Genomic DNA, 72,089 nt, shown 5'->3' on the forward strand with positions numbered 1-72,089 from the left:
TTAAATCAAATAATTCCTTTAAATTCATAAAAATGTCACATAGCACATAGTCATGCACACAGATAGGCAATCACACATATAAGATCACATAATAACTCAGGTCTGATCATAGAATTTGTCCTTCTTTAATCTTTACCCCTTTTTACGTGTATCAGGTCACGTTCAGCCTGACGGCCCGACGCTCAGCGTTTCGATTACGCTTCTCATTATCACTATCAACTGACACGTCACATAGGACGAAATACTTTATCTAGACATTCATTACACTCAATTACACATAATTCACATTTTATATTCTTTAACTCCTTATTAGGACGGGTTCCGTTCTACCTGACGGCCCGACGACACAGCTTAACTCCTAAGCTGACTCTTTAAATTGGAACTTTTTTATTTACGCTCCTATATTCTAATATACAACAAAGATAATTAATCAACACTTAACCACATAATTATAATCATATCACATAAAGCATACTTTATTGACTTAATTACGTCGCAAAATTCTCAGTCATCACAAATCAAACATGCAAAGCCCTTCTTTGACATGCATCAAGTATATCATCCCAAACTAGTTTAATTTCATTCTTACAACTCATTTAAACTGATAATTCAAACGTAATCATGGATGATCACTCAATTTAACACTTAATTCAACTTAATCGAGTAGAAACATTCAAAATTTCCAAGAATCACAACATGCATTTATCAATTTGGACTATAACTCATTCTAATTACTCTACAATTTATAAAACAATCATCAATAGATCATTTGCACCAACAAATCAACATGATTTTCCAAAAAAAACAAGAACCATTCGGCCTCTTCTAAGAATCCTCACATGCAAACTCAATTTCAAACTTTTGCATCTTTAATCACACTAATCTCTTAACATTAAGCTAGATTAACATTCATAATCAACAAGAATCAACTCATTAACTTGTAAACTACAAAACCATTCGGCCTTTCAAAAGAAACCACATGCAAACATAAAATAATTGATTAAATACTAGAGCTCAGTGTTTAACATCATTGCTCACCACCGGTTCACCGGAGTTCATCACCGGCGGCGATGACATCACGGTGGTGCCCCCATTCGGGGATTTCCAACCTTCAACCACTGATTTTCTCAAGTGATTACACACATGCAAGCACTCATCTTCACTTTAAATCATTCAAGAACCAAAGCCCTTTTGTTTTCATGAAAACCGAATTCAAAACCACCAAATCCAACTTTGGTTTTTCTCAAAAACTTGAAGATAGTGACATGCATATATGTATATAGGTAGATATCACAAAATCTCACACAATCATGGTTCTATAACCGAAAAAGAGTGAAGAACAAGTGAGAGATTGAAGAGAGAGTGTACCGAGAGTGAGAGAGAGAGAGAGAGAGGGAAATCCCGAAAGGGATGAAGAAATGAGAGTAAAAGAAAGAGAAGAAAGATCTAGTTAGGTTCCAGAGGGTACGCAACACAATTTAACTTATCAAGAATACTTTCAGAGATAAAAGATCTAGTTTCTCCAAAATCCATCAATACTTTTACTTCTACTGAGTTAATAACAAGCATACCTGCCACCACGTCCACATCTTGCACCGCATCTTTCATTGTCATATTAAAGGTCCTAGCTCTGGGTTGAGCTGATGGTGCTGGGAGAGATGGCAGTCCAGTAATCCTAAGAACATTGGCCTTTTGAACAGGTTCTTTGCAATTCCTGGCCATATGGCTCACCTTTCCACACTTGAAACAAGCCAAGTCAGGCTTCCTTGCTCCATTTGGACACTCTGAAGAATAATGCCCTTTCTGGTTGCACTTGAAACAGGTCACATCCAACTTATTACACCTTCCCGGGTGTCTCTTCCCATAATTCTTGCACTCTTGAATTTGAGGTCTGTTATCCTTCCCCGGTTGTCCTGCTTTCTGGAAACGGTTATTTTGGGCTCCGTTACCGGGTTTAAACTTCTGAAACTTTTGGTTCTGACCTCCACCATTCTTGCCAAACTTTCCTCTGAACTTTGAACTTCCTTGCTCTTGCTCCGAGCTTTCAAATTTCCTTTTCCTTCCTTCATTTTCTCTCCTCGCAGCTTCACGCTCACCTTCTACTATCATTGCCTTTTGCACCAAGGTAGCATAATTCTTGATCTCCAACAACGCTACTTGACTCCTAATCTATGGCTTAAGTCCATGTTGGAACCTCTTAGCCTTCTTTGTCTCCGTATTTACATACTCAGGTACGAACCTAGACAGCTACGAAAATTTCACTTCATACTCCGCTACCGGCATATCTTCTTGTCTAAGGTCCAGAAATTTCATCTCAAACTGATCTTGCATATAACTCAGCAAATACTTCTCCAGAAACATCTCAGTGAACTTCTCCCATGTTAAGTCATTTCCTTCAACAACACTTTCAAAGACTCCCACCAGAAACTCACTTCATCTTTAAGGTAATAACTTGCATACTAAGCTTTCTTGTCGTCCTTAATTTCTGCTAACTCAAAAGCTTTTTCCATTTCTCTTAACCAGAACTGTGCTTTAATCGGGTCTGGAAAACCTAAGAATTCTGGGGGATGAACAGATTGAAAGTGTTTGAAGTTTCCAACTTTAGGGGCCACGGGTTGTTACAAAAGCTGAGCAAGTCTGCTCATCATGGTGGTTTCTGGGTTTACTTTTGGGTCTTGGGTTGGTATTTCTTCTTCTTGGTGATCTGGTAAGTTGGCCATTTCTTACAAACCTGATTGAGAAATTATTTAGCAATACGATAGCATGGCATATATACAACAACATTTTATTATGAAATCTTTTTGCGGGTTTTAAGCTTTACCCAATTTTGCACATGCAATCCTATTACTACATAATTCTCAAATCAGTGTTGTTTTATCATGGCACAAAATAGGGTATTACGAATTTTAAACATGGTTGTACGGAAACATGATATTTAGAACAGTTTATGAGATATTTAGGGTGCACAATGGAAAACAAGATAATGGATTTATTTAAACAAAGGGGTACATAAAGAAAAGTCTGGTTACCACAAGTTCTGAAATAAGGTACAATATTATAGGAGGGTTAAACAGAGGAAAAACTGGAAAATATCCCCCTATCTACCCCTAACTTCTAACAACTACTACTACAATGTTCCGAAATACATCAAAACAAATGAAAAAGGGATCCCGGCATCTGACCAAGCATCCCAAAGCCTATCGGCGCTAAAAAACAACAACTACGGGCTCAACCAACAGTCCCGCCTAGCAGCTAGTCATCCAGAATCTCTCTCAACACAACCAACATCCAGCGAATGATCTTATGCAGCCTCCGGGCCTCAGCATCAGCATCACTAGTGGATGGTCTTTCATCCAATCTCCTCCGGGCAACCTGCTCCACCAACTGAATCCGAACTTGCCACTCATCATCCATAACTGAAGTGCTTTGCCTAGTCTCTCGAGCTAGCCTATCCACCAAAGCTCCCAACTCAGGAATACGGGAGTAAACAAAGTCTCGGTCCTGGGCTAACTTGCCACCAACACTGACAGGTACAGTCTTAGGCATCTCAGACTCTGGCTCAGGGGCAGGGGTCTCTGAATCTGGCCTCAAGGGTGAAATCTGCATAAGGATCTCACTACTCTCAGAGGGATCCTCCTCTGGGTCTGAACTAACATACACAGGCTCCTCTGGAAAGGGTGGAATGGGGTCCACTGGGGTACCGGTCAAACTAATCTCGGAATCTGAATCACTACCACTACTGGGATCCTGAGAGAAAACACAAAACAGCAACCAAGACCAACATTATGGTTAAATAAAGCTTCCAGCTTACTCACACCCTAACTCTAGTTTCCACTTTAACTAATACACACTTTCCTTAGACTATACCTAATAGTCTAACTCAACTCTATATAAGTCGAACTCTCTCGCGATATAAATATACCCAAAATACCCCTTTTTAATCCTAACTTGTCTCAGGGACTAGATCATGTAGCTCTGATACCAACTTGTGATGCCCTCAATCTCGGGTTAGGAAATGAGGACCCACACACCTTTAATCTAATAATTAAATAAGCATAAACCCCGATTAACTACTAACAGGATCAAACAGGATAAAGTATGAGACAAGATTACAACTACCAACCATAAAATATAACTTACAACCCCAAAATAATGTTAAATAAACATAATCGATTCCGGCTTGGAAACGACAGATAACCCATTGTATCTTTACAACCATCTAGCTAAGCGCTTTCTCATTCAAAAACAACACTACCTGCTCTGGCAACCGGAAGCCCTCAACACGGTAGGGACCACCAGGTACGCTCTTACGAGCAGTGCGCCTAAGCCTGGCCATCTTCTTGTTTAACTGCCATGGTTAGATTAAAATAAAACATATGAGTATAAAACTCAGCAAGTGACTATAAAGCAGTTCTATGATATAAAATCCACAATATACTTTACCAATCTCAGGACATTCTACTTTATTTGTTCTAGGTGGCAGATTTCCATCTTTTGGGTTATGAAAGGGTTATGAAGGAAAAATGTGGGGCTTTCAAGGAACAAAGCTCGAAGTAGGGTGAAAGCCGACATTCATCACAAATCATTAAAGGATCAAAACAGATCTTTCAGAAAGGAAAGCAACAATATTTCACTATATGGAACCAATTATATGATCAACAGATTAAAATCAGGGTTTACGAGCTTTAAGCTTCACTATATCACAATCAACTCTTTTCAAAGCAATATAAACCATTTTCATTTTTTGCAAAGAATCATTTACTGAGTAGGAAGTTCCAATTCCTTTTTAAAATCAATATAGAACCCTTGATTGGACCACTTTATCTTTTCATTTCAATATAATACGGGTGATCAGCCCGTACCGACCTCCATCCAGTCTTTAAGGTACCATACGACATAATTTCAGCCTTAAACTGGACTAGCCCCGCTAGCCTCTTACAATGACTAGACTAGTCCCACTAGCCTCTTACGTCCAATCCAATCCATCAGGAATTCGTTTGGAAAACCTTGAGTTGGAAAAAGTAGGTTTTCTAAATTCATTTTATCATTACCAAGAATATGAAATCATTCGGACTCTTTCAAGTCGAAACTCATTCTTAGATTCAATTTCAAGAATTCAAAGTTAAGGAAATGAATCAAGGATAAACAAGATGAAATTCTAGGGGTTTTGAATCAATGATAACAAGGTATTTAAGTTAAAAGAATCAGACTTATCACAATCAAGAATCAAACATGCCGAGCCCTTATTTGACATGCATCAAGTATATCATCCCAAACTAGTTTAATTTCATTCATACAACTCATTTAAACTCATAATTCAAACGTAATCATGGATGATCACTCAATTTAACACTTAATTCAACTTAATCGAGTAGAAACATTCGAAATTTCCAAGAATCACAACATGCATGCATCAATTTGGACTATAACTCATTCTAATTACTCTACAATTTATAAAACAATCATCAATATATCATTTGCACCAACAAAAGAACATGATTTTCCAAAAAAAAAAAGAACCATTCGGTCTCTTCTAAGAATCCTCACATGCAAACTCAATTTCAAACTTTTGCATCTTTAATCACACTAATCTCTTAACATTAAGCTAGATTAACATTCATAATCAACAAGAATCAACTCATCAACTTGCAAACTACAAAACCATTCGGCCTTTCAAAAGAAACCACATGCAAACATAAAATAATTGATTAAATACTAGAGCTCAGTGTTTAACATCATTGCTCACCACCGGTTCACCGGAGTTCATCACCAGTGGCAATGGCATCACAGTGGTGCCCCCATTCGGGGGTTTCCAACCTTCAAACACCGATTTTCTCAAGTGATTACACACATGCAATCACTCATCTTCACTTTAAATTATTCAAGAACCAAAGCCCTTTTATTTTCATGAAAACCGAATTCAAAACCACCAAATCCAACTTTGGGTTTTCTCAAAAACTTGAAGATAGTGACATGCATGTATGTATATAGGTAGATATCACAAAATCTCACACAATCATGGTTCTATAACCGAAAAAAAGTGAAGAACAAGTGAGAGATTGAAGAGAGAATGTACCGAGAGTGAGAGAGAGAGCAATCCCGAGAGGGATGAAGAATTGAGAGAAAAAGATAGAGAAGAGAGAAGCTCGGGTAAAATGAAAGAAAAGAGGAGGTGGGTGGGATTATATACTACCAAGGGAGGGGTAGTATGGTAATTAGGTATCCCATTTCTGATTCACTTTTTATTCTTAAAAGAAAATGAATTTGATTTACAAATGTCTCTCTCGGAAAAGTTGAATTTGATACGAATGATAATTTTAAAACATGAATATCAAAATTAGCTTTCCAACCATTACTCATAATAAGATTTTGAGCGTACGGTTGATTTTATATGATTTTTACAAGTTTGTGCTAATAATAACATTTATCACATAAAAATCAATTTAAAATGCAACGATCACCAAATAAATCCGTCCATCATTTTTAGAAAGTCTACAGGATTATTACGAAGAAAACAGAACAAATCTCATGCAGTTATCTTACTCAGATAATTTTATAAAAATGCACGAAGGTTAAATAAACCTTTATTTAAATCAAATAATTCCCTTAAATCCATAAAAATATCAACAGATCACGTAATCATGCGTACAGACAGGCAAACACACATATGAATACATCATAACTCATGTCTGATCATAGAAATTATCCTTCTTTAATATTATTCCTTTTTACGCGTACCGAGTCACGTTCAACCTGACGGCCCAACGCTCAGCGTTTCAATTACGCTTCTCAATATCTTTATCGACTGACACGTCACTAGGACGCAATACTTCATTTAAACATTCATTTCACACAATCATACATATTTCATATTTTATATACTTTAAATCTTTATTAGAACGGGTTCCGTTCTACCTGATGGCCCGATAACACAGCTTAACTCCTAAGCTGACTCTTTAAATTGGAACGCTTTTACTTACGCTCCTAGATTCTAATATACAGTAATGACAATTAACCATCACTTATTCACATAATCATAATCACTTCACATAAATCATATTTTATTGACTTAATTACGTCGTAAAATTCGCAGTCGTCACATATGTGATTGATCAAAAGAAGATTATGGAAATCAAATATGTGACTTTTGATGATGACAAGCGTTCAGGCTTGAAATGCCTTGATGAAAATGAAGTTGAAGCCCTTGCATTTGAAAACCTCAACATTGATAGTGATTCTGATGAAGAAGATGAAGTTAATGCACAACAGATGATGAATGAAGAGACTACTGAACATGAAAATCATGGGAATGGAAGCTCATCTCAAACACCTGAATTTGATAGCACAAACTCAGGGGGAGAAAGAGAAGAAGAATCTACCAGTCATACCAATTATAAAGAAAATGATGAAGGCATAAGTCAACAAACTCACACAAGGAAGTGGGATTGAAGTCACACTTGAGAAGCAATTATTGGTGATCCTACTTCTGGTGTGAGAACTAGAAGTGCAACCGCTAATGAATGCCTAGATGCATGCTTTCTGTCTCAAGTAGAGCCTAAAAAACTGAAAAATCTCTAATGGATCCTGATTGGATATCTGCCATTCAGGAAGAGCTGAATCAGTTTGAAAGGAACAAAGTTTGGGAGTTAGTTCCTGCATCAAAGAATAGAAGCATAATTGGAACAAAATGGGTGTTCAGGAACAAGATGGATGAAAATGGTATAGTTACCAGAAACAAGGCAAGGTTGGTTGCAAAAGGCTACTCACAAGAAGAAGGAATTGACTATGATGAAACTTTTGCTCCAGTTGCAAGACTTGAAGCAATAAGGATTTTTCTAGAATTTGCTGCACATTCAAATTTTAAAGTGTATCAAATGGATGTCAAGAGTGCCTTCCTAAATGGTGAGCTAAAAGAAGAGGTTTATGTGCAACAGCCACCTGGCTTTGAAGATCCAGAAATTCCAGATTTTGTGTATAAGTTACTCAAGGCTCTATATGGACTAAAGCAGGCACCTAGAGCTTGGTATGATACATTGTCAGAATTCCTACTTAAACATGGTTTTACTAGAGGAACTATAGACAAAACTCTCTTCTACAAGAAACATGGTGATGATATGATTCTAGTGCAAATTTATGTAGATGATATCATCTTTGGCTCTATAAATAAAAAGCTTTGCCAAAGATTCTCCAAGCTTATGCAGAGTGAATATGAAATGAGTATGATGGGGGAATTAAGTTACTTTCTTGGACTACAAGTCAGTCAAAGAAGTGATGGAATCTTCACCAACCAAACTAAGTATGTCAAGAATTTATTGAAGAAGTTTGATATGGTTGATTGTTCACCTGTATCTACACCTATGTCTACTGCAACAAAGTTGGATGAAGATAAAAAGGGCAAAAGTGTAGATATTTCAAGCTACAGAGGGATGATTGGATCATTGCTTTATTTAACTGCAAGTAGACCAGACATCATGTTTGCTACATGTTTGTGTGCAAGATTTCAAGCCAATCCAAAAGAATCACATTTGATTGCTATGAAGATGATTTTCAGATATTTGAAAGGGACTCGAAATTTGGGATTGTGGTATCCTAAGGGAACTGGTTTTGAAGCTGTTGGCTACATAAATGCAGATTTTGCTGGATACAGGGTTGACAGAAAGAGTACTAGTGAAAGCTGTCAGTTTCTTGGAAAAAGACTTGTATCCAGGTCTAGCAAGAAATAACAATTTGTGTCAACTTCTACAGCAGAGGCTGAATACATAGCTGTAGGAAGTTGTTGTGCTCAAGTCCTTTGGATTAAAAATCAGCTAATGGTCTATGGCCTAGTGTTATACAAAATTCTAATTATGTGTGACAATACTAGTGCCATATCTATAGTGGCTAATCCAGTTAATCATTCTAGAACAAAGCACATAGATGTAAGGTATCATTTTATTAGAGAACATGCTACAAATGGTACTATTGAGCTCATTTTTGTTCCAACAAAAAAACAATTAGCTAACATTTTTACTAAACCTTTGGATGAAGCAACTTTCACTAGACTTATAGGTAAAATTGGAATGTTTAATTCTTCATCTTAAGGCAATAACTCAGCTAATATTTTGCAGCAGATTAATTTCTAATAAATCAATATTTATTTGATTTAATTAGAAATTAATTGAAATATGAATTATAAATATTTCAGAAATCTCTGCATAATTATTTTTCAAAATTCAATTTAACTTGGAATTTTTCAAATTCTAAGTAAATAGTTAAGTTGTTAATTTACATATTTAATATGTAAAATTAACACAAGGCAGATTTAAATTGATCAAAAGTATATAGAGAACTGAGTTCTCGATAAGTCTAACTGACTTATCGACAAGTCATTTTGAGACTTCTCGAGTGAGTTCTCGATAAGTCAATTTACTGACTTCTCGAGTGACTTCTCGATAAGCAATATTATGACTTATCGATAGGTCATTGTACAGTTCTCTATAAGTTTAAACTTACAGAGTTCTCTACAAGTATTCTTTTAGACTTATAGATAACTCAGAACTAAAATAATTTAATTCAATAAATTATTTTGGTAAAATACTTTTGGAAAAATTATTCTAATTTTGTTTTGAATTTATTCAAATAAAAATTGGAATCAAATTCAGTCCATTTTTGGAAAAACTGGGTATTTATTTGACATCTCGATAAGTCAATTTTTAGTTCTCTATAAGAGTAATTTAAAATGACTTCTTGATATGTAATTATTTTCCACATTGACTTCTCGATAAGTATATATCAAATATCTATTTTTGACTTCTCGATAAACCATTTACTTTTACTATAAATACCCAGACATCTCGATACATATACATACTTACAACTTTCGAGATCTCAAGTGACCTAGCTTTTTAACCCAAAACTAATTTCTCTCTCGTTTTTACTCCTTTCTCACTAATTTTTCTTACCCATTCACTCTCACTAAACAAAAATGGCACTCAATGTTGTTAGAGCTACTATCCCAGAGAAAGGAACAAACTACCTAGCTTTTACTGATGCTAACCAAGCCCCTAATAGTTTCAAGGGGTTTGTAAAAATTTTGTCTGAATCCTACCTTGCAGAAGCCTTAACTGCTAACCAAGTGTTATACTAGGATGTTCTGCATGAGTTTTGGACAACAGATGTGGTAAGGACTGTTATGAATGATAACTGTGTATCTCTGGTGGTAGCTTGCTCAGTTGGAGGCCAACATATAGAGTTTAATGAGCAAAATGTGAACATAACATTGGGTCTTCCAACTGAAAACTTGGTGGAGGTGCCAACCCAAGATGAATTGACCGAGTTTATGGACTTTATTAACTATGGTGGGAGAATCAACCTGTTAAGCTTGAACAAGACAAATTTAAGGAAAAAATGGTCCTTTGTGTTTGATTCTGTAGTGAGGGGCCTTCACATGCAGGAAGACAGGGTATGACAACATTTCAAGTGTGGTGCAGAAACTGGTGTACTCAATAGCCCATAACAGACACTTGAATGTTGGTCTATTGATCCTGGAAGAACTTACAACCAGGCTGGCCATGCCTCTTTCTGCTAGAGGTAAGGAAATCTTCTTTCCTAGATTCATTATGTCTATTTTAAATCATAAAGTACCATACATACATTTGTTGAATGTTATAGATACCACCAAAATAGACATTGTAAGCAAGTGTCCAAAATAATATTTGGTTCACTTACTACAAAGAATAAGGTAAATGTGAGTCTGAAAATCACTCCATTTATGATGGAGAGATTTAAGACTTACCCTTACCCAATGCCTGACATGAGATCCAATGCATAATCTAGCACAACTATGGTTCCTGAACCTGTGGAAGTACAAACACAGGAACACCCACAGGGACCTTCCAAGATGAAACCACTTCTTCAAACCAACCAATAGCAGCTAGAAAACCAACCACCTCATCTTCTCAAAAGGATGAGGTGAGTAAAAAAAAGAGAAAGGAGATCACTTAGACTGTTTTGACTGAGAGTGGTGAGGACCAAACAGAAGCTGAGTCACCATTGGTCAAGAGAACAAAGAAGAGTAAGAAATCTAAGCTGGCCACTTAAGCCACCTCTGTATCCTCCCAAAAGGATGCAGTTGTAAAAATGGGGACTAAACAGACTCTAGATACATCCTCTCAACAGGGTATGTCAATTGAAAAGAGCATTCACCCCAATGCATCCTGTATAGAATCTGCGTAGCCTGCACTTGATCAAATCCAAGTGTATGGTAGAAGAAATAAGGATGGCACACACAGTGAGGGCACATCTATTCAAGCTCCCTCATCCATTTAGGGGGAGCTGCCAACACTCACTTCTGAACAACAACTTCTAATCTCACAAATTTATTCTCCACCTACAGCACTTGAATCCAATTCTCAAGTGCAAGTTAAATCAAATGACTTGGTTCAAGAAACCTTGCTCACCACCCAGACACTACAATCAGATGGTGAGAGGCTACTAGCTGGGGTAAACCTTAATGATGCCATCAAAACCATGGGGGATTCATCAGTTTTTACTAAAGACCCCATGGATGTCTCAAATGCACATTCATGTGCAAATTAGCCTTCACAGGCTGTTAGGTTTGAGGGTAGTACTCCCGAGGGGAAGCTATCTAAATCCTCTCCAATTCAATTGGAAGTTCCTTATGTAGGAACAACTCCCCTCAAAACCCTAGCAAAAATTGCATTAGCAGTTGATGCTAGGAGTACAATTTACAATGACCCTGCTATGGGAGAGGCAAGTTTATCACATTCATGTGACAGTGCTTTGAAAGAAGCATAAGGGTTTGAGACTGGTGCACATGACAATAACCCAGTCAAATCCCCTCCAATTCAATTGGAGGTTCCACAACTAGTGTGGAACAACAACTGGTCATAAACACAGAGCAATCTGTGAGTAAAATTATGACTTCAATCACAGGTGAATCTGATCCTTCAACAGCTCAACCTTCAACCTCACAACCTCAACAACAACACATTCTCTCTCAATGGCTGCAAAAATCTGACTCTCAACCTACATATGTAGATGATCTTCTAGTTGAGCAGATTTCTGGATTAGCAAACATCTCACAACTTCTACTCACTTCAGACATGAGCAATCAAGACTATCAAGCCATTATGCTCACATACAATGAAGATGTTGAAAAATAGAAGGAGAAGATTGTGAATGATGCAAAAATAGATGGGAATGTGGATGCATGGCTATCTAAAGACTTTGTGTTGGAGATGGATCAGGTCCTGGATAGATTTAGAGATGAATATATCGCTATTCTGGGAAGCAATTCCAAGGCCTTGACTCCACTAGATGACTATGATGCAGTCACTAAGGTCTAAAAAGCTCAACTCAAAGCTTTTCACCTATTTGGTAAAGCTCTAGAACTCAAGCTGACTGGTCATGAAGACAAGATAAAGAAGCTTGTGAAGGATAAAATGGATGAGATTATACCCTCTCAAGTACAAATCACCTTCAAGTTCAAGCATTTTGCTGATCAAATGTCAAGGATGGATCTTACTTCCATTGAAAAAGAAGTCAAAAATCTCAAACAATCTTTCACTGCTTTTCATGCAGTTATCCAACAGCAAATCACTCATTCAAATGACACAAAGGTCAAGCTGGAACAACTTACCAAAGCAGATATGAGCCTTCAGCTTTGCTCATGGATGGCATCAAACAGGCTGTGGAAGCAACTTTTGGCTCCTCAACATCTACAAGCTCTTATCAGCCTGGATCCACCTTTACAAATCTGCAAATCCAATCTCTCCAACAACAAGTCTCAGACTTGCAGACCTCTAATGCTTCTCTCAATGCACAAGTACAAGACTTGACCTCTTTAGTCAAGAGTCAACAAACAGACATCCAAACCCTGGTGGACTCTCACAAGCATCTTCAAATGCAGAATTCTGTTGCTTTGGGGGCCATCATGGGGAAGCTCAACATATTTCTGCCTGCTTTACCTGAACAAATTAGGCCAGAGTTACCAACTCCCCTCCTCATGCCTGTCATCAAGACTAAGGGGGAGATTGAGGCTAGGATTCAACAATCTAGAGATGTTAAGGCAAAATCTAAGGAGCCTATTCAGGTTGGTCAAAGCTCAAGTGCTCAAACTGATATTGGAAAAGAAAGACTTCAAAGGGCTACAGAAGGACCAAATCAAGATAAGGAATTCAATGAACTTCTTGCCGCACTAAGAGTGTCTCTTCAAAACAACTATGTGACTTGCAAGAAAGCTTTAGCCAAGAACATCAACTTCATAAGGGCAATGGTGGTGAAAGTTGATAACTTTTAAGAGAAAATGATTATCATGAACATCAATGATGTTGGGGTGGATAGGTGCATTCAGGTGACTCGTTTAAATCTTCAAACTTTAAGAGCATCTGAACTGGATGTAATGATTGACAAGGTGAATCCAGTTATTCAAGAAGACACTTAACTTCTCCAAGAGCTCAAAAAGGCACATATAACAGCTTTTCCAGAAGCCTATCTATATCCAAACCAAGGAGTAGTTTATGTTTGTCCAACAACCATGCAAGCTAGACATCTCCTTGTTCCTAAACATTGTGTCAGATCAAATATGAGGCTGATCATGAAATTGCAGTCTGATTTGAAGTACAAAAGGAACAAGAAGCATGAGGATGTTGAAATGATAAAAATCTTAGACAGATATCTCTTGAATCCTAACACCATATTGCCAAATACTCAATACAACTTAAGAAATGACAAGGATGATGATGAGCAGAAGGATGACAATCAAAAACCTACTGGCTCAAATCCAAGTTAAATCTCCAAGGCAACTGGTAGTAAGGATAAGAAGCAAGAAGAAAAGAATGATGATTAGAAGAAGAGAAGAAGTGAGAGGAGAAGCAAGAAGAATCAAGATGGCTCAGAACCACACAAAACCCTAAAAATCCAAACAACTCTAGCTCAACATTTAGCTCAACCTTCAAAGTCAACTACCTCAATCATCAAACCACCTCTAACCTCTAAGCCAATATTTCTATACAAACAAACTGCAAATACCTTCCTAAAAACTCCAATCACCTCAAATCAAACATCTTTCAAGAAAATCACAAACTTACCTTTAAACAAACCTTCACTCAAAATTCACTACAAGACTGTTGGGAGAAAACCTAAAAACGCCAAAGATGCTGAAAAGGTACAAGTTACTGAAAAGGCCATCTAGAACCGCTTCAAGCAAAATGACTTTCTACCTTTGAATTGTTACATCTCAAATGAAGATTATTTTCAACAGCTAGCTGAGGAAATATTAAGAGTCTGGGTTGTTACTATAAAGGAATTGAGAATTATTAGGTCACACACACAGTAGAGGGGGTGAATACAGTATAAAGTACAATCAAATCGAACTTTATTATCTCAAGTAACAGAAAACAAACTTTATTGAAACAATAAACTCTGTTACAGTATAGAACTGTTACCTCTCAGTGATGAACAAATATCACGAGAGCTGCTAGGGTTACAATGAATAATCTTCTCGAATATGATAACACTTATAGTGTAAACCCTATGTCTGTGTTTATATACTACACAGTTACAAGATAATTGCTAATTGATATGGAATATAATTCTGCTTCCTAAAATATATCAATCAAATATCTTTTCTTCCAAGTATTCTATTCTTCATAGAATTCCTTCTTCATGCATATCTCTTCTTATGTTTATCTCGATCTTCTTTCCTTTAAACAACTACTGTCCCTATCTGAACATCCTTCAGCACTTAAGTTCTGATATCCATCTTCTGATGATTATCTCCTGATAATATAAGTACTGATATCCTTAAGTCCTGACTTCCAGTAAGTACTGATTTATCCTGTTTAAGTAAGATCTGAAAACTAAACATAAATCATATTAGCCATGACATTATCAAATATATCTAACAATCTCCCCCAACTTGTAAATTAGCATAATATACAAGTTTAATAGATATTTGATGATGTCAAAAACATTAAGTACAAATGCATGAGAATTAGACTAGATAACTACAACTTACAGTCCTTAAAGCTTTACCAATATTTAACTTCTGATAACAGCTTCAGTCTGTACAAATATTAGAATTTAATCAGTTGTAGATCTTGACTTGGCTTCATCTTCTGATCTCTCTGATGTCAGGAGTTGTTCTGAGATAGTTCTTCAACAAACATCTCTCAGCATATCGAAGTTCATCAATCATCCTCCTTTTAGCATCTTTAAGCTCTGCATTATCTTCACTAATTTGAAAGATTGCAGCCCTGAGATCATTAATCTTTGCTTTTCTTATATCCTGATCCAGTCTGATCAAATAAGCTTTATCAGACTCAAGATTGAATTCCACATCCCTGTAACCCAGAAAGGTAGTTATAATTTTAGCAGTGTTGGGCTTCATTTCAACTATATCACCCTTGTGATCTCTGTACTTTGGAACATATGTGCTATCAGACTTAACAGAATAAAGCCTTTTCTGTCTCTGAATCTGATCCTTCAAATAGTTTGTAGCACTTCTTGTCAATCTGTCATCCACTTGAAGTAAGAATAGTACATGCTCCAATTCTTCAAAATACTTCAATGGAATGGCATTTTGCCTTATATGATAAACCCTACCATCTGTCATGAAGTACAACAAGATGTGTTCTTTCAAGTAGGTATGGTAAACCTTTTGTACAGATTCCAGTTGATTCAATCTCTCAGGAGTTGCTCCAATACCTGGTTCACTCAAGGAAGTTGGATCATTGGTAGTGTTCTGTATTCTTCTTTCATCAGCACTTCCCAATCCAGTTTTATCTCTTGCTTCCTTTCCAGTAACTACTCTTGCTTCAAAACCACTTGCAGTAGTCTTCAAAGGTTGAGTCTGTTTTGCTTTAGTGAATCCTGGTAGGAGTGTCTTTGGTCTAACTTCTGATATCAAGTTAACTTGAGCTATGTCAGAGGTTACTTGCTTCTTCGAAATATCAGAAATTTTTGTCTCTTGACTCTGAATAACTTGAGCCATGTCAGAGGTTGTTTTAAGAACTTTTCTTGAAGTCAGAGCAAGATCATCCTTTTCATCAGTGATTTCTTCATTCTCAGGAGGCACATAAACCTTGATAGGTTCACCAACCTTATCTTTACCCTTGGATCTTGGATCTATCTGCGGTTGTGATTTAGCCAATGTTGCTTCAGTATTTGTCCTTTCTTTTATCACAATGCCTTTGATTTTTGGAAGTGTCTTTTTACCAGAAGCTTCAGATTTAGATGTGACCTTCTTTGATTTAAGTCTGGCTTCTTCTTCCATTAAACTCTCCAAGTCCATTCCTGGATTTTCCTGAAGAAATAAATGTCTTGACATTTCTTCATCAAGATCTAAAAGTTCATCAGAACTTATCCTTTTACCAGTAGCAGAACTAATTATTTTTTCAGTATCAGAACTTATCCTTGTGACTTGTGATTTTAGCTTTTCTTGATAAGAAACCTCTACCTTGACTATGACCTCTACCCATTCCAGAGTTTCCTTGATCATCCTTTTCATCATCCTTCCCTTTCAGTGTCTTGCCAGTCTTGCATTTGGACTTAATTACTTTCTCCCCCTTTTTGGCATCAGCAGGTAGTAGAAGAGAGACAAGCAATTCCACTGAGGCTTGGATTTCAGTAAGTTGAGATTGCTGAGAAGCTTGATTTTTTAGAATATCATCAATCTGAGCTTGTTGATTCGCTTGAGTCTTCTCAATATAAGCAATCCTGTCAAAGGTAGGTTGGAAGAACTTTTTCTTGTCAATTTTCTGAATTTGGTCCTGTTTGATGAATTTTTCCTGAATCTTGTGTAGCTCTGCATGAGTAGTTGAATGGAGACCTTGTAGATGTTTAGTACTCAATGCAGTGACTCTAAGCTGGGTTTGGAAATCATCAGAATTTAACATTTCATCAGCTTTTGTCAAGTGCTCAGCAAGATGCTTTGCATTTGGAACACAGGAAACTGAGTTCCATTCCTTTGTCCACTTCTGTCCTGCAGGAGTTTCACTCCAAGGCACTGGTGCTTCTCCGATAACAAACTTCTTAACAAGTTCAGATTTAAGAATGGTTTGTTGAGGAGCATGTCCTGAAGGACCTGCTTCATCAGCATCTTTATTTGGAGCAACATCACCAGTATCTCCAGCATTTATAGCATCAGAACTTACAGAATCAGTATCTTCTGATAAAACAACAGTGTGAGTAGCAATGGAGGCTTCAGCATCCTCTAATTGCTGATCTGCTTCTAAGTTCTGATCAACAGCCATATCCTGATGCTCACCTATATTCTGATCATCAGCATCTAGATGCAGAGAAGGTGTAGAAGAGAAGTCTGGATTTTGAGCAGCATCAGTAACAGGTGTTGTTGATGGATTAGTTGCTGTTGGAGCTTCTAAAAGAATTACTTCAGGCACAACCAAGGTCTGGATATCAATATCAGCACTTGTGCCTGTATTAACAGGAGATACAGACTTTTGAACAGGAGACACAGATGGTGTGTTGGCCTTTTCAGAAACAGCTTCCTGAGATGGAGTTGATGGAGAAGTAGTGACTTTAGCAGATTCCTTTTCTTGTGAGATCGGAGATTCCTGATCTCCTTCCTTAGCTGCTGCTTCTTCATCATCTAAAACTGGCCTTTTTGCCCTCTGTTTCTTGTATCTCTTTATAGATATGGATTCCTTGGGAGTTTCAGGAACAGTCATTCTTCTAAGCCTGTTGAGAAGCCTAGATCCCCCAATTTCAGAATCCTTCTAAGAAGTCACTGTCTCAGCTTCTTTGATAACAGGTTCTGATGTAGAAACCTGTTCCTCACTGTCAGACTCATCTCTCAAAGCAATCCTCCTTCTCTTTTGAGGTGTGTGAGGAACAGTCTTTGTCCTCTTAGGCTTGGAAGATGAAGGCTTCACGGTAGGTGCTGAGGATGAGGGTTGAACTGTCTGTGAAGTGGAGAGATAGGATTTGATATATTGCCTGAGGGTTGGTTGAGTAGTATGAGTGGTATGTTCTGATGGTTGTTGTGGTGTTTGGGAGGTGGTTGTTGGTTGTACATCAGGATAAACAGATCTATAGGAATCAGGATCAGCATTTACTAAGATCTGTTTTACAGACTGAGGAATCTGTAAAGGTCTAATCACTTGTTTCTTAGTGTCAGCATTTACCAGGTCATTAAAGTAACGTTTTGCAACTTTGAAATGTGGAGTTAAGGTACTGGTTAGTCGAGGTTCATCAGTACAAAAAGTATATATAAGTTGACAGAATCTAGCAAAGTAGACAACATTCCTATCCTCTATCATCCTATCCCCAATACAGTTGCAAAATCAAAATAAGTTTGGTTTATAATGGCATACCCGATGTGCTGACTCATAATGGGGATGGCATCAAAATTCGAACACGTGTTCCCAAAAGCTTTAGTGATGCAGTCGAAGAAGAAGCTCCATTCCCTTCTGATATGAGCCCGTTTCAACTGCCCAAGCTTTGCCAAACTCTGTTCATACCCCAAACTGGCCATTAACTCCTGAAGAGCTGATTCCTCCAAGATTGGTAAATGAACTTGGAATGGTTTCAGGTTCTTTCTCTAAATTTGCTTAGTTTTGTTCTGTTGCATCAGACTTTATGATCAGTATTTACAGAATTTAATCTCTTTGTGTATTCTGTGCTTAATTGAAAAATATGTTTATGTACTGACTGTTGTCTGATCAATATTTCTAAACTCTGATAGTGATATGTCTGTTTAGGTAACTATTCAATCCTATGAGGATAACTGTGCTAGATGCTGACCTAGTAGTCTTCAATAAACAAGGGATCCCATGTAAGTAATAATTATTTCTGTGGAAATCTATTGACACAAGCAAATTCTGATATTGAGCTTAGTTGAATTTACTTTGTCTATCTTCTTACTAAGTCACAAACTAGAATAATGCTACTCATCTGTTAAGTTCTGATGCTAGTAAATCTGTTGAATGTACTAAGTGCTGATAAACCTCACTTATCAAAAGAAAAAGAAAGAGAAACAAGGATTAAAAATCAGGTACTCCTTTGAGATCTAGAGTAAAAATGTGGAAGGAAAGACCCAAGTGCATTGCTGGTATTAAGTAATATGCATCAGAAAATTAAATAAAATATTTTCTTGATGACTTTTCACACTCTATGATTACTGGAGAAATACTCTGATAATAGCATAAATTCTGATAAGCAGTCGTGACTCACTTACACTGAGAAGCCACTGTAAAATAGAATTTAAAAAGATGCACAAAATTAGCACAAAATAGTTGAGGTAGACTCAAACATGAATTCATTCAATAGTAGGTTTCAGAATAATGACAGGTTTTTAGTAAAGTTTTAGTTATGCCTTATTTCTAAGATGTACTGAAGTGAATCAGACTTTACTCCTTGTCTGATATTTAGCTTAATGCACACACTAACCACTCCATATGAATGATGAAAATCACTGTGGTGATCTATGTTGTTTTAGATGAACAGTCATTGTGTCACAGTGCACAAATTCTGAGGACAAGTTCTGATTGCATGTTCTGATGATTAAGTTCTGAAGAATATAAATCAGAATTTGTGTGAGGACTTACTAAAATAGGCATTCCTTTTTCGAGTTAAGAAATTATGTTCTGATGACTGTTAAGTTCTGATATAAGTCTAAGTTCTGATATTCCAATCTGATTCTTTACTTGACTTATTTGTGGATAAAATTTGACAACAGTCTCAGTTTAAACCAGAATATGTTGAAGTGGAAGATTAATAGTCACTATAGTTAGGGATAGTGGTACTCGTACATGAACAGTCAACTTTTACTTGCTTCTTGTGCGCATTAAACCATGTTTTCTCTTTCCAATGAATGTTTTTCTTTTTCCAAGTCTGGGGAGACGAGGTAGAATTAATTCTACCTGTAAGCATTTAATTTCTTTACGTCTCCTGGCATTCTCTTGCCTATATAAGCAACCACTTCACATCAGCCTTCCCATCAAATCTTTTATCACAAACTCACCTTCATAATCTTTATATTAAAAACACCATGGTCAATTACAACATGTTTTTGAACTACGAAACATTCAACATGGAGCTGAGCTGTGCCGACTGGCAGCAGGAATGGCACGTTACTACCATTCCTGATGAGATATGGGACTCCGTTCCCTAGGAGGTACTCACCCACCTCCTGTTCTTCTACATGGACTACCATCGCCATCTGGAGCGATTGGAGGAGGAAAGGCTGGAAGCTCTCCGCCAGCAAGAGCGAATCATTCAACTCGCTATTCTGTTTGTCGAGATTAGGAAGAAGAAATGATTTATTTTCTTCTTCCTGTTTTTCTTCATCATCAGCCTTGCCCTGCTTCTTGAGCTAGGACAAAGGCTGTTGATGTTAGGTTTAGCAGCTTAGGGCAATCTTGTAAAAAGTTCTGATGTAATTTAAATTTCATGAATGTATTCTCTTGATATATTAATGAAATTTGTTTTTGTTTCAAGATCTTGTCTCTGAGATATTTTGTAATGCATTGATAAATCCTGATACATATTCATATTCTGATGACCATATAAATTCTGTTTTAACTTAAGTTCTGATTTTATTTTATCAGTACTTGCTCGTCCGATTTATTATGGTCCTTTTCACTCGATTTTTTTTTCAGAATATTGATGTTGCAGTGAAAAATAATTAAATAAGTGGGAACAGTTTCAATTTTGAATTAAAACTGTTTCACCTTGATTAATGGAATAAATTGGTAAGTGGAACGGTTTTTCCTTGAACAACTGCAAGTGGGTAAGTAATGATTACTGTTTTCTCGTGCCCATTAACTATTCATTTTTACTGCATGTCTGACAGGTGTCCAACGGTTACATTTTTTTCAAAAGTATAAGTAAGACAGAGAGAGGATTTTTTAATCTTTTATTTCCTTTCATACTTTTTCTCTCTATTTGCTTTTACTCTCTTTCTTCTTCTAACGTTGGTTTTTCATATAGACATTCTATCAAACACCTAACAGGCACTTATAAATCTCGATTAATTTCATGGCACCTAAGGATTTAATCATTGATGAAGCTAAATTTGTTCCAAACAACTATGCTGCAATTCTTGATAATGCTGAAGCTCCGTCTGAATTGCATTTTGTGCAAGATCTTCTTGCACACAGTGAAATCAGGTATGCATTGACCCAACCTTCAGTATTCTCAAGCCAACAAGTTCTGACACTTTGGAGGACTGGAAACTTTGATAATGGTGGTCCAAATGGTACTCCTAGTATTGTTTTCGAAGTGGGTGATTCTTCATATGCAGTCACTCCTGGTACAATACGCAAGGCTCTACATCTCCCAGAAGGATGTACTTTTTCAATTCTGTACATTCATCTACATGTTCCCTGATGAAGTGGTACCTGATGCTGATGTGCTTTGTCATAGAGTGTTGAACTGGATTACCTGTCATAGCAATAGCACTTTGATTATCACAGTAAATAGGGATTTTGAAATATGTTAACCCATAATCCAGTAACTGATTCTTCATCCAAAGAATCTGTGCACAACAGCTTCCTGCAGTAATATATTCTGCTTCTGCAGTTGATGTGGAAATTGACTTTTGTTTCTTGCTAAACCAAGAAACCAATCTGCCTCCAAGAAATTGGCAGCTTCCACTTGTGCTTTTCCTGTCAATTTTGCAACCTGCAAAATCTGCATCTGAGTAACCTATTAGTTTAAAATTTGATTCTCTGGGATACCACAATCCCAGATCAGCTGTTCCCTTAAGATACTTGAAAATTCTTTTCACAGCTGTTAAGTGAGGTTCTCTTGGATCTGCTTGAAATCTTGCACAAAGACAGGTAGCATACATGATATCAGGTCTACTAGCAGTTAGATAGAGTAGAGAGCCAATCATACCTCTGTGATCAGTAATATCTACTGATTTACCAGTATCCTTATCCAGTTTTGTTGCAGTGGCCATGGGAGTGGATGCACTTGAACAATCTTGCATTCCAAATTTTTTCAGCAAGTTTCTGGTGTACTTAGTTTGACAAATAAAAATGCCTTCTTCATTCTGCTTGACTTGAAGGCCCAGAAAATAGCTAAGTTCCCCCATCATACTCATCTGATACCTTGTCTGCATCAGTTTGGCAAACTTCTTGCAAAGTCTGTCATTTGTAGACCCAAAAATGATATCATCAACATAAATCTGGACCAGAAGTAAGTCCTTTCCATGGTTGAGGTAGAACAGTATTTTGTCTATAGTTCCTCTGTTAAATCCACTTTCCAGAAGAAACTGAGCTAAAGTCTCATACCATGCTCTAGGAGCTTGCTTAAGTCCATAAAGTGCTTTATCAAGCCTGTAGACATAATCTGGATGTTTGGAATCTACAAATCCTGGAGGTTGTTCAACATATACTTCCTCCTCCAATTCTCCATTGAGAAAAGCACTTTTCACATCCATTTGAAAGACAGTAAACTTTTTGTGAGCAGCATAAGCCAAAAATATCCTTATGGCTTCTAACCTAGCAACTGGTGCAAATGTTTCATCATAATCAATTCCCTCTTGTTGAGAATATCCTTTTGCAACCAGCCTTGCCTTATTCCTTGTAATTATGCCATCACTGTCAGTTTTGTTTCTGAATACCCACTTTGTACCAACAACAGATCTATTCTTTGGTCTTGGCACTAGGGTCCAGACTTTGTTTCTTTCAAATTCATTTAAGTCTTCCTGCATTGCTTGCACCCAATCAGCATCTTGAAGAGCTTCTTCTACTTTCTTTGGCTCAGTATGAGAGAGAAAAGAATTGTAAATACATTCGTTTGAAGTACCTGTTCTAGTTCTGACACCTGCATTAGGATTTCCAATTATCAAATCAGGTGTATGTGATTTAGTCCACTTCCTTGCAGATGGAAGGTTTTCTCTAGAACTGGATGCTCCCCCATGATCCATGATGTCTTCATTTTCATTTTCTGATGCTCCCCCTGAAACTATGCTCTCTGAGATGGATTCTTCAGAATTTAGATTTTTAGAACTATCAGAACTTGGCTTATCAGAACTTGACGGATTAGAACTTGAAGAGCCAGATGTATGTTCTGATGCTTCTTGAGATGTGATATGTTCTTGAGTATGCTCCCCCTGCATAGGTGTATCTTCCTTTGGCGTAGTCACCACAGTTTCAATAACATCAGAGTTTAATCCATCAGAGTTTACAGTATCAGGACTTAGACTGTCAGGATTTTCAGTATCAGAATTTGAGTCTTCATTTTCAAATCTCAGCTGATCATGATCAATAAAATCTTCAAGACCAGTAATCTTCTTGTCATCAAAAGAGACATTGATAGATTCCATGACCACTCTTGTTCTCAAATTATAGACTCTGAAGGCTTTTGTGGAAAGTGGATATCCAACAAAGATTCCTTCATCAGCTTTTAGATCAAATTTGGATAGCTGTTCAGGATGAGTCTTGAGAACAAAACACTTGCATCCAAATACATGAAAGTACTTCAGATTTGGCTTCTTTTTCTTCACCATCTCATATGGTGTTTTTCCTTGCTTGTTAATGAGTGTTGCATTTTGAGTAAAACAAGCAGTCTGCACAGCTTCAGCCCAAAAATAGGTTGAAAGTTTTGCTTCTTCAAGCATTGTACGTGCAGCTTCAATGAGAGTTCTATTTTTCCTTTCAACAACTCCATTTTGCTGTGGAGTTCCAGGAGCAGAAAATTCCTGCTTAATTCCATGGTTTTTGCAGAACTCTTCCATTATCAAATTCTTGAACTCAGTGCCATTATCACTCCTTATGGTTTTCACAGAATCTTTGACCAATTTATCTAGATGTTTGACATGATCAATCAAGATAGATGCAGTTTCACTTTTTGTGTGCAAAAAATACACCCATGTGTATCTGGTGAACTCATCCACTATGACCAACGCATATTTCTTCTTTGCAATAGACATGACATTCACTGGACCAAATAGATCAACATGTAGTAGATGATAAGGCTCAAGAATTGATGATTCAGTCTTGCTCTTGAATGAAGGTTTTCTTTGTTTGGCCTTCTGACAAGAATCACAAAGGCCATCAGGAGCAAATACTGACTTTGGCAGTCCTCTCACAAGATCTTTCTTGACTAGTTCATTTATATTGTTGAAATTTAAATGAGAGAGTTCTTGTGCCAATTCCAGATTTCTTCAATTGATGCTCTACTCATTAGACGGATTGCAGAACCATCAGTACTTGTTGAAAGCTTAGCTTCATAAATGTTACCACGCCTGTATCCTTTCAGAACAACTTTGTCTTTAGATTTACTCACAACTTCACAGTGTTCTTCAAAGAAATCAACATGATAACCTCTGTCACAAATTTGACTTATACTCAGCAGATTGTGTTTAAGTCCTGAGACCAGAGCTACTTCTTTAATGATGACATTCCCAAGATTGATATTGCCATATCCCAATGTTTTTCCAATGTTACCATCTCCATAAGAAATACTTGGGTCAGCTTTCTCCACAAAGTCTGATAGCAGGGCCTTATTCCCAGTCATATGTCCTGAACATCCACTGTCCAGAACTAGAATATTTTTCCTGTTGCCCTGCAATCATAAAGACCACTAATGATTAGTTTTAAGGACCCAGACTTGCTTGGATCCTTTGGCCTTATCAAGTTTGTTAACATTTGCAGGATTTAGCATCAGAGTTTATGTTAACATTTTTCTTATCAGAACTTACACTATCAGACTTTGAATCAGAATTTACACTAGAAGGAACAATGGAAACTTTCTTCAAAGAAGGTTTTATTTGATAATAATCATAGTACAAACTATGATATTCCTTACAAGTATAAATGGAATGCCATAAACTACCACAATAAAAACAAGGATTTTGTGGTTTATATCTAACAGACTGACTCTTAACTCCTGATTTTGAAGGTAAGGAGTTTATGTTCTTATTCTTCCTGCAAAAAGAAGCCAGATGGTTAGAACTTCCACAGTTATGACACGTTTTCCTAGGAGCTTCAGGAACAGGCTTATAATTATTGCTTTTATTCACACCTTCCTTTCCATTCTTATTTTTCCTAGGTGATTTTACCTTGTTTGCATTTTTCACATCTTTCAGCTTATGCTTAAGCTGCTTCTTAGTCATTAAGCCTATGTTTACTTCAGCTGTCTTTTCCTTTTTTAGTTTGTCAGAAGTTAATTCCTCTTTAACTTCTAATTTCTCATTATCAGACTTTATAGTTACAAACTTAACAGGTTTTAACTTTGGCTTTTGCTTAACAACAACCTTAATTTCTACAGTTCCTTTATCATTCTTATCCTCTCCATAACCTAAGCCCTCTTTCCAATTTTCACTACTTAGCAAATTTTGAGTTGTTCTGCCAGAGTTAGTCCAAGTCCTGATAATCTCTCTTTCCTTTTCTAACTCAGTTTTTAGAGATTCATTCATTTTTAGCACTTCATCCCTAACATAAAAAGCATCATCTCTATCCTTCTGAGTTTGATGGAACATAACTAACTCTTTTTCTAAGAAATCATTTCTTTTCTTAAAAGCAAGATTTTCAGAAGTTAATCTTTCACATGTTAAAGTTTGATCTCTATAACTAACAAACATGGTTTTAAGATATCTTCTCAACTCATTAATATCATCAGTATGAAAAGCATAAGTAGTCTGAGGTACCTTTGTTTCAGCAGCTTCAGTACTGCTCTCAACACTTTCTTTATCAGCATTTGCCATTAAAGCATAGTTCTCCTCACTTTCAGAGTCTGAGGTGTCTGTCCAGCTTTTCTTCTTTGTGACAAGAGCCTTGCCTTTGTTACCCTTCACTTTCTTGCAATCAGGAGATATGTGGCCTTTCTCACCACAGTTATAGCATTTGACATTGGTATAATCTCCTCTATCAGACTTTCCTCCTCTGCCCTCAGATCTTCTAAAATTCTTCTTATCAGAACTTGTGCCTTTCCTGGAAAACTTCTTTCCCTTCCTGAACTTCCTGTATGCAATCTTTGTGATCCCTTTCACCATAAGAGCACACAGCTTCATCATCTCCTCATCAGCATCAGTCTCATGCAAGCTTTCAGAATCTGAGTCATCATCACTTTCAGAACTTGATGACTCAGTATCAGACTTTGTGAAAAGAGCTTTACCCTTGTCTTTCCTTGAGGTAGCTGCCTTGGGGGATTCTTCTTCAGCCTTAAGAGCAACTGTCCTTGACTTTCCTCCTTTCCCCTTGCTTCTTTGTTCCATCTCAAGTTCATGAGTCTTGAGCATTCCATAAATTTCATCAAGAGTTGTTTCATCAAAATTGTAGTTGTCTCTTATTATTGTTGCCTTCAAATCCCAGCATTCAAGAAGAGCTAACAGGAATTTAAGGTTTGAATCTTCAAGATCATACTCCTTATCAACCAATGACAAATCATTCAAGAGTTTGACAAATCTATCATATAAATCAGTCAATGACTCATTTGCCTTTGAGTCAAAGTGTTCATACTCTTGAGTGAGTATTGTCTTCCTGTTCTTCCTAATTGTATCAGTTCCCTGACACCTTGTTTCCAGAGCATCCCATATCTCCTTAGCAGTCTTGCAGTTAATTACCCTGTTTGACATCACATTATCAATGGCACTATGCAGTAAGTGTCGTACCTTAGCATCCTTAGCAATTGATGCGATATCTTCAGCAGTATAATCACTCTTCTCCTTTGGTACGGTCTTTGCTGCTTCACCTGCAACTGCAACAGCGAGCTTGGTTGGTTTGTGAGGCCCTTCCTTGATTCTATCAAGATATTCTGGATCTGTTGCTTCCAGGAACATGGTCATCCTTACCTTTCATATGGGATATTCAGATGGTCTCAGTATGGGAACTCTGATGGTCTCATACTGACTTTAAATTTGTGTCTTTGGTGGTTCTTCAATTTTGGTAGGCTTAGTTGGAGTTTCTGTGTCAGACATGATTGTGTTTGGATCTTAAACTGTATGTGTGTTAACAGATCGGCTCTGATACCACTTGTTAGGTCACACACACTGTAGAGGGGGTGAATACAGTGTAAAGTACAATCAAATCGAACTTTAATATCTCAAGTAACAGAAAACAAACTTTATTGAAACAATAAACTCTGTTACAGTATAGAACTGTTACCTCTCAGTGATGAACAAATATCACGAGAGCTGCTAGGGTTACAATGAATAATCTTCTTGAATATGATAACACTTATAGTGTAAACCCTATGTCTGTGTTTATATACTACACAGTTACAAGATAATTGCTAATTGATATGGAATATAATTCCGCTTCCTAAAATATATCAATCAAATATCTTTTCTTCCAAGTATTCTATTTTTCATAGAATTCATTCTTCATGCATATCTCTTCTTATGTTTATCTCAATCTTCTTTCCTTTAAACAGCTACTGTCCTTATCTGAACATCCTTCAGCACTTAAGTTCTGATATCCATCTTCTGATGATTATCTCCTGATAATATAAGTACTGATATCCTTAAGTCCTGACTTCCAGTAAGTACTGATTTATCCTGTTTAAGTAAGATCTGAAAACTAAACATAAATCATATTAGCCATGATATTATCAAATATATCTAACAAGAATCTATTTTCAAGATGGGTCCTTCACTTTTCTTGGCAGAAATTTGATGGACACTCTCTCTCCAACAGAAATCAAGAGAGTGATAAGTTTGTTGTAGGATAAGGATACTGTTACAAGAGCATGGAGATCTGTTCTAGCTGAATGGTTGATTGCAAGAGAGGAAAGAAGAGCAAGGGGTAAAGCAGAATATGAGGAGAAAAAAAGGAAGTATGATGAAGAGATTGAAATGTACATCAAAAGATATGAAGAACTCAAAGCAAAAGGGATGAGCAGAATCCCCAAAGATGGAAGATTTCTGAATGTAAAAGCTGGCTCATTTTCAAAATTCAGAATTAAAATGTTAGATAGTTATCCAAAACAAGACAGACTCAAGCTGATAGAAGCTCTAACATGGACTTCAATCATAGAGGAACTTGAAATTCTTGTATATTTAAAGGACCTCATTAGAGAAGAATCAAAAGTTCCATTCTTTGTCTAATGCTTGTAATTACCCAACTCAAAATCATCTAATGTACATTGTTGTAATTATGTCAACTTCTATATTAATTTTATTTTCCATCATAACTTGGGGTTAGTCTTGTTAACAGGCATAAATTTGTATTAAGCAATCTTCTCACAAATTGGGGAGATTGTTATGCAAGACATGCCTATATTTTAACAAGACTAAGTCAAATTAACAACCCTAAGTAAGTTATATTGTAATCTTAGTTTGCATTTTGTATTGTAACATTTAAAGTCTGTAAAAATGTTAAATGAGCAGACTGAAGTATTTTTGTTTAAACAGTATCAAGCCTAAGTATTCTATCTGGAAAAAGATCAAGAAGATCATGCCTCAGAAGAATTATGAAGAAGCTTGGAGTTGAATAAATCTGTTTGGAGAAAAATGTTCTAAGTCAAGATCTCTACAAGTCATAGATTTAGTGTTATAGAGAAGTCATTCGAGAACTCTAGAATGACTTATAGAGAACTCAGGAAAGCTACTAGAGAACTAAGAGATATCGACAAGCCAAATTGAAGACATGAAGATTGGAGATATAGACAAGTCATTTCTTCACTAGAGAACTCAGAGTTATCGACAAGTCAAATATCACTAGAAAACTCTGAGTTATCGACAAGTCAAATTTCACTAGAGAACTCTGAGATATCGACAAGTCTAAATTCACTAGAGAACTCTGAGTTATCGACAAGTCAAATTTGACTAGAGAACTCTGAGTTATCGACAAATCAACAAGTCACTAGAGAACTCAGAGATATCAATAAGCCAAAGTGAAGACATGAAATGAAGAGATCTCGACAAGCTAAATTCTCTTATAGAGAACTCATAGACCACTACAAGTCAAATCACCTACGGAGTATTAGAGATCTTGATAAGACATTATACTTATCGAGATATTAAGTTCTCTATATGCCTAACTGGAGATCTCGAGGTAAAATTTCAAAGTACAAATTGCAGACCAGTTCAATATCCAAGATTAACAATCAACAAACAATCCAACCAGCTGGATTGACAAGTGTACAAAAACCTGCTTGAAGAGTGTGCAAGATCAAGGGTGAAGATTAACTGACAAAGGAAGATCAAAGTTAACATATTATGCAAAGATATGCTAAGCCAGAAATGGAAGATACACTTTTTTTAAAATGGAATGACTAGTGACAGTTTACTAAAGTTAATAGCATCTCTTATTGTACACTGTGTAAACCCATAGTTAACTATCATATAAAGTTAACACTGGTCCTTTGTTAGTTGTAACAATTTTAGATAAGAAAATCTTGTATTCTCTCAAGAAAGGAGCTAAGCTCTTTATCAACAAAGAGCCTAGAAATTTTGTAGCAAACTTTCTTAATTTTAATATAAAATTAAGTGAGTTTTGAAAGATCTGTGTTATTCATAGTTGCATGTTTAATTTCTGTGTTAACACATCTTACTACAAGATTTGATTTACTTTGTTCAAACCATAATAGATTCAAGAAAAGCATAAAAATACAAAAATACATTCACCCCCCTCTGTGTGTAATTCATTACCTAACACTATGTATCTACCTTTTGGACCTAACATGATAAGTTGATGAATGCTTATAAGTTATACTAGCTTAAAAACCCGTGCGATACACGGATTGCACATTTTTTTTAGTATGATATATAATTTTTAAAAAATTATTTTGAATTTATTATTAAATATGCTCATTTTAAATTTTAAATGATATGACTTCATAATAATTAGATTAATACACGTATAAAAAAATACAATATTTTCACTATGTTTGGAATATTAAAAAAATACTATTCTGGCAAAATAATTGCTAAATTGATTAACTATAAAAGCTATTTAAAAAAGACAATAATAATTTGATTTATCCCGGGTTGGTGATTTACAGTATTTTATTTTATCCTGATGCCCATTACTACGACTAAATCCAACTAATTATATTTAGTTTAATTTTAATTTTTTTAAGTCCGGATCAATTAGATAATTTTATGTTAGCCCAAACAATTAGTATATATGATTTTGTTCCTGTTGGTCAAATTATATTTTGATTTTAATTTTAAATTTTGTGTTAGTTTGGATCAATTGTATAACAAACTTTCTATCATGGATGAATAATATATATTAATTTGTTTATTCTAGTTTAATGGTATATAATATGTTTTTAGCCGAATCAATAGTATTTATTATTTTGTCTTAACTCGAGGCACATAATATCAACTAATTATATTTAGTTTGCTTAAATTTATTTCAGCCGAAATATCAATTATAATAATGTTGAACTCAATATAAATAAGAATATAAATTGATAAAAGAAATTGACTTTAATATCAATTACAATGATATAAAGTTCGATATGAAATATAGAATTTAAATTGTGCGAGGAAGTTGACTTTAATAAAATAATAAAATATGGGTAATTATGTAAATTCAGCAAGTACCGACCGACCGACTACCAAATTTTTAATATTTCGTCTATTATAATATAGTATAGAAGTATAAATATATGTCTCTGCTATAATTGAGACCTTCTGTTTCTAATGATATAGCCTTTCAAAAAATATATTTTTTTAGCCTGATCATTAGTATTTATTATTTTGTCTTAAATCGAGGCGCATAATATCAACTAATGATATTTAGTTTACTTAAATCTATTTCGGCCGACCCGATATATCAATTAGAATAATGTTAAACTCAATATAAATAATAAAATAAATTGGTAAAAGAAGTTGACTTTGATATCCATTATAATGATACAAAGTTCGATATGAAATAGATTTTAAATTATTAGAGGACGTTGACTTTAATTTTAATTAGAATTAAAATTGAGTTACCTACCAATTAGAATTAGAATAATAAAAAGGGTAATTAAGTAAATTCAGCAAGTACGTATCGACCGACTACCAAACTTTTAATATTTCGTGTATTATAATATAGTATAGATAGGTGTTTAGATAATTTTACTTATAAGTCAGAATTTTTTTATTTAAATGTACTAAAATAAATAATTTTTAAATATAATTATCTTAATTCTTATATTTTTAAGTTAGATTAATATTTTAAAAATATATTATAAAACTAAAATTAATAAAAAGGTGAAAAATAAAAAATAAGTTGAGAAAAAACACGTCGTTACTAATATTAAATTTATCAACTTATAATTACTAGTAATCTTGCCCATGATTCGCACACAGAATCTCTTCTGATATATTATTTTTTTTAAAATATTTTTTTTAATTTTAAAAGTTTTTTATCCATTTTTCAATATTATTCAAATACTTGTAATGTTAAATATTGACATATGTAAAAAAAATTAAATTAGATACTAATATTATTTATATTCACCGAAAAGAAATTAAATTAAATTTAAAATTAAATTAAATTGGTTTTAAAAAGAAAACAAATTAAAAATTCTTTCTGACAAAAAAAATTCTAAAATTACACGATATTACATTCAAATTTTTATAAAATAAAAAAATCATTAAAAGAACATACTGTAATTTGTTTGACGATGCACAAATAAGTATAAATATAGTATTATACTAAGTTATTGATTTTTTTAGTGTATATAAAATTATATAGTTAAACATTATTTAAAGTCTTGCATCTAATCTTAAAAAAATTATTAATAGTGGGAAAAAGTTTGATTACGACAAAAAATAATCGAGTGAATTAATTTTAAGAAAATATTATTTGAACACGTCATTTATTTCATAGTATTAAAAAAATGATTAAATGTAATGTAGTTAAATAATTATTGAATATTTTAATAAAATGGGAAATATATATTCATAATAAAATATAATTCTTATAATACCATAATGTTTCCCAGCATATTTCACTCACAGTGGCTCATAATACTCCACCATAAAATTTTGTAAATATATATAGGGCTGTAATTCGAGTCGAGTTGAGCCAAGTTCGAGTTTTTTGTAGTCGAGTTCGAGCTTTTTGTTATCGAGTCGAGTCGAGCCTGAAAATAATCGAGCCTGAATTGTGTGTTCAAGCTCGGCTCGGGTAATACACGGGCCGAGTTCGAGCAGTTCGCGAGTTTTCGAACTTAACGAGTTTTTTAACGAGTTTTCGAGTTTAACGAGTTTTCGAGTTTATCGAGTTTTTCACATATTTTCGAGTTATCGAGTCCTTATCGAGTTTATCGAGCCTACGAGTTTATCGAGTTTTTAAAATGTTTTCGAGTTATCGGGTTCTTATCGAGTTATTCGAGTTTTATTTTTACCTTCGTAAAAATATTTCTTTTTTGAAATTTTGACTTATAATTTAAAAACATTAGTTTCACTATTAATAACAATAAATAAATGTTCAAAATAACATACATGTGTTCTGAGGTAAATCTAACAACATATTCAAATACATGTATAAACTAGAAAACAAAAAACAACACATTTGTTAGTATAATTTTTCAAATAATCCATTTTATTAATTTTGTTTAACTCTATCTTCATATTTCTTAAAAATATACTTATTTTTCTATATTGTATATTTTATATCTTATATATATGATAAATAAAGTAAAATGATAATTTTATTATTGTCGGGACTCGAGGGAGAAAAGTAATTTTTATCTTTTTTAAAACAAAAGTACGCAATAGAAATTAAATCATTAATAAATAACAATTATAAAAATAATAAATTAATTAATAGTAATACATCATAATAAAACTTTTTTTGGTGTAATTTATATCATAGTTGTATAATATACCTATTAAATTATCACTAAATTATAAATTTAGATCTAATTAGTTGACATCTCAATTAGAATTTAGACAACTATCAAAAGTATGAATCAAATTTATAATAAAATATCAATATAGTAGTAATACATTATTACTATAAAAGACCGTTAAATTTTGAAATAAATGATAACTTTTGAATCTAAAATAAAGGAATATTCTATAGATTCATGATTTAAACAAAAAAAATATAGAAACCCTATATTGAATAGATTATTTGATGTAAAATTTGTAACTGTACTTTTATTTTAAAATAAAATCAAACGAAACTCGATAACAATTTTACTTGCTTCAACTCCAACTTGATTCCTTTTTGTTTTACTCTTTCAAATTAATAAATTCTTATTTTTCTATAAAATATTAATAATTGATGCAATACAAATCTAATTCAGTTCAAAACAAAATTAGTTCTGAAACAAAATAAATGTTACATGAAAAATTGATAGACTAAAAATGTGACCAGAAATTTTTACTTAAAAAAATTAGTATAACAAAAAATCTGAGTCAACAAGTATTTATAAATGATACGCTAGAATGAAATTAAAATATTTTTTTGATAATCATATTTGCCCTATTTTGTGTACAATGGCAATAAAGAAGGTTTTATAATGTCGGTAGCTAAAATATTTTATAATTTATATGTATAATGGAATACGACAATTACATATATATTGAGAAAAAATAAAAAAATATCTAAATTAAATAATCTTTATTAAGGTTGACCAAAAAAACACCCTTGGGTAGAAAAAGGGACAATATATAGGAATGCATCTGAAATTTGAAGCAACCGATTGAAAAAAAAAACAAATGCAAACATTTTCAAACAAATAAAAGTATGTAAGGGGTCCCCTCAAATATACACAAAGTGATAAAAGGACTACCAATATCAAAATATATATACATATCCAGAAAAAATTATCAATCATGTAAATAACAAATATAGAAAGACATAAGTCATATTAATAATATAAGTAAAATAAAATATCATTAATCATGTAAATAACAAATAAAAATAGCATCAAGTTATATTAATGGAAAAAATAAAAATATAGAAAAACATAAGTAATATTAATAACATAAGTAATAACATATATAAAAAATAAAAATATTAATAAAATATAAAAAAATTAACCGAGTTCGAGTTCGAGTTCGAGTCGAGTCGAGTTCGAGTTCGAGTTTATCGAGTCGAGCTCGAGTCGAGTTCAAAAAAACTCGGCTCGGCTCGAGTTTTTAATCGATCCTAAAATCTTGTTCGAGCTCGAGCTCGATAACGAGTTCGAGTCGAGCCGAGTTAATCGAGTCGAGTTCGAGTCGAGCTCAAAAAAGCTCGGCTCGAATTACAGCCCTAAATATATAATATGCATAATGAAATTTTAAATATGATATGATTCAAAATTATTCTAAAAGATGATTTTGGCGAATTTGTAATTTATTTTCACTTCAATTAAGCTCAATTTAATTATGTTACGAAGCGTCTCTCGACGTCGCCTCAAGGCGCCGTCTCGCATTTTATATAAGATACATCGAAGAATATTGTGTTAGTGAATATTTTGATGGAAATTATTTTGAGAACGAATAATTTAAATTAAATATGTAACTAAATTATCAAAAAATTCTTATAATAAAAAATCCAATTTGATCATATTATCAAGTATAAATAGTATATTGTACAATAATTAGATTACTTTTTTTTGTACAACACATAATATTTAGTAAAATATTAAAATTCCTGTTGATTTAATTTTATTAATTACATTTAGAATGAAATGAGATCTAAAAAATTATTATAAAATATAGTGTTCAAGAATAATAATATTTTACATAATCTAATATAATATAAATGTATAGTTGAACATAAGTTACATGTTAGATATATGTTAATTAATATAAAATACCTTTAGAGAAAATATTAAAAAAATGTGCATAAATTGTTTCATTTAGGATTAAGAAAAACAAAATATTTTACCTTAAAGAATGAAAAGTTTTTGAAAGCAGCATATTTTATATTGTTCATACAACTTATTTTTTGATTAGCAGTTTTATATTTATATTTTTAGAAAAATAATAAACTGTATTTTTAGGATTGTAATTTTATTTTTGTACTTCATAGATATTCTTCTTGTTTTCTTATCTTTTTACGTTTAGTTATATGAAACTAATATATTATATTATTTTAAAGTGACTTAAAAAATTATTAGTCTAGATATTAAATGGATCACCAACCCTGTTTCCCTTTTTATTAATTTTAATAAATTTTGTAAGAAATTACAATATTAAATTGATTCAGTTATTTAAATTTATCTGATCTAAAATTTCATAATTCAACCTAATTATCACAATATTATAGTTTTTGATTCATTGTGGAATAATCTTATACAAATTTATCACATATATGCAATAAACAATAATGATACAATAAAGATAGAAAATTGATCTTTTCCCGATAGTTAAACCAAAAATATCCAAAGAGTTAACATTAGTAAATGTAACATTGCCAAAAAAAAGTATAACCTTTATAAATCCAAATACCACAACTTCTACCTAAATAAAAGGTATGATATGAGGGAAGATAAGCAGACGCAACAACTGCAAAACTGAAAAACAAAGTACAAAGTGCTCAACATAAGTAGCACAAACTGTATATAGAACGGTGAAGCAAATTTACACGTCCTCTTCTTCAGCTACAGTCTTCACCTATTTCTATTTGTGTTTATAAGGAGGATGGTCTTTTTATCATGCTCGCATTGTTTCCTACTATACTGTCAGAGAAGCTAAATACTTGTACTTTCTAGCTACAACTTTTTGTTCTTCCAAAAATATCTAGAAAAATCTTTACTGAAGTCCCGTGAATCAATTGTTGTCTCAACTGTATATTGCTTCTTACCTTTTCTGCCTCTAAATCAATACTACGACTCTTTGAGTGCTCCCAGTTTACCCTAACCAGCAAATTGCGCTTCCAGAATGATCACCAGGATGCACCCCTGGTCTCTTTTTATTTGAACTTTCAAATGTATTTTCATCCACAAATGAAAGCCTAAATAAATATTCGTTACATTTCCAATAAACCCACTTTGTTGCCTCTTCTTTCTCCACTCATTAACATATACAATCTCGTTCTTTTTGTCATTGGCCCTCTCTCTAAGTTTCTGAGCCTGGATATCTTTTGACATCTTTTAGTTCTCTCTGACATCTTCTTTTCTCTGCAAAAGCCCTCGCCTAATCTTCTCCATCTGATTGCCAGTTTTAACCAATTCAACATAGTAATCAGAAGGTTTTAGAAAGGCATATTCATTAATTATATTCAAATTTTATAAAAACTTCTCTATGTTGTCAAGTGATTGAGTATAAAATATAAACTCCCAGTTCAGGTCACCATTCACATCCACCTCTTTCTTTGACTAAAATCGAGAGGAAGTTAGAAAAATGGTAGCAAAGCTCAAACATGATCATTAATGTCAATCTGAATCAAGTGCAACTTACAATCAAGCATAATCATAAGAAAAACCGTAAATAAAAAATGAAAATGAGGAATTTACTAATCTGGGGTCACAAAGTTGCTGCAGTTTGCATATTGTAACTTCCCAAATATATTTTTACAATATTAATAATTTATGTAAAAAAATTCAATGACAGTATTCAAATAATTATACTTGATGCTTCAAGATTAGCAACATCGATAATACTTTTTATATAATATACAGTTTGCAAATGATCATACATGTTGCATTAAGAGTTACCAATTTTCTGTAGATGGGTTTGTTAGTAATAATTTGTTCCTCTTCACAAACAACTGCGTCATGCACTTCCGGTACACTGTATTGAGATATATTATATTTGTAACTATTTTCAAGACTATTAATTTAGAGTAAAGAAGCTTCAGTGTTGCGTTAACCAATATCCTCTCTTTTCTGCACGAAGATTTATGATTCGCTAAATTGGTCTCACTTTCAGGATTTGTCTTAATCATGCACTTTGCTGTAGGACCTTTACTTTCATGTTTAATTAATTATTCAGCAAAAACAATTTTTTGCATGATTTGGATGTAGTAGCATATTCGACAGCCAAATTTTCAGCTTGCTCTTCACTTGAGTCCTCTACTTGATCATCCTCAAGCTCATTCTTGCTATTCTCTTTCAACTTGAAAACCAATGAAAAGAATGAGATACAAAGATAAAAATATATAAGATATCAATTGGTAATTACCAATACAAAGAGATAGAGGGATGAATTATATCACCTGCATCATTCTTCATTTTTCAATTAACTATTAAATTTTCTCCTGCTAAAGAAATTTAACCATGCTTGACTCATAATATTATTGTAGTCTTTGTATCACTTGCACAGGGTTCAATTGCATTTACCCATTTTGGAGCTTGTCCCAGTTCCAGCTTATACATTTCTTATACATCTTAAATTTTTTGAAACCCGCAACAATACATTTCTTATGCATTGTATTCATTGCATGCCTTGATAGTGTCCACCTATACATTAAACACAAATCAGGGTTTTAGTGTTCTGTGTTATATACTGTGCTGGTCCTTTTAGACATTAAAATAGTGGTTATATAAAATCAGCTTATGTATACCATACTACATATTTAAATACATATTTAAATGTATATACATGTTCACATTTATTTATATTCACCTAATACTCATATAATCAGTAAAAATATGTTAATAAAAATGACCTGATGCAAACTGTGGCGCCCCAAAACCCGGGGTCAGGAGTCTCGGAAGCCACGCCATCTAAACTCACACAACTCACACTACAATATGTAAATACTCACGCTTCACGACCCCACCCTTATCATACACACTTACAGGTTATTATCTTGGAAACGAACCATCATCACTAGAGTAATTTTATTACAACCCAAATATAATTAGTCTTACCGGGGAGTGACCTTTAGGTAAGGTTAGTCCGCCGGCCAAATATACGTTTCTTGTTTCTTATCTTACATAAACCATACTTATAAATAAGCCGAACTATAAACAACTGAAAACTAATCCAGCTTATTCTGACTACCTGAGGTACAGCACCAAACAATCTACGGAACAGTTGGCCATTTCCTACCTGTTTCCTGGCTGTGGTTCTCATGGCAGGTATCTTGATTCACTATTGTGTTGTGTCAATTTAAGAAAACAAGTGTGAGCTATAATGCTCAACATAATAATGTACAGTATGAAAATGACTGTATGATAACATCATATATTATATATATATTTTATTCGAAAATAGTTTTCCTTGGTGTTACACACCTTCTTACGAAAATAATTCTTTAAGGGGGTTTTTATAACCTGCGAATACCTTGATAGTAATCCCAGCACCTAGGCTTGGGTTACGGTATTGCATCTCAATTCCAATTGGAAGAATTTGGACATTCACTCGAGCCACCGCATACGATGATCAGTCGTACTACGGAAATAGTAACCTTTTCTACTAGTAGAAGGACGAAACCGTCATCTCTTGGGTATCACCCTGGCCACATACGGGCTATGTGTCCTCATTTCGGGTATACACACACTTCGCAGGTCCATAGGTACATATTGTACCGTCTTCTACGGTACCAGTAGCCTATCCAATACACGAAGTACTTGGATTCTACCTCTCCCTTGTCCTTTAGGAAATCCTATCATGTCTTGAGAACTCGAACCACATCGAAGTTCCTCCAAGCGTTTTGCTTGTTGATAAGCATATCTTTACTGTATATATATATATATATAGATATATATATATGTACTTCTGAAAGTTTCGGAGGAAGTACTAAGGATGTGAGTTGACCGTTGTCAACATATAAACAATAAGGGGAAAAGTTTCTCCTTGAAACTATATTCAAAATATTAATAAGTCGGGATAATATTCACCGATGATCTGAAATTATTCGAATGATACTTCTAAATCAGAAAGTATGTTTTATATCAGGATCTATGATTTTTAAATCAATAATAATCCTTTAATAAATAATAATTAATTAAATAATAGTCTATAATTAATTAAATGATAATTGATATTAATCATAACTCGAATGAGTTTACTCTCTAAAGGGTTTATTTAAAATAATATTCCTCAACTAGTTTGTATCTACATAACTAATAATCTTGTTATTCCCAAGGAACTAACAATGAGATTTACAGAAGGGGGGTTGAATGTAAATCTCAAAACTTTTTCAAGTTTTGAGCAGTTTCAAAGGCTAAGTGTTTTGATGAACAGTTGTGTGTGAATTGCTTTGAGCAGGTGCAGACAGATATATATTCAAGACACAAATGTAAAGAACACAAAGGCTTCAAAAACTTTTCTGGTGGATTAGTTGTTCCACCAGAGATGTGTATTTCAGAAAATCTGTGATTCAAAGAATTGATCAAAGCTGCGTCCTAGTACAAACTAGATGATTTTCTCTCAGGAATTTTCTAAACAGCTCTGGAAAAATTCACACACTAATTACTAGCTGCAACTTGGTTTATATATCACCAAGTTTTACAAGTGAAGACAAAAGTACAAATACAATTAAAAAGGTTCTTCACATGTTTCTTCTTCATTTCTCTATCCAATGCAATCTTGGATAATCTGTGAATCTTTGAATACTTCCTTGTTTGCACCAGAATGGAAATGCTGCATTTTCTTGATTCCTCCAAGAGGCTACCTCATTCTAATTGTCTCTGTCAACCCATGTGCCTCTGTCAGCTTATAAATTGTCACCGTCAACTGCTATTGAACAGAGCATCCGTTGAAGCTTTCATCCGTTGATGGCTTTATCCATTGATGCACTCATCCGTTGATGCTTTATCAGTTGAAGCTTTATCCGTTGAAGCATTAGCAGTTGAAGCTTTATCCGTTGATGCACTCATCCGTTGATGGATGTTATCCATTGAAGCTTTAGAGACATCCGTTGAAGCTTTGTTTCTCATCCGTTGAAGGCCTTTAATTTTATCAGTTGATACTACTTCATTTATACAAAATTACAAGGCATGAAATATTTATAATTAGCCCTCCTATTTGCATATCCACTAGTAGTCAACATATATTTCAGGAGCTAGATCAGTTGCCGAGAAACAAGTCAGAATTGCCTCAACAAAAATGTATGGAATTGGGCCTAAAAAAGCCATTGACTTATAATTTCCCACAATATCTAAGAATCATAACTTAAATACAGAAACTGAAATGTGCTACAATACTAAACTTATTTCTAAGTAAAGCTACTCCATCAACGGATAGCCAGAATGGTCTTATCCGTTAAGGCTACAAACACTAGATTTCTACTTAAGTGTTTTGTTTAACTTATCATCAAACTAATACACATATTCCTAACAATCTCCCCCTATTTATGTCTACTAGAATTGTAGGCATAAATTTGGGTTTAACTTGATGATAAAAAACACTTAACAAATATATGAACTGAAATCAAGTAGAAATTCAAAAGTGCTGCAAAAGTGTATGTACTGAGATAGAATTGAAGAATTACATTGTTTCCAAGGATGCTCCTTTAGGATGAGTAAATTATTTTCTTTTCCTTTGATCCCTTATTTTCTTCCCTAGCCTCCTGTCAATTTCCTCTACTTGGAGTTAGAGTTGTCTATAGAATTCAGCTTCATCTTCTTCACTGATGTCCAACTTAGATTGCATGTCCTTGAGAGTTTCATTACTGGCAATTTTAAGATGGTCTTCAAGTCTGAAAAATCTTCTGACTCCTTTATTGTCTCTGAACTCCATCAACCATTGAGGTGATTTATGAATTGTAATTCCATGCTCAGGTATGAGTAATGTTCTAGGCAAGGAATTAGACTCCCACCAAGTTTTCCTTATGCTGGCAATCTTGTTGAGAATCTCAGTTTTGGCAGTCCTAGTAAAGCCAGAATCCCTCTTGATAGCTGAGTTGACTCTAACCAAGGTAGAATAGCCTTCATTCAGAATTCTTTGAAGAGGCCAAGTCCTTTCCTCACTTCCTTTATACTTGAACACTAGCCTTTCTGGGAGCTGTTTGTATGCACTTATTCCCCTTACTTCCTCCAGCTCATCCAGATAGAGTTCAATATTTGTAAACTCTTTTATGTCACAAATGTGAACATAATCATCCTTTGAGGCTTGTGGCTTAGGCTTAGGTTTATATTTCTGAGTGAATTTACTTGAGGTTGGGGGAGGTGTCGATTTGGATTTTCTTTTCAGTTTCTTTGGTGGTGGAGAGGTAGTTAGGAAGGTAGGCAAGTTGATGGTGTCCCAATCAATAGGTTCCTCTGTAGGGATGATTGGTTCACCATGAAAATTTATACTAGGATCAGCAATAAAAGGTTTAGGAATGGAAGGTAGTGGTTTAAATTTTGATTGGGTTTCCACAGTGTCATCTCCACTCTTCCTTTTTGCATTGGCCTTCTTTCTGTTCCCTTTCTGCCATTCCTTTCTTTCCTCCACACTCTCACTAACCACATTCCCCATATCCATATTTCTGCTTTCAATCTTGTCTTCTTCACTCTTGTCTTCAATCTTCTTCTTTTCTTCAGTCTGACTTGACTTTAGCTATTTTTCAAGCTTTGCTTGTGCTCTTTTGTCAGCCTTCAGCTTTTTAGCTTCTTCCTTTAACCTCATGATTTCTTCCCTCTTGGCTTTTGAGAATTTCGGATGTCCTTGCATCACACAGATACTCTTTCCCTCTCTATAAGTGATAGTCATATTCATTCTTTCCACTACATCATTGGTCTCTTTGTGCTTTATGATGCTACCACCCAAAACTTTGTCTTCATCATGTTTTGGAAGAGGAAAATCCACTTCTTTTGGTTGACTAAAGTTTAGAGGGTTCTTTGTAGAGTCCCTGTTGCATCTGGTGGATGGCTTGAGTACCATGGGTTTCAAATTCCTGAAAGAAGTTTCTCCAACCTTATTCCTCCTTACTGGCTTGTGCTCCATAATGATTGGCTCAACCTTTGTGCTATATTTCACTGATAATGATTTTGAAGTTGTAGAGCCAAACACCTGTTGCATCCTTTCATCAATTTTTCTCCTTTGCTCCTTCACCTTCATCTCAGCTGCTGCTAGCTGGATTAGATCAATTCCATCAAGATTTCCTTTGATTTGAAGTGTTGGAGAAGTAGTGATGGCAGGAACTAGCACTTTGGCTATTTGAATGTTTGTAGATGGCTCCCCTCCCCTTCCACTTTATTCTCCCCCTTTTTGTTATCATCAAGGAGAGGAGTCAAGCCTTGTGCTTTAGCCAGTTGTATTAGAAAACTTGTTTGAGACTGTTGATTTTGAAGAATGGTGACCACAGAGTTTTCAATGACTTGAACTCTGTCCTCCAACTTGGCCAGCCTCTTTCAGCATCTGATTCTCTTCTCAGTCTCAGTAACAAGTCCTGCATGGTACCATAGGGCATGACTAAATCCAGCTTCTCAGAATTGTAGGACTACAAGTCAGCTATATCCTTCTTGAGTTCATCCACACTCAGATTCTGTCTTAATTGTTGTAGCTTCATGAGATGTAGAGAATCTAGGTGGGCTTGAAGAAGAGCCTTGGTACCAGCATTGGAGGTGTTCAGAATGGCTTTTTGGATAGACATGATTTGTTTGAATAAGGATACATTGAATTGTCCTGGCGTTGACTCCTTTGTCAATGCCCATTCAGGTAAATCTGGAATAGAACTTGGGCCTTCATCTCCCCCTAAGTTCATGCTTCCATCAAATGAAACAGATTCATCATCATTAGAATTTACTCCAAATTCTTCAGATGGCTCACCAGCTGTAGAAGGCATCAAGTTGACAGCAGCTTTATCCCTTTGTAGTGATTCTGAAGTATGTACTAGATTTAAAGTCTTTTCTACCTCATCATTGCCCTGAGTAGCCAACAATTGAGAGGCTGATACAGGATGAGTAAAAGTGTCAGCATCCAAGGAAATGTTATCAATTACAGCTTTGTAATGTTGCTGAAATTATCTTTCCTTTTCAGCATCATCCACAATCATTGACTCATTAGTAATGGCTGGATCCACCCTTATACCTTATGTACCTGCTTTTCTCTCAATTTCTCTCTTTTCTTGCATCAGGGGCTCCCCCTGGCTCACACTCGTCACACCCTCACCTTCACCTACTAAGGTGACACTCCTCTCACTTTCTTTTGCCACGCTGGAAGAAATAGCATGCATATTTAGACTCTCAAGCTCTCCTTTTACCTGGGAGCAACCCAGCCTCTCACTCAAATTTTCACTCCCTTCCCTCAATCCTAGAAGTGATTGTACAGTAACCATGTCTTCTACACTTGGAATTGATTCAGTTATTTATGGAGAGACTATCAACGGATAGGGAGTATCCGTTGAAGTAGGAACTGATGGTATCAACGGATAACTGTTGTTAAGCTTATCCGTCGAAGAACAACCACTTGTCAACGGATGAGGAATATCTGTTGAAGAAGGAAAAGAAGTAGAAATTGAAAGTGACATAATTGTTGAATCTGTGTGGATTGATTTTAATTTAGGTGACACAGATTCTTCAACTAAGTCTGAAAGAATTGGCTGATGATCCAACAAATCATCTAAAAGATGATGATCACCAGTATTTGAGTGGGGCTCCTCCCTGAGTTGTAAAGAGGGAGAATCAGGAATTGATGTGAATATCATGTCCACATCCAGAGATGGTGATGGAGAATTTGGTGATTGATGTGTGTCAATTTTGAGAGAATGGGGCTGTGACTCCACATTTGTTGGAGTCACATCAAGCTGAATTTGAGAAGGCATAGATACAGGTGGGTGTATCTGAGCAGTGTATGCACCCTGTGTGGAAATTAAGGTTTTGACCTTCTTTCTTCTTGTAAAGGATTTTACAGGTGAGTGTGTGGCTTCAGTGTCCCTCCCTCTTTTGTTCTGTGTCCCTGGCTGGGGACTATTTTCAATAGCTGCACCCTTTTAGGAGGATGCAACTAGGGATGAGTTTGAATCATTTTCAACCACCACAGTCTTTTGAGAAACTGTGGCTCGGCTAGCTGGGGTACCACTCACCTCTCCTACCTTATCCTGGGGGGTTTCTTGATGTTCACCCCTCCCCTCACCACTCACACCCTGTTCACTCCCCTCAGGGTTTATGGTAGTTGTTACATATAACACCCCCAAATCTGGGGTCAGGGATCCGGGTTGTCACGAGTTCCATTTCCCTTAATAATACTTAATCTTAATAATCAACCAACTACTGCGTACTGTGACCCCACAATACACACACACACTACAAGTTATAGTCTCAGAGATGAATACCAAAAATAACACAAGCCATTTTATTCCACAATTATAAGTCATTACACCTCAAAAGGGTTTCTGAATAAATTTGCATATTCTTTGCCATTATTACAATTCATAAATATACATAAGTCTGGTACATCAAAAGTTGAAAGCCTAGCCTATTGGTAATTCCTACCTCAGCTACGACGGCAACAACGCTTCCAGAAAACTACGGAACGTTTCCTAACCGCTTACAAATTGGAAGCTTGGTCATGTTCATCTATTATATCTGTTATTGTATGATGAAAGAAGAAAGCAAGGGTGAGCAACAAGTCCACCAAAATAATACGTATAATAATTTACAATATATGAGCATTCTCATAATACTCATGAAAGTCTTGGTCAAGAAGAAATGAACCTAGTTTGACATCTTAACGCGACCAAGTCGCAAAATATTCAGTATATATGTACATATACTTTTCAAAATCTTGGAAGTCCTCTTCCATGCATAATAAACACAGAGTTCCAGTTTATAACTGTATAAAAATATCGTTACAAGGTGATCTCATATATCTAACCTTGTCTCAACGTTTTTGTGAAAATCGTTGTCATGCATAAGATAATCATTAACTAGATATAAGTTGGAAAGATGAAGTTACAAGATACTCCAATATACTTATATCTTTCCGAATACTACTTGAACTACCACCGTTCAAGGTATAATCAGTTTTAAAAGTTCATCACATAGATGAGACTACAAGAAAAGAATTGGATAAATTCAATCTTTGAAATATCATAATAAATAATGAAGTTACGAGATACTTCATTAAGTCCCGATATATATATACACATATATATATACATTTCATACACTCCTTGAAAACCTCTGTTATGAAAATTATAAACAGAGTTGCAATATCCAATGAATTTGGAAAGGAGAAAACCTTGGCATAAACCTGATATCTTGTTGATCAGGCAAAGATACCAATAAGTAACCTTTTCTACTAGTAGATGGACGAATTCCCCACTGGTCATTACCCTGGCCGCAATAGGACCTTATGCTGGACTGCCGCTCAGCCACTTACGCATTTGATGGACTCCCACTGAGCCTCTTACGCTTTCATGGACGCGCACTGAGCCCATGTTGCTTATGCCGACTCAATAGATGGACTTAGTTCCCGAACGTTGGGTAAGTAATCAATTTATTTATCAAAACAGCAACCTCGTTGTGAATATAAAATACACCACAGAGCTGGATCCCTCAGGTTTTGAGCGAGTATTTAAATCCCCTTTGAAAGGAAGATCTTAAATATAAAAATGAGTTTTGGGATCCGCTCTAACTTTTAAAATCATTTTGAAGACTCGAAAACATTTTTAAGAATGTTTGGAGTAATGCTGATTTAATGAAATAAATCAGTCCCGATATATTAGAAAATATCTGAATATTATTATTTAAATAATATTCCCATAAGGATAATCTCTATATAAATAATTTGAAGTAGATGTTTTAAAACTCATACTTGAAATGAATAATAAATAACCAAAGGTATACTTATACGAAGTACGATCTTTATTTGAATAATCGAAAATAAGTTTGATTATCGAAACATTATTCTTTATTAAAATAAAGAATATTATTTAGTAAATAAGCGGAGTCATAAGTCCTCGAATGAATATTCAAAATAATATTCATTAAATAGAATAAACAGAGTCATAAGTCCTCGAATGAATATTCAAGATAATATTCATTAAATAGAATAAACAGAGTCATAAGTCCTCGAATGAATATTCAAGATAATATTCATTAAATAAAAATAAAGTTATCGAATAAACCTTATTCGATCAATAGTTTTGAAAACTATATCTATATATATATAAATATATATAATATACTCGGGAACATCGACTCCCGGTTTTAGAAAATGTTCGCCTTTGGGTCCCCTATACTAAGGGTATACGCAACTACTGCTTATCTTTAGCATAGTTATTATGCAATTATAAGTATTGGAATCAACAGATAGATATCAAGATTACGAAACAAACATGCATATAAACCATATCAGCATGCTCCAATATATCGCAAGATTTGCTAATTAACCATCATGCATCTATCACAAGATAATGCATATACATATATACATCACAACAACAGTATAACGGGTAGAAAACTTGCCTGAGCGACTGGGGGTGGTAAAAGTCATGGGATGAGTCTGGTAAACTATAAACAATATATAAGTTGGAATTAAACCAAAGTCGCTTAAGAATCTATACTTTAACCAATTAGACCCTAATGTTCGCTTTCACGCTTAACGATTCACTTAAGTCGCACGAGTATCCTCGGCTCCACCATTTTTAATAAATTAATCATTAGGAATTTTAAGGAGATTCTTTTGCGAATACCCTACCAACTGCCTAATCCACTTTACATAATTGTTTCATATTCCAATTAGTCATTTAAGGGCCTTAACCAAGGTTTCAAAGTAAGGCGAGGGGTAATGGTTCGGTCGCGAAACGCCGTTACTTAAAACGGTCGTTTCTCCTAAACTGTACATCGGATTTAAGCGAACCATATATCAAAACGAAGCTCATAACATGAAATATCTAATCATGGCAATGGTCAAAACTAACAGTGAGTTCACGGGTCCTGATGTTAAGAACAAAAGCAGTTTAAGGTAAATCGGGATTACAACGGTTATGTTTACGCGATTACCAAATTTGTACAACTCCAAATCAATTCACAATCAATCCCACAATAATTACTACAACCAAACTCCATCCATACTCTACTACAACAGCCCCAACATTTCAAGATTTCCAATTTATACTACTCTCAATCATGAACTAAAAGCTTATACTTAAGTTCATTAACTAATAATCAAGATTTACAACTCCAAAAATATTACAAAACCAACCAATCTCTAAATATACAATAATCATGCCTCTCATGAACTATACTACTCATAACAAGCTTTTATCATTCAATAATAAGGCTAGGTTAAGATATTATACCTTCCTTGCGAGTAGGAGTAACTAATGAGCTTGAAACAACCTTGGAAAATCCTTACTAAAGCTTTATCTAAACAAAAACACAAGATCAAAATTTCAAGTTCTTGAAAAACACTATTCACTCTCTTCTTCCATGAATTATTGAAGAGATTGTGAAGGAATTGGAAGCTTAGATTCATAGGATATCTATATCTATGTACAAGGAACCTTGGATAATTACCTCACTAATTAACAAAGCTTGGAACTTAAATTTGGATTTTCTTCTTTCTTGAAATGGACAAAGGCCGAGAGCTTCTTTGCTTGGAAAGTGAAAGTCAACTTGTGTTTTGTGTTTTTGATTTGTTTTGGCTTGGTTGCTTTGTTTTTGTTGTTAATTAACCTTTTACCATGGTAAAATTTGTGTGGCTTATAATCAACCAACAATTCCTTCCCATTGTGTCATGCATATGTCATCCTCTTATGTCATCTTCCCACACTTGTCTTCTTCTTGTTGGTGTGATGACATCATCATTACTAACCTCTTTGATTAACTCCTAATTACTTGGCTAATGATCGCTGATCTGTTATACGGTTCGCTTAACTTTCGTTTTCGTTTATCGTTTGAGGGATCATACCTGGGATCTTATTACTTGGGTTCCCTTAACCTTTCTCAATACATTATATTCCTTTTATGATACTCTCTTATAATCCTTGAATTTAAATCCTTTTTATCCTGTTACCTTATACTCAATTCTTTCGGTATCTGGTGGATTTTCGGGAAAAATCAAAGTGTTTGAATTTGGATTCTGACGATCTTTACATACACTTATATACAATATAGAGTACTAATAAGATTTCATAATAACAATAAAAGAACCTCTACAAAGTGAGGCATGAAAAGTTTTCTTATTAAGCATAATCAGCAAAATCACTATTCATAAAGGTTACAAAAAGTTCAAAATTTTTGGGGTTGTTACAGTCTCCCCTCCTTAAAAGGATTCCGTCCCGGAATAAGATAGAAAACAATTGGGGGTACTTTTCTAGCATTGCGCTCTCTAGTTCCCAAGTTGATTTCTCCACATTATGATTCTGCCATAGCACTCTGACTAGCTTGATCACTTTGTTCCGAAGCACCCGTTCCTTCTTATCTATAATCTTTACCGGTTTCTCCACGTAAGTCAGATATGGTTGTATATCCACCTGCTCGTACTCCACTATGTGTCTGGCATCCCGATGATACTTCCTTAGCATTGACACATGGAACACATTATGAACTTGCTACAGTTTCGGGGGGTAGGGCTAGCTCATATGCTAACTTCCCAATATGTCTTAATACCTCAAAGGGCCAACAATTCGTGGGCTCAGCTTTCCTTTCTTTCCGAACCTCATTCATCCTTTCCAAGGGAATATCAATAACATCACTAGGTCCCCTACTTCCTACTCTTTGTCCTTTCGTGTCAATTCAACATACTTCTTATGTCCATCTTGGGTTACTACCAGCCGTCCTCTGATTAGATCTATTATATCCTTGGTCCCTTGGACCACTGCTGGTCCGAGCATCTTGCGCTCTACAACTTCATCCTAACATAAGGGAGATCGACATTATCTTCCCTCAAGGATCTCATAAGGCGACATCTCGATACCTGACATACGATCTATGGTCGTGAGAAAACTCAATCCGTGTTAAGTGATCATTCCAAATTCTTTCAAGTCTATTGCACAGACTCTCATCATAGCTTCTAGCACCATAGCTTTTGCTTCTCAATACCCACTCTTTTCTAGTTCGTAATCGATACTATCTCCCGTACCTAATATTATACTGGTTACACTTTTGCTCGTTAGCGTTGTATAACCTTTTGATAATCGCGTCAACCTTAGTATCACGAACGCGTTAGATTCAGAATACCACTGTACTGATACTACTTCCTTTCTAGCTGCTTCTATCTTCGAAAGCTTGATCCATCATATAGAAGTAAAAGAATTTATTGAGAGACCACTATGATCATGAACACTTGTTACATCGCATAGTTAGTATAGAAGGTGGCCAACCTTTAGTACTTGACAAGAAATTAAACAACATGTGGTATCCTACTAGGCTTCTATCATACAGATAGATAGTCATTCGGCAATACCTCCCCTTCTGGAAGGGTTGTTCTTCTCAGCTTACATGAAATGAAAAGGAGAGAAAAGAACGAATTGAAGAGAATTTATAAAAAAAAATACTGCCACAAAATATCTGGCTTGGAACCTACCTCTGAACTATAGAGGTTTGTCATAGGAGAACAAAACATAAATGTATATATATCAACATTAAGTATTATAGCATCGCATTTCACATGCCTAAATATTTTTGCTATTCCGCCTATCATTCTATGGACCCATTCTCTTGCTCGAGCTTATAAACAATCACCGTTGAAACTCCCTCGACAATGAAAATCGAATCTGGGATTTCATTCTAGACATCATCGATACTAGAATTCTACGTTTTCCCCACAACCTTCCTCATATAGTAATACGATTCTCTGTCGATAAGAAAGAATAAATATTCAATAGATAAATAATCCACTAGTTAGTCTATTAATGATAACTTATACATCACCACGACCCGATTAGTGGTACTCAATCTCAACATCCAATACAATACAACTCTCCCGGTTGTTATCATCTCATTATTCGCAGAATCATTGCTGCATTACTATAGTCCACCGTGGACCTAGGGTAGTCATTCGTTTTCCTTGGAATCTTAATAGCTAACCATACGGAGTCCATATCTGTCATATCAATTTCTTCTAAGAAGGTAACATAATCACCATTCACGATTCATGAAGAACACTCTTGATCCTGACGTACATACATGACATGAAGCAGATAAAATTACAGAAGAGTTTCAATTAAACCAACGATAGCAGATTAATACCATAATTAACCATATGTCTTTATTGGGAGACATGAAGCTCAAAGGTTTATTTAGTCCTTTCGTAACATGGTCCTGGCTAATCTCAAGATTATACCTTCTAAGATAGGTAGCCGTTCACACCGGTAAAATGAATTAAATCTTTACCAAACTACTATTATGGTAGAGTATCACACAATCATCAGAAGGAATGTCAATCTTTCAAACCATAATACAACCTTCACAGCTTTAACCATCATCACTGTATTCCTCTGACACGAGCACCTATAATTGCTCTCTTACACTTAGACTGTCGGCCACCTCATTGGCCTTTCCTGATAGTAATAGTTCCTTACAATCAATGTCTTTTAAATGATCTTCAACTAAATTTTCTACCTCATTTCCAATCACTGCTTGTGTGAAAATGCTCTTCCTTACGCTTTGGTGAAAAATATATCACCATTTTTCCATAAGTTATTGCCTCGGTCTTTTAGAGGTTAACATTGTCACGACTGACTCTCGATCATACTTCAGACGTCTCTTATCTTGGGTCCTACTTGTTTTCACCAATCTCGACCTTCATTGGACCGATCTATACTTTCTTATGGTTCAACACGTGCCCCCCTTTTTCCTTGTAAAACCTCTAAGGTTATCCTTGAATCATTCCTCCTGTATTCCCTAGATACAGGGCATATCAAAATACCATTTACTTATACTAGAACCATAGTCTATGCACTTCTGAAAAAATTCTCTATTAATCTTTAAAGGTTGTTGCTACCTTAGTCCTTCGTTCCATACTACCCAAACTCATAATGTCCCTATTAAGGGTGAAATGCCATCCTTTATGCATCCCCCATGGTTCATCTCAAGCTATTGAGGTTATGTCCTTAATTCCATCTTTAAAAAGGTACTTGCATCCTTACATGGATAAATCAAGTCATATATCCCTGATAAGGGTATCTTATTCAATCATTCCCATCTCGATAGTATATGCATAATTTCATAATAACATCTGTATTCAAAATGAGGTCAATCAATATGGCCTCCAAAAGATAACAACGGTTATCTATTTTTCTTGCCTGATTCAGTAATGATAACATGGATGTTCTAGAAGATATTGGTCGTGTTCAACGTGAACTTCTTTTTTTACTAAATCCTCATTTACTTTTGTTGTTTATCTCAACAGTCATCTCAATGTTGAGATATCTTCTATACTTGGTGTCTCCCTTTTTGGGTATCAATTCACATTCGTTACTTACACTTCACATTCTTGAAGGTCACTTCCTTCATCCAATTTTCCTAATTTCTTACTTTCTTGTCTCCTCAGTCCATCCGTGTTTCCTTATTAATCAATCGATCAATCTCAATTTTTCATTGAATACTGTCAACTTCAAGGGAATTAACTATACGTATCGCTTACGCCTTCAAACCTTGAATTTATCTCATGATCAGTCATCATCGCGCTGATGATGAAACACTTCTCTATATTTATTGCAAGCATTTCTTAGGGTTTCCCATACCTAACTCCCTTATCACTTCTCAACTCTATTTCCTTTATATCCCTTTATACTCCTTCCCTTTTCAGTCTTTTATTTTCGTTTCCATTACAACCATTACATGAACCATCACAACATAAGCATTGATTTCAAACATCCCGTCATTCTGGATTCGTGTCCTCAGAACGAATCTTGACAACTTTTACAACTTAGATTCATAATTCATCATACTCGTCCGCTTTTGTTCTGGCTCTAAAGCTTTTACACTACCTCCATAACCTTGGGAAGTACTTTCCCAAAAACAATTTACTGTACTTTAATCAGTTTATTATAACCTCTGGCTCCGTGCCTTTCTTGACCTTTCACCAGCGGGTGGCCTCTCTCTTAGGAGGGTAAGTGACAAAAATAGTCTTTTGTGATTCGTCCATCATTTAGAACCTCAAATGATTCCTATATTTCCTTTAGCCAGGCTTTTGCCTCGACTGGGTCAACCTGTTCCTTGGAACTCTGAGAGCTTAGAGACTTAAAGGTCATGAAAGGATTTCCTACCGCATTGTTTCCTCAAGGTGGTGGTTGGGAATAAAAGTATTAGTTCTGTTTAGACAGGTCCATGAATTTCCGTATAGGACTACCGTCTCGGGTCTCCTTTCCTTACTCGACTTCTGTTTTCTCAGTATGAAATGTTTCATCCTTCTCCCATAATCAGGGTTATCTTATACGTTAAAATCCTTGTTTTCCATTTCATTAACGTTATGGGTTCTTTCTTTCTGGATGGCGACCTCCCTGCCTATCACATTTAGGGTTTTCCCTAAATCTTATTCCTCGAACTATGGCTTTCATCTAAGATCTCGTCCTTAAGCTCTTGAACGTTTGAAACCCAAATTCTGTAGGAATACCTTATTATTCCCTTATCATCTTTCTCGGTATTAATCTCTTCTCTATTTGTTGGCTCTCTGCGTTCATTCATCACTTTTTCCTGGCACAATATGATCTTTTTCCAATAACTCGGGCTGCATTACAATCTCAAACAGCTTTTCGGTACCGGCTCCGGTTGCGTTCACTCCTATTTCCATTTCCTCAAAATCTTTTTTTAACTCTCCCAAAGACATTTTCATCTTAAGTCTCTCTTTTATACTAAGGGCGTTAGCCACCATTTTGGCTTTCCCTGTATGATAAAGAATCTCATAATCGTAATCCTTGATTAGCTCTAACCTCCTCCTCTAGCGCATGTTGAGCTCTTTCTGCGTGAAAATGTACTAGACCACTTACGGCTTATGTAAATTTTGCACTTCTCTCCATACAAGTAGTGCCTCAAATCTTTAGGGCAAAACTATTGCCACGGGCCCAAGCTCATGGGTGGGGATATCGAATTTTATATTCCCTTAATTGTCTTGACGCGTACGCGATTCCCTTGCTGTACTATATAAGAAGCACCCTAATTCCTTATGTGAAGCGTCACTACAAATCACAAAATCTCCTTTTCCATCCGGCAATGCCAACATAGAGGCCGTCACCAACCTTTGATTCAGTTCTTAAAAGTTGTTCTCGCATTTCTCTGTCCATTTGAACTTCTCAGTCTTACGAGTAAGCCGTGTTAAAGGGGCTACTATCTTTACAAACTTGAATGAACCTCTGGTAGTGACCGGCCAATCCTACCTCCGGTAGTCGTTCTAACCATGATTATCAATTCCTCAGTGGTCCTTTATTCATTTTTGTCAGGATCCTCCATGGGATTCTCCTCAGAAACAATCCCTTCTAGGAAAACATCCTCAACCGCTATATCCTCAATATGAACATCATTCGGTCCCTCGTTAGGACGCTCTATTGGATCCACAATCTGATCCCCAATATATAGAAAACATCATCATATTATTGCTCTTGAACTTCAGGGTTCGGAGTCCCACTACCATATACGATAACGAACTACGCTTCTATCATGATATTTATAGGGGTTCCCATAAGGGTTTTAACTGTCAGTACTACGTTAGGTAGTCTGACTATGAACTTGGCAAGAGTTCTTATTATCTTAGTGACTTCTTATCTTAACGTCGCATCATCTCTGAGGTTTATAACGCTTATCTCTGATACCATTTCTGTAACACCCCCAAATCCGGGGTCGGGGATCCGGGTTGTCACGAGTTCCATTTCTCTTAATAATACTTAATCTTAATAATCAACCAACTACTGTGTACTGTGACCCCACAATATACACACACACACCACAAGTTATAGTCTCAGAGATGAATACCAAAAATAACACAAGTCATTTTATTCCATAATTATAAGTCATTACACCTCAAAAGGGTTTCTGAATAAATTTACATATTCTTTGCCATTATTACAATTCATAAATATACATAAGTCTGGTACATCAAAAGTTGAAAGCCTAGCCTATTGGTAATTCCTACCTCATCTACGACGGCAACAACGCTTCCAGAAAACTGCGGAACGTTTCCTAACCTCTTGCAAATTGAAAGCTTGGTCATGTTCATCTTTTTTATCTGTTGTTGTGTGATGAAAGAAGAAAGCAAGGGTGAGCAACAAGCCCACCAAAATAATACGTATAATAATTTACAATATATGAGCATTCTCATAATACTCATGAAAGTCTTGGTCAAGAAGAAATGAACCAAGTTTGACATCTTAACGCGACCAAGTCGCAAAATATTCAGTATATATGTACATATACTTTTCAAAATCTTGGAAGTCCTCTTCCATGCATAATAAACATAGAGTTCCAGTTTATAACTGTATAAAAATATCGTTGCAAGGTGATCTCATATATCTAACCTTGTCTCAACGTTTTTGTGAAAATCTTTGTCATGCATAAGATAATCATTAACCAGATATAAGTTGGAAAGATGAAGTTACAAGATACTCCAATATACTTATATCTTTCCGAATACTACTTGAACTACCACCGTTCAAGGTATAATCAGTTTTAAAAGTTCATCACATAGATGAGACTACAAGAAAAGAATTGGATAGATTCAATCTTTGAAATATCATAATAAATAATGAAGTTACGAGATACTTCATTAAGTCCCGATATATATATACACATATATATACATTTCAAACACTCCTTGAAAACCTCTATTATGAAAATTATAAACAGAGTTACAATATCCAATGAATTTGGAAAGGAGAAAACCTTGGCATAAACCTGATATCTTGCTGATCAGGCAAAGATACCAATAAGTAACCTTTTCTACTAGTAGATGGACGAATTCCCCACTGGTCATCACCCTGGCCGCAATAGGACCTTATGTTTGGAGTAATGCTGATTTAATGAAATAAATCAGTCCCGATATATTAGAAAATATCTGAATATTATTATTTAAATAATATTCCCATAAGGATAATCTCTATATAAATAATTTGAAGTAGAAGTTTTAAAACTCATACTTGAAATGAATAATAAATAACCAAATGTATACTTATACGAAGTACGATCTTTATTTGAATAATCGAAAATAAGTTTGATTATCGAAACATTATTCTTTAATAAAATAAAGAATATTATTTAGTAAATAAGTGGAGTCATAAGTCCTCGAATGAATATTCAAAATAATATTCATTAAATAGAATAAACAGAGTCATAAGTCCTCGAATGAATATTCAAGATAATATTCATTAAATAGAATAAACAGAGTCATAAGTCCTCGAATGAATATTCAAGATAATATTCATTAAATAAAAATAAATTTATCGAATAAACCTTATTCGATCAATAGTTTTGAAAACTATATCTATATATATCTATATAAATATATATAATATACTCGGGAACATCGACTCCCGGTTTTAGAAAATGTTCGCCTTTGGGTCCCCTATACTAAGGGTATAAGCAACTGCTGCTTATCTCTAGCATAGTTATTATGCAGTTATAAGCATTGGAATCAACAGATAGATATCAAGATTACGAAACAGACATGCATATAAACCATATCAGCATGCTCCAATATATCGCAAGATTTGCTAATTAACCATCATGCATTTATCACAAGATAATGCATATACATATATACATCACAACAACAGTATAACGGGTAGAAAACTTTCCTGAGCGACTGGGGGTGGTAAAACTCCTGGGATGAGTCTGGTAACATATAAACAACATATAAGTTGGAATTAAATCAAAGTCGCTTAAGAATCTATAGTGTAACCAATTAGACCCTAATGTTCGCTTTCACGCTTAACGATTCACTTAAGTCGCTCGAGTACCCTCGGCTCCACCATTTTTAATAAATTAACCATTAGGAATTTTAAGGCGATTCTTTCGCGAGTACCCTACCAACTGCCTAATCCACTTTACATAATTGTTTCATATTCCAATTAGTTATTTAAGGGCCTTAACCAAGGTTTCAAAGTAAGGCGAGGGGTAATGGTTCGGTCACGAAATACCGTTACTTAAAACGGTCTTTTCTCCTAAACCGTACATCGGATTTAAGCGAATCACATATCAAAACGAAGCTTGTAACATGAAATATCTAATCAATGCATTGGTAAAAACCTAACAGTGAGTTCACGTGTCCTGATGTTAAGAACAAAAGCAGTCTAAGGTAAATTGGGCATTACGACGGTTATATTTACGCGATTACCAAATTTGTACAACTCCAAATCAATTCATAATAAATCCCACAATAATTACTACAACCAAACTCCATCCATAATCTACTACAACAGCCCCAACATCTCAAGATTTCCAATTTATACTACTCTCAATCATGAACTAAAAGCTTATACTTAAGTTCATTAACTAATAATCAAGATTTACAACTCCAAAAACATTACAAAACCAACCAATCTCTAAATATACAATAATCATGCCTCTCATGAACTATACTACTCATAACAAGCTCTTATCATTCAATAATAAGGCTAGGTTAAGATATTATACCTTCCTTGCGAGTAGGAGTAACTAATGAGTTTGAAACAACCTTGGAAAATCCTTACTAAAGCTTTATCTAAACAAAAACACAAGATCAAAATTTCAAGTTCTTGAAAAACACTATTCACTCTCTTCTTCCATAAATTATTGGAAGAGATTGTGAAGGAATTGGAAGCTTAGATTCATAGGATATCTATATCTATGTACAAGGAACCTTGGATAATTACCTCACTAATTAACAAAGCTTGGAACTTAAATTTGGATTTTCTTCCGAGAGCTTCTTTGCTTGGAAAGTGAAAGTCAACTTGTGTTTTGTATTTTTGATTTGTTTTGGCTTGGTTGCTTTGTTTTTGTTGTTAATTAACCTTTTACCATGGTAAAATTTGTGTGGCTTATAATCAACCAACAATTCCTTCCCATTGTGTCATGCTTATGTCATCCTCTTATGTCATCTTCCCACACTTGTCTTCTTCTTGTTGGTGTGACGACATCATCATCACTAACCTCTTTGATTAACTCCTAATTACTTGGCTAATGATCGCTGATCTGTTATACGGTTCGCTTAACTTTCGTTTTCGTTTATCGTTTGAGGGATCATACCCGGGATCTTATTACTTGGGTTCCCTTAACCTTTCTCAATACATTATATTCCTTTTATGATCCTCTCTTATAATCCTTAAATTTAAATCCTTTTATCATGTTACCTTATACTCAATTCTTTCGGTATCTGGTGGATTTTCGGGAAAAATCAAAGTGTTCGAATTTGGATTCTGACGATCTTTACATACACTTTTATACCATATAGAGTACTAATAAGATTTCAGAATAACAATAAAAGAACCTCTACAAAGTGAGGCATGATAAGTTTTCTTATTAAGCATAATCAGCAAAATCACTATTCATAAGGGTTACAAAAAGTTCAAAATTTTTTGGGGTTATTACATTACAACTGTTGTCTTTTGAGAAACAACAGAGGTGGCTTTCTTTGACTTTGGTTTTGAAACTTTAGGTTTGGTGGCCTTGGTAGGAATCTGTTGGGACAAGGACACAGATTCCATGGCCACACTTGAAGGCAAAGAAATAATGGGGTTGGAAGTAGTGGGAGTTGAAGAAGTATTGTTAGGAATATGTGTATTAGTTTGATGATAAGTTAAGCAAAACACTTAAGTAGAAATCTAGTGTTTGTAGCCTCAACGGATAAGACCATCTTGGCTATCCGTTGAAGGAGTAGCCTTACTTAGCAATAAGTTTGGTATTGTAGCACATTTCACTCTCTGGTTTCAAGCTGTAATTCTTAGATGTTGTTAGGAAATAATCAGTCATGTTGACTACTAATGGATGTACAAATAGGAGGGCTAATTGTAAATATTTCATGCCTTGTAATTTTGTATAAGTGAAGAAGTGTCAACGGATATTGAAGACCTTCAACGGATAAGAAACAAAGCTTCAATGGATGTCTCTAATGCTTCAACGGATAATATCCATCAACGGATAAGTGCTTCAACGGATAAAGCTTCAACTGCTAGAGCATCAACGGATAAAGCCATCAACGGATGAAAGCATCAACGGATGCTCAATCTCATAGCAGTTGATAGTGACAGTTAACAAAGCTGACAGAGGCACATGGATTGACAGAGATGTGGTAGCCTATTTCAGGAACAGCAGAAAAAGCAGCCGTTTTTAGTCTGGTTCAAAATGGAAAGTCAACAGATAATTCCATATTACACTGGATAAAAATGGAATAGAAACAAGTGGAGAACTATTTTCTTATTATACTTTATCTTTGTCTTCACTTATAAACTTGGTGATTTATAAACCAAGTAGTAGCTAGTAATTAGATGTGAATTTTCCCTGAGCTGTTTAGAAATATCAAGAGAGAAAATCATCTAGTTTGTACTAGGAAGCAGTTGTGATTTAATTTTGAATCACAGATTTTCTGAAATAACACATCTCTGGTGGAACAACAAATCCACCAGAAAAGTTTTTAAGTTCTTTGTGTTCATTACATTTGTGTTTGAATATATATCTGTCTGCATCAGCTTCAAGCAATTCACACACATTTGATCACTCAAACACTTAGCCTTACAAACTGCTCAAAACTTGAAAAAGTTTTGAGATTTACATTCAACCCCCCTTCTGTAAATCTCATTGTTAGTCCACTGGGAATAACAATTGGTATCAGAGCAAGCTCTTAACATATAAAGAGTTTAAAGATCTATTCTGCTAATATCATGAGTGCACAGAAGAACTCTCCTGTTACCATCATGAATAGGAAGGATATTGGTGTAAAGATTCCAGTCCTGGAAAAGGATAATTATCATCACTGGAAAGTGAAGATGCATTTACATCTTCTTTCTCAAGATAAAAGCTACATCAACTGTATTGAAAATGGTCCTCACATCCCTCACAAGGTAGCCACAGCTGCTACTGCAACAGTTGCTGTTGGACAGTCTATTCCCAAGCCAAGAGCAGAATGGACTATTGAAGACATGGAAGAAATCCGCAAGGATAAGAGAGCCATGAACATTTTGTTTAATGGCTTAGATCAAGATATGTTTGACAATGTCATCAATTGCCAAACTGCAAAGGAAGTTTGGGACACTGTACAAATCATCTGTGAAGGTACTGAGCAGGTCAGAGAGAACAAAATGCAGCTTCTTATTCAACAGTATGAATATTTTCACTTTGAAGAAGGTGAATCATTAAATGATACCTTCAACAGTTTCAAAAACTGTTGAATGGATTGAAGCTGTATGGTAGAGTGTACCAAGTCAAGGATTCCAACTTAAAATTTCTTAGGTCTCTGCCAAAGGAATGGAAGCCCGTGACTGTCTCTTTGAGAAACTCTCAAGATTATAAGAACTTCACACTTGAAAGATTATATAGAATTTTGAAGACTTATGAACTTGAAATGGAGCAGGATGAGCTGTTGGAAAAGGGAAAGAGAAAAGGAGGAACAGTTGCTCTTGTAGCTGACTGTGAGAAGATGGAAGCCAGGAATGAGGAGAAGACAATGCCAAGTCTCAAAGTTGGCACAAGCAAATCAGAATCAAGCAAGGGTAAAGAGCAAGTTGCTGAGGATGAAGACAATTCCAGTCAGGATGAATCTGATGATATTGAAGAACATTTGGCCTTTCTGTCCAGGAGGTTTGCAAAGATGAAGTTCAGGAAAAACACAAAGTTCACTAAGCCAAACAAAAACATGGTGGACAAATCAAAGTTCAAATGTTACAACTGTGGCATTAGTGGACACTTTGCAAGTGAGTGTAGGAAGCCAAATTCTGAGAAAAAGAAATTTGAGCAAGTTGATTACAAAAAGAAGTATTTTGATTTGCTCAAACAAAAGGAAAGAGCATTTCTCACTCAAGATGATTGGGCAGCAAATGGGGCAAACAAAGATGATGATGTGGAATATGTCAACCTAGCCCTGATGGCTAATTCTGATGAAAATGAAACTAGTTCATCAAGCAACCAGGTAATTACTACTGATCTCTCTCAGCTCTCTAAACATGGATGCAATGAAGCCATAAATGATATGACCAATGAATTATATCATTTGCGTGTTTCGCTTAAATATCTAGCAAAAGAAAACACAAGGATCAAGGAGAATAATGTGTTTTTAAGTGATAGGAATGTTGTGTTAGAGGATCAGGTAATTGAGCTTGAAAAGATAAAACTTAAATGTCTGACTGTTGAGAGTGAACTAGCAGAAGCTGTTAAGAAAGTGGAAATTCTTTCTAAACAGTTAGAAAGTGAGCAAAAGGTAATCAAGGCCTGAAAAACATCTAGGGATGTCAGTGTTCAGATTGCAAAGGTCCAGGGAATTGAATCATTCTGTGAGGATGCCTGGAAGAAAAACAAAAAGAAGTTAGAATTAATTGATGGATTGTCAACGGATGTGAAATCAACGGATGATGAAAGTTATCCGTTGAAGGAAGAAAAGGAGCATCCGTTGAAGGCTCATCAATTAAAACAGGCAAGTTCTTTTAAAAATAAAAATCTAAATAAAAAGAATGATTCAACTCTCAAGAACTTTGTCAAAGAAGGAGCTAGCACATCCAGAGATGTTAGTAAGGTGAATATAGGACATATGACTTTAGATCAGCTAAAAGATCGACTTAAGTTGGTTGAGGATAAGAAGGAAACTAAAAGAAAATCTAAAAGAAATGGGAAGGTAGGGATTAATAAACACAACAATTACACACCTGATAGGTATGCTCCTAGAAAAAGCTGTGTGCATTGTAAAAGTGTTAATCACCTATCTGATAATTGCAAATCTGTTAAAAATGCTCCCATGCCTTCAAATCCCTCCATACCTAACATGTCTATGTCATCTCTGCATGCTATGCCTGTTATGTCTCACCAGAATCCCCATACACATTTTGCAAACATGCCATACATTAACAATCCTTATTTTACTGCATTTAGTATGCCTCAAATGCCATACAGTATGCCTATGTGGAATAACATGCTTGCACAACATATGCCTTATCAAATTCAATCAAATGTGTTAAATGATTCTGTGACTAACCCTACACTTCAACCAACCACATCTGAGACCAAGGTTGACCCAAAGTTACCTAAGTCAAAAGATGCAGGAGGAATGAAGTCTAGGAAAAAGACTAACAAGGGTGGACCCAAGGAAACTTGGGTACCAAAATCAACTTGATTGATTTTGTTGTGTGCAGGGACAAAGAAGGAATCTATGGTACTTGGACAGTGGTTGTTCAAGACACATGACAGGAGATTTCACCCTGCTCACAGAGTTTAAGGAGAGAGCTGGCCCTAGCATAACCTTTGGAGATGACAACAAAGGATTCACTATGGGATATGGCTTGATTTCAAGAGAAAATGTCATCATTGACGAAGTTGCATTGGTTGATGGTCTCAAACACAATTTATTGAGCATCAGTCAACTATGTGACAGAGGGAATACTGTTTCCTTCAATTCTGAAGCCTGTATTGTCACAAGTAAAAAGGACAATAAAGTGGTTCTAACTGGAGTTAGAAAAGGGAATGTGTACTTAGCTGATTTCAACTCTACAGATGCAGAATCCATTACTTGTCTTCTCAGCAAAGCAAGTCCAGTTGAAAGTTGGCTATGGCACAAGAAGCTGTCCCATTTGAATTTCAAGACAATGAATGATCTAGTCAAAAAGGACTTAGTTAGAGGAATGCCTCTAGTGGAATTCACAAGGGATGGACTGTGTGATGCTTGTCAGAAAGGAAAGCAAAAGAAAGTATCATTCAGTAAGAAGCTTGAATCTGCAATTGATGAACCACTGCAACTTCTACACATGGATCTTTTTGGACCAGTCAATGTATTGTCAATTTCAAGGAAAAGATACTGCCTAGTGATTGTAGATGATTTCTCAAAGTTTTCATGGGTTTATTTTCTTGGATCAAAGGATGAAGCTAGTGAAATCATTATCAATCATATCAAGCAAGTCAACAATCATCCTGATTTCAAAGTAAGGAATATTAGGAGTGACAATGGAACTGAGTTCAAGAATTCAACCATGAAGATGTTCTGTGAAGAAAATGGGATCATGCATGAGTTCTCAGCTCCAAGAACTCCACAACAAAATGGTGTGGTGGAAAGGAAGAACAGATCACTAATTGAAGCTGCAAGGACAATGCTTGAGGAGTCAAAACTCCCAACTTATTTTTGGGCTGAGGCTGTTAACTGTGCATGTTACACTCAGAATATTTCTCTAATCAATCAAGCAAAATGCATGACTCCCTATCAATTATTCAAGAGAAGAAAACCAACTTTAAACTTTCTACATGTCTTTGGTTGCAAATGCTACATCTTAAGGAATCAATCTGATCATAAAGGAAAGTTTGATGCAAAGGCTGATGAAGGAATATTTGTTGGTTATTCTGCTGGAAAATCATATAGGGTCTACAATCTAAGAACCAGCATTGTCATGGAATCTGTACATGTTGTATTTGATGATAAAAAGATTGATGGACTAACAGATGAGGGACATCATGAAGGACTCAAATTTGACAATATTGAAATATATTGTGATGATAGTGAAGATGAGAATGATGAAGAAGGCATCTCAAGAAGAAACCAGAGTCTGCCTTTGGATAATGCACAGAATGCTGCATCCGTTGAAAGTCATAATTCAGCTTCCGTTGAAAGAAGCAATGCAGCATCCGTTGAAAGACAAAGTGCATCATCCGTTGAAGTTCATAACGAAGCATCCGTTGATCACAGTCTGTCAACGGATAATCAATTCACCTCATCAGTTGATAAAACTCCCAATTCCTTTCAAAGGATCAGCAACTCAGGGGGAGTTTCAACAAATCAACATTCTATCTCACATCATGACAATACTGAGGCAACCTCATCAAGGGCTAATCTACCACCTCAAAGGAAATGGACCAAGAATCATCCTTTTGAACTGATCATTGGTGATGCTACATCAAAAGTACAAACTAGAAGGGCTACTCAAGATGAATGTCTGTATAGTAGTTTTCTATCACAGGACGAACCTAAGCGAGTGGAAGAAGCTCTTTTGGATCCAGATTGGATTTTAGCAATGCAAGAAGAGCTAAATCAATTTAAGAGGAACAAAGTATGGAAGCTGGTACCCAAGTCAAAGAACAAGAGCTCTATTGACACAAAATGGGTATTCAGAAACAAGATGGATGAAAATGGCATTGTCATAAGGAATAAAGCCAGATTGGTTGCCAAAGGCTATTCTCAACAAGAGGGAATAGATTTTGATGAAACATTTGCTCCAGTTGCCAGACTTGAAGCCATCAGAATCTTTCTAGCCTATGCAGCTAATGCCAATTTCAAAGTCTATCAGATGGATGTCAAGAGTGCATTTCTAAATGGAGAATTGGAAGAAGAAGTTTATGTAAGCCAACCTCCAGGTTTTGAAGATCCAAATTTTCCAGACCATGTGTATTATCTGTTGAAAGCACTCTATGCACTAAAGCAAGCACCTAGAGCCTGGTATGAGACTTTGTTAAAGTTCCTTCTAGATAATCACTTCACAAGAGGTACTGTTGACAAAACTCTCTTCTTTAGAAATGTTAATGGCTCTAAGATACTTGTACAAATTTATGTAGATGATATTATATTTGGATCTACAGATGATAAACTTTGTAAAAAGTTTGCTAAATTAATGCAAAGTAAATATGAAATGAGCATGATGGGAGAGCTAACTTACTTTCTTGGTTTACAAGTTAAACAAGTTAGTGGTGGAATTTTCATTAGTCAAACTAAATATATTTATGATCTTTTAAAGAAGTTTGACTTAATGGATTGTTCACCTGCAAAAACTCCCATGGCCACTGCCACTAAGCTTGAATTAAACAAGGCTGAAAAGTCTGTGGATATTACAAGTTATAGAGGCATGGTTGGCTCACTTTTATATTTAACTGCTAGTAGACCTGATATTATGTTTTCTACTTGTCTCTGTGCTAGATTTCAAGCTGACCCTAAAGAATCTCACTTAGTGGCTATTAAAAGAATTTTCAGATATCTCAAGGGGACTCCAAATCTAGGAATTTGGTACCCTAGAGAGTCTGGTTTTGATCTAATTGGCTACTCAGATGCAGATTATGCAGGTTGCAAAATAGACAGGAAAAGCATAACAGGCACGTGTTAATTTCTAGGGAACAAGCTTGTATCATGGTTCAGCAAGAAGCAGAATTCTGTTTCCACATCAACAGCTGAAGCTGAGTACATTGCAGCTGGTAGTTGCTGTGCACAAATACTATGGATGAGGAACCAGTTATTTGACTATGGTATAACTGTTGACAAAATTCCAATATTTTGTGACAACACAAGTGCCATTGCCATTACTGAAAATCCAGTGCAGCACTCAAGAACCAAGCACATTGATATCAAGTACCACTTCATTAGGGAACATGTGATGAAAGGTACAGTGGAACTTCATTTTGTTCCAAGTGAAAAGCAGATTGCAGACATATTTACCAAGCCACTTGATTAATCAACATTCACAAGATTAGTAAGTGAGTTAGGTATGCTTAATTATTCATAATCTATGTCATCTATGTAATCTGTCTTGTAGCCTAAAATGAATTTGCTGCAAGAACAAAGTTGGCTTTAATCAAGACTTATCCTGTCAACGGATATTCCCTATCCGTTGAAAGCCAAAATTGTTCTATCAACGGATATTCGTCATCCGTTGAAAGGTAAATACATTTCTGGTAATTTTATCCTTCAACGGATAAAATGGTGTTGTTCATCAACGGATAACTATTTACCTTATCCGTTGATGTGTCACGTCAGTGAGTCACAGCCGTTGATTCTTTTACTCAACCGTTGATACAGATATACAGTGTTGTATGTATTTGTATTTACGGTAGTTTTCAGAATTTCTATAGTTTTATTTATTCCTGAATGGTTGTCACTTACTTAAAAGTATCATTTAATTATTTTATTTATGTTTTAATTCAAGAAAGTATAAAAGCCCAATTGAATTCTTATTTTCACTTTACGCTTTCTTGCAATTATCATTCTCTTTCTCTCTCAATTCTCAAGTTTTTCTCTGCAACCTCTACTCACAACAATGGCACCAGTAGTCAAAATTATGTCTCAAATAGGATTTGTTTATGAAAAGAATAATTTCATAGTCTTGGTTGAAAAAAATGAAGCCCATTCTGATTATCACAAGATGATGGACTTCATCAAGAACTGCAAACTGAGCTATGCAATGCTGGAAGCCCCAACCATCTACTGTGAAGTGATTGAGGAAATTTGGACAACTGCAGAGTTCAACTCCACAGATATGACTATTGCCTTCTCTCTCAAAGGTAAGGACTATTGCATTAATTGTGATGATATACAATCTTGCTTTAAGTTGCCTGAGAATAATGTCATGACACCACATACTGATAAAGATGTCTCTGCAATGCTAGATTCCATAGGCTATGCTTTTGATTCTGCTAGTTTAGGTAGTATTAGAAGGAAAGGCCTTAGGAAAGAATGAAGTTTTCTTGGAGATGCCTTTATTAAGGTTTTCTCTGGGAAGATTAGCAATTTTGATGCTATCACTTCATCTCTTGTTAATATGCTCTATATGCTAGTTTCTGATAGGTACTTTAATTTTAGCAACTGTGTTATGCTAGAATTAGGTTACAGATTAGGCAACAAAGCTAATAGACCACATAACATATACTTTGCTAGATTCTTTATGTTATTGGCTAACCATGTTGCTGAAGGTTTGGTTATATCCAATGAGAATAATAAACTCAAATGCTGGGCACAAGAGAAAAGGGTCCTTGCAGACCTTTTGAGAATGAACCTCAACAGCCAGGTGCCATTGGTATACTTGCCAATCATGAATGCACCACAGGTAAGTGAGGTAAATGTTTCTATAACTCCTACTATTTCCAACCCCAATGTCTCTTTGCCTTCTAGTGTGGCTATGGAACGTGTGTCTTTGTCCAAACAGGCTCCTACCAAAGCCACCAAATCTAAAGTTTCCAAAGTCAAGTCAAAGAAACCTACCTCTGTTGTTTCTCAAAAGACAACAGTTGTAACAACTACCATAAACCCTGAAGGGAGTGAACAGGGTGTGAGTGGTGAGGGGAGGGGTGAACATCAAAAAGCCCCCAGGATAAGGTGGGAGAGGTGAGTGGTACCCAAACCAGCCAAGCCACAGTCTCTCAAAAGACTGTGGTGGTTCAAAAGGAGTCCAGCACATCCCTAGTTGCATTATCCCAAAAGGATGTAACTATTGAAAATAGTCCCCAACCAGGGACACAGAACAAAAGAGGGAGGGACACTGAAGCTACACATTCACCAATTAAAGCCTTTTCAAGGAAGAAGAAGGCCAAAACTCTAGTTTCCACACAAGGGACACACACAGCACAGATACATCCACCAGTATCTGTGCCTTCTCAAATTCAGCTTGATGTGATTCCAGCAAATGTGGAATCACAGCCCCATTCTCTTAATATAGAAACACACCATTCATCAAGCTCTACAACACCCTCTCTGGATGTGGACATGATATTCACATCAATTCCTGATTCTCCCTCATTAAAACTCAGGGAAGAGCCCCACTCAAAACCTGATGATCATCATCCTTTTGATGATTTGTTGGATCATCAGCCAATTCTTTCGGATGTAGTTGAAGATTCTGTGTTACCTCACCTAAAATGAATCCACACAGATTCAACAATTATGTCACTTTCTATCTCCACATCATTTCCTTCTTCAACGGATATCTCTCATCCGTTGACAAGTGGTTATTCTTCAACGGATAAGCTTAACAGCAGTTATCCGTTGATACCGTCAGTTTCTACTTCAACGGATACTCCCTATCCGTTGATGGCCTCTACACACTTAACAGAAACAATTCCAACTGTAGAGGACATGGCAACTGTACAATCACTTTTAGGCTTGAGGGAAGGGAGTGATTTTTTGAGTGAGAGGCTGGGTTGCTCCCAGGCAAAAGGAGAGGTTGAGAGTCACCAAATGCATGCTATTTCTTCCAGCATGGCAAAAGTAAGTGAGAGGAGTGCCACCTTAGAAGGTGAAGGTGAGGGTGTGAGGGTGTGTGTGAGCCAGGGGGAGCCCCTGATGCAAGAACAGAGAGAAATTGAGAGAAAGGCAGGTACAGAAGCTATAAGGGTGGATCCAGCCATTGCTAGTGAGTTAATGAAAGTGGATGATGCAGATAAGGAAAGACAATTTCAGCAACATTACAAAGCTGTCATTGATAACATTTCCTTGGATGCTGACACTTTTACTCACCCTGTTTTAGCCTTTCAATTTTTGGCTGTTCAGGGCAATGTGGAGGCAGAACAGATACTACACATTGTACACATTTCAGAATCTCTTCTCAGAGACAAAGCTGCTGTCAACAGGCTGCCTTCTCATGCTGGTGAGCCATCTGAAGAATTTGGAGTAAATTCTAATGATGATGACTCTAATTCTTTGAATGAGAGCATGAACTTAGGGGGAGTAGAAGGCCCAAGTTCTGCTCCTGCTCTTCCTGAATGGGCACTGGCCAAATCACCAACACCAGGAGAATTTGGTGTCACTTTGGTCAAACAAGTCATGACAATTCAGAAGGCCTTTCAGGAGACTCAAGATGCTGGTACCAAGGCAATTCTTCAAGCTCATCTGGAATCTCTGCATCTCTTGCAGTTGCAGCATTACCAGCAAAATCTAAGTATGGATGAGCTCAAGCAGGACATTGCTAATCTGAAATCCTACAATGCTGAGAAATTGGATTCAGTTATACCCTATGGTACTATGCAAGATTTGTTGGGGAGACTGAGGAAAGCATCTGATGCTGACAAGAGGCTGGCCAGATTAGAAGATAGGGTTCAAATCATTGAAGACTCTATGGTCACCATTCTTCAGAATCAACAAACTCAAACAAATCTACTCATGCAGCTGGCAAAAGCACAAGGCTTGACCCCTACCCTTGATGATAACAAAAAGGGGGAGAATAAAGGGGAAGGGGAAGGAGAGCCATCTACAACAGTTCAGATTTCTCAAGTGCTAGTTCCTGTCATCACAACTTCTCCACCAATTCAAGTCAAAGGAAAGCTAGATGGAATTGATCTAATCCAGATAGCAGCAGCTGAATTGCAAGTCAAAGAGCAAAGGAAGAAGATTGATGAAAAGATGCAACTAATATTTGGTTCTACAACTTTTCAATCACAATCTGTGAAGCATAGCACAAAAGTGGAATCAATTATTATGGAACTCAAGCCAGTAGGGAGGCATAAGGATGGAGAAACTTCTTCCAAAGATCTGCAACCTATGGTTCTCAAGCCCAACAACAGCTTCAACAAGGACTCTACAAAGAACCCTCTAAGCCTTGCTCAAATGAAAGGAGTGGATTTTCCTTTTCCAAAGCCTGATGAAGACAAGCTTTTGGGTAGAAGTATCATAAAGCTCAAAGAGAACATGGATGAGGCTGTAAGGAGGAACATGGCTGTTATCTTTAGAGAGGGAAAGAGCATCTATGTGATGCAAGGACATCCCAAATTCTCAATAGCCAAGAGGGAAGAAACCAAGAGGTTGAAGGAAGAAGCCAAACAGCTAAAGGCTAACAAAAGAGCACAAGCAAAGCTTGAAAAACAGCTAAAGTTAAGTCAGGCTGAAGAACAGAAAGAAATTGAAGACAAAGGTGAAGATAGAGCTATGGGGGACATGGTTGGTACTGAGATGGAGGAAAGAAGTAAGGAAGAATGACAGAAAGGGAATAGAAAGAAGGTCAATGCAAAGAGAAAGATGGTAGATGAGACTGAAGAAAACCAATCAATATCCAAACTACTACCCTCTATTCCTGAACCCATTGTGCCTGACCCCTTCATAAACATTCATGGTGAACCAATCATTCCTAAGGAGGAACCAATTAATTGGGACACCATCAAATTGCCCACCTTCCTAACCTCTTTTACACCATCAAAGAAGCAGAAAAGAAGAATCAAATCAACACCCTCTAAAGCCTCAATCAAATTCACACAGAAGCCTAAGCCTAAACCTCAAACCTCTAAAGATGATTATGTTCACATCTGTGACATAAAAGAATTTTCAGACATTGAACTCTATCTGGATGAGCTGGAGGATGTAAGGGGAATAGCTGCCTACAGACAGCTACCAGAAAGACTAGTGTTCAAATATAAAGGAGCTGGGGAAAGAACATGGCCTCTTCACAGAATTCTGAATGAAGGCTACTTTACCTTGATTAGAGTCTACTCAGCCATACAAAAGGATTCTAGCTTTACCAGGACTGCCAGGACTGAGATTCTCAACAAGATTGCCAACATAAGGAAAACTTGGAGGGAGCCTAATGCCTTGCCTAGAACTTTACTCATTCAAGAGAGAGGTATTACAATTCATAAATCACCTCATTGGTTGATAGAGTTCAGACACAACAAAGGAGTCAGAAGATTTTTCAGAATTGAAGATCAGCTAAAGATTGCCAGTAATGAAACTCTCAAGGATATGCAGTCTAAGTTAGATATCAATGAAGAAGATGAAGCTGAATTCTACAGACAACTTCAACTTCAAATAGAGGAGAATGACAGGAGGCTAGGAAAGAAAACCAGGGATCAAAGGAAAAGAAAGTAATTTGCTCAGGCTAAAGGAGCACCCTTGGAAACAATGTATTTCTTCAATTTCATCTCAGCATATACACTTTTGTAGCACTTTTGAATTTCTGCTTTGTTACAGTTTATATATTTGTTAAGTGTTTTGTTATCATCAAGCTAAACCCAAATTTATGCCTACAGTTCTAGTAGACATAAATAGGGGGAGATTGTTAGGAATATGTGTATTAGTTTGATGATAAGTTAAGCAAAACACTTAAGTAGAAATCTAGTGTTTGTAGCCTCAACGGATAAGACCATCTTGGCTATCCGTTGAAGGAGTAGCCTTACTTAGCAATAAGTTTGGTATTGTAGCACATTTCACTCTCTGGTTTCAAGCTGTAATTCTTAGATGTTGTTAGGAAATAATCAGTCATGTTGACTACTAATGGATGTACAAATAGGAGGGCTAATTGTAAATATTTCATGCCTTGTAATTTTGTATGAGTGAAGAAGTGTCAACGGATATTGAAGACCTTCAACGGATAAGAAACAAAGCTTCAACGGATGTCTCTAATGCTTCAACGGATAATATCCATCAACAAATAAGTGCTTCAACGGATAAAGCTTCAACTGCTAGAGCATCAACGGATAAAGCCATCAACGGATGAAAGTTTCAACGGATGCTCAATCTCATAGCAGTTGATAGTGACAGTTAACAAAGCTGACAGAGGTACATGGATTGACAGAGATGTGGTAGCCTATTTCAGGAACAGCAGAAAAAGCAGCCATTTTTAGTCTGGTTCAAAATGGAAAGTCAACAGATAATTCCATATCACACTGGATAAAAATGGAATAGAAACAAGTGGAGAACTATTTTCTTATTGTACTTTATCTTTGTCTTCACTTGTAAACTTGGTGATATATAAACCAAGTAGTAGCTAGTAATTAGATGTGAATTTTCCCTGAGCTGTTTAGAAATATCAAGAGAGAAAATCATCTAGTTTGTACTAGGAAGCAGCTGTGATTTAATTTTGAATCACAGATTTTCTGAAATAACACATCTCTGGTGGAACAACAAATCCATCAGAAAAGTTTTTAAGTTCTTTGTGTTCACTACATTTGTGTTTGAATATATATCTATCTGCATCAGCTCCAAGCAATTCACACACATTTGATCACTCAAACACTTAGCCTTACAAACTGCTCAAAACTTGAAAAAGTTTTGAGATTTACATTCAACCCCCCTTCTGTAAATCTCATTGTTAGTCCACTGGGAATAACAAGTATTTACCTCACTTACCTGAGGTGCATTAATTATTGGTAAATATACCAATGGCACCTGATTGTTGAGGTTAATTCTCAAAAGGTCTGCAAGGACCCTTTTCTCTTGTGCCCAGCACTTGAGTTTATTACTCTCATTGGTTATGACCAAACCTTCAGCAACATGGTTAGCCAATAACATAAAGAATCTAGCATAGTAGATGTTATGAGGTCTATTAGCATTGTTACCTAACCTGGTACCCAATTCTAGCATAACATAGTTGCTAAAATTAAAATACCTATCAGAAACTAGCATATAGAGCATATTAACAAGAGATGAAGTTATTGCATCAAAATTACTAATTTTCCCAGAGAAAACCTTGATAAAGGCATCACCAAGAAAAGTCCATTCTTTCCTAAGGCCTTTTCTTCTAATACTCCCTAAACTAGCAGAATCAAAAGAATAGCCTATGGAATCTAACATGCTATATACATCATTATCATTGTGTGGTGTCATGGCATTGTTCTCAGGTAGTTTGAAACATGACTGTATATCATCACATTTAATACAGTAATCTTCACCTTTGAGAGAGAAAGTGATGGTCATATCAGTGGGGTTGAACTCTGCAGTTGTCCAAATCTCCTCAATTACCTCACAGTAAATAGTTGGGGCTTCCAGCATTGCATAGCTTAGTTTACAGTTTTTGATAAGTCCATCATCTTGTGATAATCTAAGTGGGCTTCATTCTTTTCCCCCAAAGCTACGAAATTGTTTTTCTCATAGACAAATCCATACCGGGACATTATCATTACTACTGGTGCCATTGTAGTGGGTAGAGGTTGCAGAGAAAAGTTGAGAGTTTTGGGAGAGAAAGAGAGTAAAAGCTTTTGAAAAATTGCAAGAAAGCGTAAAGTGAAAATAAGAATTCAAAGGGCTTTTATACTTTCTCAAATTAAAACATAAGGAGAATGATTAAACAATATTTTTAAGTAAATTACAGCCATTTGAGAATAAAGAAAACTGTATGAATTCTAAAAACTGCCTTTAATACAAATACATACAACTGTGTATATATATATGTATCAACGGTTAAGTAAAAGAATCAACGGCTGTGACTTACTTAAAACAACTGATGTGACACTTCAACGGATGAGGTAAACAGTTATTCGTTGAATATTAACATAGTTTTATCCGTTGAAGGATAAAATTATCAGAAATGTATTTGTCTTTCAACGGATAATGAACATCCGTTGATAGAACAATTATGGCTTTCAACGGATAGGGAATATCCATTGATAGGATAATCTTTACTTAAAGCCAACTTTGTTCTTTCAACAAATTCATTTCGGGCTATAAAACAAATTATAATAAGGACATAAATTTATGAATAATTAAGCATACCTAGCTCACTTACTAATCTTGTGAATGTTGATTCATCAAGTGGCTTGGTAAATATGTCTGCAATCTGCTTTTCACTTGGAACAAAATGAAGTTCCACTGTACCATTCATCACATGTTCCTTTATGAAGTTGTTAGGTCCCAATTT

Source organism: Apium graveolens, chromosome 4 (genome assembly GCF_009905375.1).
Source record: "Apium graveolens cultivar Ventura chromosome 4, ASM990537v1, whole genome shotgun sequence".
NCBI lineage: Eukaryota > Viridiplantae > Streptophyta > Magnoliopsida > Apiales > Apiaceae > Apium > Apium graveolens.